Here is a 72,089-nt window from a genome sequence, read left to right on the forward strand (position 1 = left end):
AATCAATCGAAACATAAACGATGACAATCGACCCGGATGTGGACTGTGTAACTTCCAACACAACGAGTAGCACCTTGGAACTTAGCACGAAATGTGAAGAGATGGACATCGTTGGTGAAGGATCGTAGGGTCCTGTTTCAAGCAACAACATTAGAAGCAACAACTATCGTGACATCAAGGTACTTGTAATGGTAGCTTACCGTATGGAAAAGAAGGTGCCTACGGCATGTAATGGCAGTTGATAATTCAAAACGACAACAACCTAGGGAGCGATGACAGCATGGTAGAAATCCGTGTGGTCGTAACAATAACACCGGCAGGGGTGCCCACGAAGGGGTATTTGGGATTGATGTGGGCGACGACAGGACAATAACAACATGATAGTTTTGATGGATAGCAAATCGCTTCGGCTCGATTCCGTTAAACCCTGACGCTTCTTGAAACCAAACCCGTTATGAGACCGGTTGATGGCAAGTCAACTGAAACCGCATATGTTAGTTGGGATGCAACCTCGACCTTGCGGGGGACAGGCATTTAACATCGGTCTTACTTCTACTATCCTTGGTAGTTACGACACCGTAGTCAGCGTTGGTTGGTTATCTGGATGTATCGCCCAGACGTACCCTATGAGAAGAAATTTAGCGTCACTGTATGCTCTAAAGTACCAGATTTGTGAAAAGATTAGCATCATGTCAGTAATGGAAGCCTTGAGAGCCTCTATGGAAGGATGACCCCGCTGAAATAGCAACTATTTCTGATGATAAGACTAAGTAAGATAGGATCGAGGACCCATCAATTGTCGTGACTCATCTCAGTGTGCAATTCGAGAAACTTTCAGGTCTACTACCACAGCTGTTAGTCGGAATCTCAGTGACCTCACGATTAGAAGGAGCTCCGAATACTCATACTCTTACCGTCTTACACCAGGAGGGTTGCAAGAACTGTAAAAAAATCTACTGTGAGAACTGTTGGACAGGAGTTTTGTCGGACCTAATCCTCACTTTGGGAAGCCCCGGTTATATCCGTGAAGATAAGCCTTTTGTGTGTACGTACCAGTTATCGAGCACTCATCCAGACGACATTTGAGAACCGTTTTCCGCGGCCATGTATCGAAAACCGGTCGACTAGTTGCAAGGGACGAGTTTTCGAGTGAACCAATATCAGATGGAAGTCCAAGGGGAGAATGTTGTTAAAGCGACTTATCAGACGCAATTCGGCCATACGACTTTGTATTCTATGACCATTGGGGTAATCATCACACCCGCAGCTTTTTGGATCACGAGAACCGACCATGCTATTGGATGACGTTCTGGATCTTTTCCCAGGAGAAACGAACATCATGGGCAGCTTTGTATCTTATTTGAGAGCTCCTGAGGGAGGGAGGAGCCACACCGCGCGGAGTCTTGATAAATATAACTTCTGGATTCGAGAGGTACCCTTTTTGGGTCATATAATCAACGAAGTGGGAATGCACGTGGACCTCGCTAAGACCCGTGTCGGTTGGAAACTGATCGACACCAAAGAATCCTTCAAAGATACAGCAATTTCTTGGTCCCGCTTGATATTATCGCAGATAATCACAGGATTTCCGAAGGTCGCGTAGCTTAAATCTCGTTAGCATGGCCAGGTGCTGTGTTCGTGAAAGACAGAATAGGAGGACGTCTTTTCAGCTTCCGAATCCCAACTTTGCAATGCACTGAGCATCGTCTTTACCCGAGGGTGTGGGTGATTCAGTGGTATATCGTTATGGTTCGAATCAGAGTCCCAGTTACACGTCGACGCAACACGAGATAGTGATGACTTACGTAATGGAGTTACAAAGAGGAACTGCACGACACACAATCGATGGTGGAAACTGTGGTCTTTGGATGTACTTGGAGGCATTACTTGGACGGTACCAAATGCGTTACTTAGACCGATCACAAGGGCCTCCTGTGTACCCTAGTTTCGAAAGAGCAAAATCAGTAAATGGCATCGTTGGATGGAACTTTTGGGAGGGTTACGACTACGGAACTTGAACGGGTATGAGTCTTGTAGCTTACTATCGACTCTAACTTACCTGATCAGACTCGTTTTGTTCAAGCTGGAGAACTAAAGGGAGAGAATTCTCAAGTTGAACCCATGCGGGGAATGGAAAAGCAACTTTGGCAGGCCGGACGATATTCGCTACCTCGTGGAACGAATGTGGATCTCATTATACAGTAGTTGAACGGTACTTGAATGAGCAAAGCACACCAGCATTGTTATTCTAGTCTTCTGGGTCTTGATAGGGGATGTTGGGATTTATAAACCTTGTACTGGTAACCGGGCATGAAGGCCCACCTAGCTATGCATAGGAATGATGTTTGACTAGTCGGAAAGTCATGGTAAAGTATTAGCAACCAAAAACACCCATATGGACATGAGAACAGACTACCGTGGATTCTGGCACTAGTCTACTTACAACTCGATGCGGGAACAATATCACCTGAGTGATCGTAGATTGCCTTACGTTACTAGCACGCTTTCTTGCAATCAGGGAAACCGACGAGTCTTCACAGCTGTGAATGTTCTTCTGAGAGAGGCGGCTTTTAGGCACGAGGTGCCGACTCCTGTTACCTTTGGTTTTGACCTATACCTAATTTATGATAGGCATTACACGACACCCTTGGCTCACATCTAGACAGGAGCATTACTTATCACTGTAGGGCAACCGGACAGAGTAATGAACCATCCTGACACACGAAGACATGCTGCGAGCATGTGCGTGGTTGACTTTAGTAAACATTTGGGAAGGACACTTACCTTTGCGTGAGCCCTACTGCAGCCGTTACCGTATTAGTATGCATACAACTCTGTTTGAGGCATTGCATGGATGATAACGCCAATGTCCTTGTGGACTGAGGTGGATGACAACCTAATCACGGGTCCAGGACTTGCATTTGAAACTCTTGGGAAGATTATTGAGATTAGAAATCATTTGGCGCCAACGAGTGACCGATTGGGAAAGTTGATAAGTTTAGGAAACTCTGGGAGTTCATTGTGAGCGGTTGTATCATGTTGGGAATCTACCCTGGGAGGGTGCGGTACGCTATGGAAAAACGCGGCAAGTTTAGTTTACAATGCGTAGGGACGGTCAGAATTCTGGATGGAATCGGTAACATGGCTCACAAACTCTATCTACCTGGCGAATTAGGAAACGTTCGCGATGTCATTTATGTCTCGAACCTATCAAAGCATTTATTCGATGAAACACTTGTGATACCATTATTAGAGCCTAAAGGTTAACGACCAGTTGCAGTTTGTTAAGGAATCCACTGAAACACAAGACGTGGGAGTTCGTTGGAACTCAGTCGAATTTCAATCGCAAAAGTTTGTTGGGACTCAAGACGTGGACCAGAGTTCACGTAGGAATGCATAGATCAAATGAAGCTCTAGTACTCTCGATTGTTCAGGCGGTTGAAGCAACTCCTGATCTCACTAGCGAATTTCGGGACGAAATTCCCTTTCAAGTTGGGGATGATGATGTGGTACCGCGGGAAAATCCACGGTCATCCTGATTTAACATCTTGTCATTTTGGACTGCTTATCAAATTTCGGGATGAAATTTCTTTCAAGTTGGGGATGATGTGACAACTCGTGTTTTACCGTTCATATACATTTGTTTTTCGTATTATAACTCATTTGTACGTTAACTAAAACTATGACGTTCAATAATAATTCAGTAGATATGACGCATTTATATATTATGGTTTTGTATATGGGCCGCATGAAGTTTCGAACCGCACATCTCTATTCCAATCGCACACCTTCATATCCTCGCGACCCTTGGGCTCTCGGTATGGCTATTCTCGGCCCAAACCAAACTCGGCCCATCCCCCCTATTTCTCTTGTACGTAAGTAAACATGAGAGCATTCACATATTCCTTTTCAAAACTTATTTTCAAACCCTAAACATGTCTAGCTCTTGACGGCAGCCCTCTCACGAGATCGAAGCCTCCTTCTTCTTGGATTTAGTACGCTACTCTTCATCTCGTAATTCGGTTAGTATGTTTGCCATGTAGTAATCAGATCTTTATTGATTATTTGTGATTGTTCTTTTTGAATTGCTTTGGATCCATATGAATTATCTTAGGGATTATTCTTGAGCATGAGAAATAAACATGGTGATATGGGATTCTGTGTAAGGTGTTTACTAGAAATAATCATTGATTTAGGGATGCACAATGTTAGTGGTTGAATTGTTAATGCTTGGCAATGTGTGTGCTCGTAATGATCTGTTTAGGAATATATATTAGTTAATGGAACCTTAATTGTTAATGTATAGATGGACGCATGGTTAGAACGATTGAATTATAATGTTATTTCAAATCAACTGGATTTGAATGTGTATGTGAATGATTGCTTGTTAAAGATAGATAATAATGAGAATGATCATGTTACACGAATTATTGCTGAATGTGGGTCAAGATGTAACCGAGAATGATGATGGGGATTGGGTAATTTTGGGGAACTGTAATTGACTTAATCCTTCAATTGTTTTGGAAACTGATGTTTACGGAAAATAAGGAAAATGGAATGGTTGATTAGTCAACCTCACATTATGTCATCTAAATCACATGTGCACCCCACTCATGCTATTCAATCGCACAAAAATCATTGAGTCGCACAAGCTCTCCGGTCGCACAAAGTATCTTGAATCGCACAAGTTATGATCAAACTATTGGGCCTTAAAGCCCAAGTCACAAGCACACACAACTCAACCCAATCCGAACGCACAAGATGTATTAGTTAAACATGATCGCACAACATCTTGTGGATCGCACAAGCGGGTGCTGGTCGCACAAGATGTTGGGCCACACACACTGATACGTCATTTGGGCCGAGCAGCCCAAATCGTAATCGCACAACTGTTTGTATCGTACAAGGCTGTTAATTGTTATTTGGGCCGTATATGCCATTGAATCACTTATGATGTTGGGCCAGGAACTATGGGCTTATTAAATCGTACAAGTTTGGATATGTTATGACTGTTAACTTGTATTGCTTAACTGTTAAGTGTTGCCATGATCTCTACGTGTTTGTAACGTGTTAACTCTGTGTAACCGTACGTGCTTTACTTGAACCCAACCTGACTTGTATGGTAACCCTGTTAGGACGTGATTGACCACTTTTAATTCAAGTAACTTTGGTATAATCTGCCGAGCAAACCAAGGTGAGTTCATTGCATTTTCTCAAGCATGCGTCCCGGTGGTTTGGGACAACTGGTAAACATTTGGAAGGGAAACCTTGGGTAAACAACTTAATCGGTTTTGGTTATTGAACATGGGATCTATCATCGGATTGCCTGGAGGGCAATGGGGGTAATTAGTTGATAGCGCTATTAGGTGGGAAACCTCACACCAGGCCGTAAGGACGGGGGTGAACTAATTATCTGGGTTTCACTATGGTTGTTAAGAGGCACACTCCTCGGTTACGTAAGGGCGTTTTCCCTAGGGTAACTAGCGTGAACAACATAGTGGGTTGCTAGGAGGCACACTCCTCGGTTACGTAAGGGCGTACTCCCTAGGGTAACTAGCATGAGCAACATCGTAACACAACATTGAATCACATTATCATACATCTGGTAACACAACACGTTAACAAGACCTTGAACTCACCAGCGTAGTCTGACACACTTGTTTGCATGCTTGTAGGTCGTTAACCTTGGAACATGGACTTGCTATCTGGGAGTGCTGGAGTGGTCATGGATCGAAGCTTTCGGATTATCTTATATTGATACATTGGTTTAAGTATTATTACGAAACATTTGCTAAATAAGTTATTATATGCTTCCGCTACACAACTTTTGAGAATTGATATCATGTTGACATCTTATTTTGATAATTAATGTCTTGACTTATTTAAATGTTTATCATTGGTTCAATGTGATTGGTGGCTCGAACTCTGATGCGTAACACGCCTCGCGGGGTTTCCGCAGGTGGAATTTTGGGGGTGTTACAGTTTGGTATCAGAGCCACTGGTTATAGTGAACTAGGTTTTAAAACGTTTTTTGTAAAACCAGACTATAACCCAACACCTTCGAAAATCGATCATGACACTCAGCTCCAGATTGCAAGGTTAGTCTTTCGTACACTCATTGTACTACGTAACTAGTGGACACTTACATATGATATTGCATGCTGGTGCACGTTAAACACGATAGTATGAACTTACGTATCCCTTGCACATGTTATATGACTGATAGGGTGGTATTTCCCTAAACATTCGTGACTTATGTTACGTGATGCTCTTTGTTTGCTATTCGAGTTGGGGGAACCATTCGACATGAGTTAGGAGGAGCTGAGATGAGCATGCAAATCACAATATTATTGTGGGTGCACACATAATAATAATGTGGGGTGCATGCGAGTCCCAGTAAGGCCTAACAAGTGAAGAAGGGGTTCCGCTCTGTTAATTGATCAGTGTGAAACGTAACAAACTAATAGGAGTCATAACAGTGATCGTCTCCTACTCGAATGTGACTTCCTCACCTCTCTCTGAACCCTTTTGAATCTCAATGTTATCGAGTATCACTTGAACGTCCCTTTGAACGCCTAGCGAACTATGTAGAATACTAGGTGCTTGTACGAACGTCCCTGAGTGGATGTTGCAGCGTCAATGATTGGTTTACACCCTTTTTCTTCCCCCCCTCACTCCTCTTTGTTATTGGAACTCAATATACTTACGTCTCAGACCCTGAAGGGCGGTCACACCGGCAACACTCTGGAAACATACCGTGTTTTACCCAGTTAACTTGTAAGAACAATGGGCAAAAAGGTAAATTCAGTACTCTACCGATTTCAGCCTTTGAACGACTCCAACTATTGACAATGAACATCAACGATTTGACTCCAAACGAATCCTTAATTCTAGTCAGCAACTTATGGGAGCCGATGTTTATGAATCAATCGAAACATAAACGATGACAATCGACCCGGATGTGGACTGTGTAACTTCCAACACAATGAGTAGCACCTTGGAACTTAGCACGAAATGTGAAGAGATGGACATCGTTGGTGAAGGATCGTAGGGTCCTGTTTCAAGCAACAACATTAGAAGCAACAACTATCGTGACATCAAGGTACTTGTAATGGTAGCTTACCGTATGGAAAAGAAGGTGCCTACGGCATGTAATGGCAGTTGATAATTCAAAACGACAACAACCTAGGGAGCGATGACAGCATGGTAGAAATCCGTGTGGTCGTAACAATAACACCGGCAGGGGTGCCCACGAAGGGGTATTTGGGATTGATGTGGGCGACGACAGGACAATAACAACATGATAGTTTTGATGGATAGCAAATCGCTTCGGCTCGATTCCGTTAAACCCTGACGCTTCTTGAAACTTACAAGAATCGCGAGAAATCGAGAGAAGATAGCCCCAAAGCGTGCTGGTCGAGTGAGAGCTGTCACATCACTGTTCAAGTGATGTGACAGGTGCTATTTATAGGTAGAGAGGAGTGGAAGTGATGGAGTGCAATGGATCGGATGGCAATCCGATCGGGTGGCAATCCGATTGGGTGGCAATCCGATCGGATGGCAATCCGATCGGATGGACATTCGATCGTATTGTCATTCGATCAAACGCCTCCGTCGAATTTGAGTTTTGGCGTTTCGTTTCGATCGTTAAGCGTTGCGATAGTTTGGTCAAACCTTTTCATACCCACATTCATATATTTATTATACTTAGTCACATAGGGTCGTATAATATCCACATTTCAAAGTCTGCGTTGCGATAATCAAGTTACGCATTTCGAATATGCGTTGCGTTACGGCACATCACGGCTATCGAGGAGGGTAGAATAGGTCCTTACTCATCGTCATCATGAGTGCTAGTATGTGCGATGTGATGTGTTATAGCCATAAAGTATGCGTAATATGCGAAAATACTGCGAAGTAGCGATGTATTCGATATAGCTACATTATGATCCGAATCTCTAGTGCTAGGTGTAACGAGTATAGCGAGTGGTAACGACGCACGAACGTGCGAGTTGTTACAGTCTCCCCTGCTTTAGGAAATTTCGTCCCGAAATTAATCCACAAGAAGGGTTGCGAGAATTGATGCGAGTGAGAATAGCGATAAAAGCATCAAAAATAAACTAGCGATCATTTGAAATTCGATGAGCGAGAGTGTTGCGACGACTGACGATGGCAGCGAGTAAGGCGATTCATATAACAAAAGATGGCAACACACGAAAAGTGATCCAAAAGTATTTTGAGTTCTCAAAAAGTTGATTAATTCGAAAGGTTTGGAGAAAACTTGTTTATGAAAAATCTTCCCACTATGCGGTGTCGAACTGTTTCGATGTTCACACCAGTGCCATGGGAGGAGTTGTATTAGGTTACTGACGTGATGTCGTGGTCACTATCAAATTTAATCCCCAAAACAACTATAGATAGTGGTAAGAGGGTATCGAACTCAGGGAGTATGTGGAAAGTGTGTCGATTGTATAACTTTGCACTTAAACTACAATTAATCTAATTTGCAGAAAAATAAAGATCAATAGTTTGGATTGTTGTTTTAGAAAACTAAATTAATACTAAGAGCAAATTGAATGTTGGTTGTAAAACAGATTAGGAGAGAACAATGACCTTCTTAGGTTTCAGTTTCTTTAAACAATTGTGTGTAATTCCAACTAGAAAGAGTTACATAGGCATAACTCGTGTATAGATAATTGAAGTGATAAAAGGGAACAAAGTACTCGGATTATATAAACGTGAGGTTGTTTCCCGATGACCAATTAATCAATAACCAACCCTAACCCTTCCCGTGATATCTCGATTGCCAACGGCACCAAGAACGTACGATTAAGACTAGAAATTGCAATATCGATTAACAAGTTACAAGCAATTAAACATACACCATGATATTCAAGCAATGCAAGTTATCATTCTAGAAATTCAGAAATAAACACACAAAAGTTCAAGAGAAACCTTCACCTAAGATGATCACCGAAAAGTTTAGCCGGACATAGTTTGGTGAATCATCATACCAACAAATCTAATGTTCATAGGAATCATAAACACAAACCGAATGTTAGCAATTGTTCAAAACCAAGCAAGACAGCCAAAATTCGCCCCTCAAGTGTTTCACAAACGTCCAATGATGAGAGATGATGAAAAGACCCCATCAAAACTAATTAAAGTGGCAGTTACACTTTTCCCGTCAGGATCCACCGTAAATTACGGTATCACCGTAATTTACGGTGAACTTCAAAGTGCTACGGTGTGAAGAGACTGCCTTACGGTGGAGGCCAAATGATTTTCAGGTCCACCGTAAATTACTGTGGGACCGTAATTTACGGTGGAAGCATGAGTTCAATGCTTTGTTCTTCTTTTGCTCCGCACCTCCAACCCGTTCGACTCGAGAGCTTCTAAAACTGCATTTTTCTCTCTTTAAGCCTCCAAGCCGCACCTGAAACATAAGCAACAGTAGTTATCTAATTCAAGATAATTACACGATTAAGTGAAGGATTATTTCGTCTTTTAACATGATTAAGGGTTGTCCAACGGACCACCCGTCACATCCCCACACTTAACCGTTGCTTGTCCCAAGCAACTCATCAAATCAATTTCAAAACAAGTGATCAAATTAAACCAAACAAAACATGCAATCTTTTTACTAACCCCTTTTTAACACCCAACCAATGCACCCCTCTCTAAATCTCTCCTCTCGGCTACAAGTGAATACTAGCAACGATAAGCTAGACACACAATAGGCAAACGGGTGGTTGCACAATCATAGGCTTGTACCTAAATCGATCCTCCTCTTATAAGTGCCAAACATGAATGCAAATCAAAGGGACTTCAAGGTTGTAACGTGGCTAGGTGTATAGGTAGGAAATAGGATATATATGAAGTAGCGAAAATTCGACCCGGTCTTTTTATTACACAAATAACCAAAATAACAACTACCAAACTAGCTACTAAATACAAGGCAACAAACATCCTTTCTTTTCATTTTTTCATATTTTTTTTCTCTTTTTTTTGTTTTTTTTTCTGTTTTTTTTTTTTTTTTTTTTTTTTTAACAAGCACCATGCAATAAAGCATCACATATCTACATTACATTACTACGACTACTACTAATACTAAAAGACCGGGTCAAATTGGGCAAATTTTTAGGTAAGTAGCTAGGGGTAACAAATGATAGGCTTTTAGGCACAAAATTGGGCAACTAAATGTCCAAACCCCCGCCCCTCTCACTACCATGCTCATATATAAAACTTATGAGGTCCAACCCCCCAAATCCCACACTCGCTCACACCAACGACGAGGCTACCTAAATGCCCTTATCCTTTCTACATTCATGTCTAACTAAAGACTCAAATCGCATTCAAGCACAAGTTCTAATGCACCCCCACCCGTAGCCACTCTCATCAAAGACAATCATTATTTATGTACAAGTGTGGCTACAACTCTCACCAAGAATGAAAAAGGTATCAAGGGTTGCCGGTGCACCAACTTGGGGTTAATCTAGGGTGTTCAAATTTTCACATCGTTTCGCTTGACTCAAAATTTTTCAAAATCTTTAAAATTTCCCCCCATCCCCACACTTGGGATACATTGACCCCAATGTATGGCTTTAGGAGGCTTTGATCACTAAATTCATTCCACATCAACAAAAGCTTCTTCACTCAAACCACAAATTTCCTTTTGTATTTTTTCATTTTATATTTTTTTTATATATTTTTTTTAACACATGACACCACCAACAAGCACCAACCCAACAAAACAACACAATCATACACCACCCAACCACCCAACCATAAACAAAATAAAACTACAACTATGCACAAATTATACAAAAGAGAGAATACCACCTGACTAATAGTAGCGCGGTCCTGGAGGTCCAAAAATGGATGACATCATGTCATTCCATTCTCCAAATCCAAACGCGCCGCTGCTACTCCCTCCTTGTTGTTGGGCTCCCTCTTGCTGCCTCGGGTCAAGCCATTGAGAATGGTGAAGTGGTGGAGTCGGATATGAGACACTACCGTCATAAGGCGGTAACGAGGCATAATCCACATGTTGTGGATCCTCAACAACCGGCCTTCCGGCATGCCAATCTGCATGCATCCTCCTCGCTTGATCGTCGAAGTACCTATTATTCGTTTCCACCTCTCGGGAATACACCAATGTGCGGTTCCATGACTCTTGGTGATCAAAGCTATGTTTTAACGACCGCTCTATACTTGCACTATTCCTCGTGTTTTGATCATACAACGTCCTCTCCGACCCCGACCATGTATCAAAAATAGATACCGGAGGGCGTTGACTTTCAATCACTTCTTGCATTGTACCGTTATAAGCCCAACCCGGCTCATAAGACTGTTGCGCATAATCGTAAAACATACCACCGTAACCTCCACCATGACCCCCTTGACCCACATTCAAGTTCACCCCACCTTGCGGTTGCTCCTCATAATCTTCATCCCCGCTTGGGATCTCTGCTTCACTCTCGGGTTCATCCTCTTCACCCGGTAACAAATCTCTCGCATTCGCCTTAAGAGCTCTCCACCTTTGGCCTTCCGACTTTAACTTGTGATAACGCTCCGTCTGAGTATACGTACAAACATTCCCCAACTTATCCAACGTAAAAGGCTGGTGCCTTTTTGTTGCTCCCCGATCTTCAGATGTTATCGCCTTCTGTTGTTTCATCAATCCCGTAATTATTCGACAATAAGGGACGATGTCTCTTCCATACTTATTCCGGCAGATCCATAAGTGGTTCATGATAAGATAACGTATCGGAAAACATGGAGCCCCATGTATTAACGAATAAAGAACGGGTACCTCCGGAAACCTCACCTGCTCTTTGTCTCCCCTTCTTGGAATGACATTGAGAAGACAGATTGTATGCAACAATTTAGCTTCAATTTTTAAATTCTTCCGGTATAAAACACCACTGTATTTACCGGGTAAGAACAATGCTACTAACATGTCATTCCAACGAACATGTTTCTCCGGGTTAAGCAAGAGGTCATCGAGAGTGGGAACCATGTAATCACGAGCCGGGAGATTATCATACTTCCCGAGCTTCTTCAATGTGTCAAATGACATCTCCACCGGTACCCCGTGCACCTCACCAATCAACTTCATCTGTGACGGCTTGTTAAAATTGTGACATTTCAAGGTCGCCATCCATTCTTGTATCTCAGTCATAAACAAGTTGCTTTTGTCTTTATCGAAACATTTAAGCGCCGATTCCCATCCTAGCGCCCGAAACTTATCAAACACCCCAAACTGTTGGAACTCCACTTCCCGAACCTCTCGTTCACAAATGAAGGCCGCTGCCTTGTTCTTGAGCTTATTCATTCTATCATGATATAATGTTGGCTGCCACTCCTCGGGTTGATCATCCAGAGGACCCGAGTTCCATATCGGTTTATCATGTGGATCCAACTCCATCTCTTCTTCACTCCCACTCTCGCTTTCACTTATCCGACCCACATATTGCCTTTTTCGCGGTTGTTGTTCCACTTGTTTGCCTTTCCCTTTCAATGATGATGAACTGGATCCCGCTTTTTCTTTTGTCTTAACCATTTTCCTACACACATGAGAACAAACAACACAGGCAAACAAAACAAAATTAGGCTCCTTTCTCCAAAACATCCCCACACTTGCTTGTTACTATGGTTGTAGATGCTAGTGAACTACAATGTATAAGTTTTTCAAAATTTTGGGCATGGTGTCTTTACAATGTAGAAATCCCCAAAAAGTTCACTACTTTACTAAACATCCTAAATCTACAACCATATTCATGTTCAAGAACAATTAGCAAGTAACACTATGAACAAGCAAGTGGGTATGAACAAACATCACAATAACCTCAATCTTCACAATGCACCATCAAAATACACAAATTAAACTTCCATACCTTGATTTGAAGATGCTAGAGTGCTTATGAAACAAAAGCTCCCAAAACCCCCAAAATTTTTCGAATTAGGGTTTAGAATTCGGACCCAAAAACTGCGTTTTCTCCTAAGTTTCTTGGCAAAATCAGAAACTACGTGAAAAATTAGTCAAGATAGACTCTGCTTTCACTTAGTTTGGCCAAGAATTGAAAAGATTATGGAGGATTAAAGGTGAAGAAGGTTATGGAGAATTGTGGTTTCTTGTGGGAAAGAGATGATGGAAGAATGTAAAGTGAAAATGATTTGTGTGGTTGGGGTGAAGTCACGTAATCAGATGTTATTATTATATTTTTTTTTATGTAACTGCGGAACCCTGACCGACGGACCTGAATTTTTTCCGCACCGTAATTTACGGTCTCACCGTAAGTTACGGTGAGACCTGGACATCAACTCTTCCGCCGTAAACCAGTAGGTTTACACCGTAAAACCTCAAAACTTTCAACATCCACCGTAAATTACGGTAATACCGTAATTTACGGTACAACCTGGGCATGTCTCCTTTTTCCAAAAATTGAGTTTCTAAGTGAAAATTTTTTTTTATATTTTTTTATATTTTTTTAATTTTTTCGATTTTTTTTTCAAAAACTTATAAAAATTACCCTACCCCCTCAAAAATCCCGTGTTGTCCTCAACACAATGTTAGAATAATTCGTGACCCGAACATCCCCACACTTGTTTCAAACACGGATTTCGAAGAAATACGGCAATTGTGCAAATTATACAAAACAAACAAATCAAAATACTACTATGTACACTACCAAACCTGGGCCTCTCATGGTTGTTCCTCATCGACCGGGCGCAAGATGTAGCCCGCTTTGTCAAGCTCCAAGTTGTTGATGTCATTCCCCTCCAAGTACGGTTTCAAGCGGTGACCGTTCACCGTTTGTTGTTTCAATGTTTGCTCGTCTTGGATGTCTACATCACCAAATCTCCCAACTCTCCGAATGACGTACGGACCCATCCATTTGCTTTTAAGCTTGCCCGCGAACATTTTCAATCTTGAGTTATACAACCAAACTTTTTGCCCCACTTCGAATGTTTTCTTTCTCAATTTTGCATCATGCACTTTTTTGAGTTTATCTTTATACGCCGATGCACATTCGTACGCCTCATCCTGAATCTCTTCTATCTCGCTCAATTGCAACTTTCTCAACTTACCCGCCTCATCATAATCCGCATTGACCGTCTTAATCGCCCAATGTGCCCGATGCGCCAACTCCATTGGCAAGTGACAACCCTTACCATACACCATCCGGTAAGGTGTTGTGCCAATAGAAGTCTTGTAGGCCGTTCGGTATGCCCACAATGCATCGTCTAACTTGCTCGACCAATCCTTTCTATCCGTTCTTAATGTCTTCATGAGAATCTCTTTGATTTGACGGTTGGACACTTCGACTTGTCCACTTGTTTGCGGATGGTAAGGTGTGGCAACTTGGTGGTTCACGCTATACCTTTTCAATAATTTCCCGAAATTGAAGTTCTTGAAATGCGAACCACCATCACTTATAATAACCCGCGGGATTCCAAAGCGAGAAAAGATGTTGGATTGAACAAATTTACAAACAACCGAATGGTCGTTCGTTCGTGTTGCAATAGCCTCAATCCACTTCGAGACATAATCCACCGCTACCATAATGTATAAGAAGCCATTCGAATTCGGGAAGGGACCCATAAAATCTATACCCCATACATCAAATATCTCAACAACCAAGATTGGTTGTAATTGCATCTCATCCCTCTTCGATATACTACCCATCTTTTGGCAATTTATACAATTTCTAGCAAATTCACATGCATCCTTGAAAATGGTGGGCCAATAAAACCCACATGAAAGAACCGGATAGCCTGTTTTATGCCCACTAAAGTGACCCCCACATGCGGACGAATGGGCATGGGTCAAAATTTCCAACACTTCCGTTTCGGGCACACACCTTCGTATAACTTGATCCGGTCCAATCTTGAAGAGATCCGGTTCATCCCAAATGTATTGCTTTACTTGGACCATGAATTGTTGTCGACGCTTTTTGGTCCAATGACTTGGAATGGCACCCGTGGCTAAATAGTTGACATAATGAGCATACCACGGTGCAACGAAAGTGGAAACGGCTAAAAGTTGCTCGTCGGGAAAACTTTCATTAATTTCGCTCACATCATCGGTCCCTTCCACCGGAATCCGAGACAAATGATCCGCCACTACATTCTCACTTCCCTTTTTGTCTCGGATTTCTAGATCGAACTCTTGTAACAATAAGACCCATCGAATCAAACGAGGCTTCGGGTCCTTTTTCTCCATCAAGTACCGGACCGCACGATGATCCGAATAAACCACCACTTTGCTCCCCCAAATATACGAGCGAAACTTATCCAAAGCATACACCACCGCTAGTAATTCCTTCTCGGTTGTGGTGTAGTTAAGTTGCGCTTCGGATAAAGTTTTACTCGCATAGTAAATCACCACCGGCTTTCTGTCAACCCGTTGACCCAAAACTGCACCAATAGTGGTGTCGCTTGCATCACACATTATCTCGAACGGCTTTGACCAATCCGGTGGTTACAAAATAGGAGCTTTGACCAAGTGTTCCTTCAAAACAGTGAAAGCTTGCATACACTCGTTAGTAAAATCAAATGGGACATCTTTTAATAACAAGTTGCATAAGGGTTTGGTGATAACACTAAAACCCTTAATGAAACGTCTATAAAAACCCGCGTGTCCCAAGAATGACCTTACCCCCTTAACATTTTTCGGAGGTGGCAAAGATGATATTACCCGTATTTTTGCCTTATCCACCTCCATCCCCCTTTCAGAAATCACATGACCCAACACAATGCCCTCTTGCACCATGAAATGACTTTTCTCCCAACGTAGCACTAAATTTTTCTCAACACATCTTTTTAACACTTTTTGTAATTCGTTGAGACAAGCATCAAAACTAGTGCCAAAAATGGAAAAATCATCCATGAATACTTCGAGCGACTCTCCAACCATGTCCGAGAAAATACTCATCATACATCGTTGGAAAGTTGCCGGAGCATTACACAAGCCAAATGGCATTCGCCTAAAGGCAAAGGTGCCATATGGACAAGTGAAGGTGGTCTTGTGTTGGTCATCCGGGTGTATGGCGATTTGGTTGTAACCCGAATACCCATCTAAAAAACAATAGTATTTTTGACCCGATAGTTTCTCAATGATTTGATCAATGAATGGTAGCGGGAAATGATCCTTAGAAGTGGCGGCATTCAATTTTCGGTAGTCAATACACACACGCCACCCGGTAACCGGTCGGGTGGCAATTTGTTCACCACTTTCATCCTTGACTACTTGAATGCCGGCCTTCTTAGGCACAACTTGGGTGGGGCTCACCCAAGCACTATCCGAAATTGGATAAATAATTCCCGCATCCAACCATTTAATTACCTCTTTTTAACTACCTCCCGTAGGTTCGGATTTAATCGCCTTTGAGCCTCTCGTGTCGGCTTTGCATCTTCAGTGGTAATGATTTTATGCATGACAATGGATGGACTAATTCCTTTGAGGTCGGCAATCGTCCATCCAATAGCTCCCTTGTTCTCTTTTAAAACCTCCATCAACGCTTGCTCTTGTGCCAACTCCAAATTAGAGGCAATAATGACCGGTAAAGTGTCATTATCCCCTAAAAACACATACTTCAAGTGGCTAGGCAAGTCTTTGAGCTCCAACTTTGGCGGTTCCTCCAATGATGGTTTCGTACCCGAATCGATCTCCGCCGGTAGACCTTCAAATTGATGAGTCCATGGCGGTCTACCTTCTTTCAACGCCATCGCATCTTGCTTTTCCTCTTCAACCCGGAGTGCATAAGCATGTACCTGTTCAGAAAAATCACACAGGCAAATATCCAAACCATCCTCCTCATACTCATGCGGGTTGCATCCGTCAACTATATCTGCCATGAAACACTCATCAACACCATTAGCATTAGAATTGTTAGTAAAAACATTCAAACACATTTTTCTATTTCCAAAAGCCATATCAACTGTACCAAATCTACAATCGATAATAGCATGTGCGGTGCTCAAAAATGGCAGACCCAAAATTATATTTTGTTGTTGCTTAGGGTCCGCCGATGAGTAATCCAAGACTAAAAAGTCAACCGGGTAGTAAAACTCATCAATTTTTACAATTACATTTTGAACCATACCCCGAGGTAACTTATGAGACAAATCGGCCAAAACAACCGTTGTCTCCACCCTTGCTAACGGACCAAAGTCATATTGGTCATATAAGCCCCCCGGTAAAATGCTAACCCCGGCTCCAAGATCTAGCAACGCCTTAGCCATTTGAAAATTTCCAACTTGTATATTAATCAATGGCATGCCCGGATCTTGGAGCTTAGGAGGAAGCTCCCCATTTAAAACCGCACTCACTTGCCCGGTTAAATCCACCCGCTTAGGCACTTTCTTCTTGTTTTGCCTTTTTTGTGTACATAATTCTTTTAAGAATTTTGCATAAGCGGGGACTTGTTTTATTGCATCGAGAAGTGGGAGATTTATTTTCACTTGTTTAAACATGTCCCACATCTCTTCTTTTTGAGGACCTCTCGACACAATAAAATTTTTCTTTCCCGGGTCAAGTAAGGCCGATGGAAACGGGACTTGACTCGGTTCACCCTCAACTTTTTCATTCTTTTCATTTTCACCCAAACCCGGTTTTTTAACAATTGTTTCTTTTGGTTTAACCGGTGAAATTTCATCATCACTTTCATTACCCGTAACATCCTCGACTACCCCCTCAACCAATTCGGGTGACAAATTGGCTTTAAATTCTTTTCCACTTCTCAAAACACTAACATGATTAATATTAACATTACCTCGTGACGAACCATGTGAAGGGTTTACCTTAGTGTCGCTTGGAAGTTGACCCTTGCCTTTCTTCAACTCCGCCACGTCGGTTGCCAATTGACCCATTTGGGTTGTTAGTGATTGGATGCTTTTGTCACGAACCTCGTCCTTTTGCATTCGAACTTCATCGAGTTGGTTCCGTTTTTGCATCTCCATTTGCATGCTCTTTAGCATCTCCATCATCTCGTTTCCACCCGAGGACCCCCCTTGTTCTTGACCCGTTTGGTATTGTTTTTGATAGCCTTGGTTGTTTCCGCCTCGGTATCCACCTTGGTTATTGTAAGATTGGCGTGAACCAAAGTTACCTTGACTACCTTGAAAGTTCGGGTTGGCTTGATTTGAAGGGTTCCCATACCGAAAATTCGGGTGATTCCTCAATCCGGGGTGGTAGGTATTAGAGTTCATGTTGTTGTAATTCCTACCACCTCCTCCTTGACCTTGACCTTGAACCGCATGGACCTCTTCGTATTGCCCTTCCAACATCCCTTGGCAATTTTCAGCCGCGTGACCTATTTCATTACACAAAGCACAAACATCATAAATTTGGTTAGTGGTTTGAACATTACCATCATCTATGGCGTGCACTTGAGGTCGGGCAATGGCCGGTCGGGCTCTTCTTGAGGCTTGAGCTTTCTTCTTTGATGTAGTTGCCATGCTTTCCAAGAACTCCCAATCATCGTTCTCATAATTTGTACCAAAAGTCCCACCGGTAATGGACATTAGATCACGTGCATCTTCGGCACTCAACCCCTCGTGAAAGGCATTCATTAACTCCCACAATTCAATTCCATGGTGAGGGCAATTCTTTATCATCATATTGAAGCGTTCAAACGCCTCGTGAAACATCTCACCATGTTGTTGTTGGAAGCTTCTCAACCCCTTTCTTGCATCGTTAGTCTTTTGGGCGGTGTAAAACTCATCCAAGAAAGTTTGTTGCATCTCCCCCCATATATATATGGATGCCGAAGGTAACGTGTAAAACCATTTCTTCGCCTTATCTTCCAAAGAAAATTGGAATAATACCAATTTGATATCGTCGGCCGAAAACCCTTGACTCCCAAGAGTGTTGCAAATCGAGTCATAAGCCTCTAAATGAAAGTAAGGCTCCTCCGTTTCCAACCCCTTGTACTTTGGTAAACTTTGCAAAGAGTTGGTCCTTACTTCAAATGTTCGTCCTTGATCATTATGCGGAATAACTACCGGTGAAGGGTTTTGAGTGATTACCGGCCGAAAATGTGCTTCGATGCCCCTCACATTTTCTCTAAGGTGTCTCCTCGGTACACCAAACCTACCCCTTGGGTGAATGGGACCCATTGGCCTTGGTACATGCCCTTGTGGTGCATTCGGTTGTTGAAATTGCTGTTGCGGCATCGGTGGGCGTTGAATTGGCCTTTGAAATTGTTGGACATTTGGTTGTACATTTTGTGGCCAGACTTGTTGCAATGGGATAGGTTGTTGCATTGGTGGCCCTTGTGGTCTTGGCCGAATGTGTTGTGGTATGAGTTGTTGTTGAGGCATTCCACCAACACTTGCCATCCCTTGGGATTGACTTTGAACATACCCAAACTCCCCTTGATCACCATAACCTCCATAAGCGTAACCATCATCATCATACCCCTCAAAATCTTTAAATCCCTCATCATAACCATCTCCTTGAATTCCCGAAGTTTGCCCAAATGGGATGGTCGAATACTGAAAACCCGATTGTTGTGGTCTAAAGGATGAAGTAGTATGCACAATGGTTGAATTTGGTGCAGTTGTGAAAGTGGATGATGATTGACCCGTAGTTGGGGGAAAGAAGTGGGATAAGGGTGGAATTGTGGTAGAAGGGTTATAGGTAACGGTAGGTTCAACTTGGGTGGTGATTGGTTGAGTGACATTGGATGGTGTGAATTCAGCGGTGGTGTTAGGTAATGTGGTGTTTGGTGATGGTTGGGTGGAAGTAGGTATAAAGGATGAGGATGATTGACCCGTTGTAGGTGGAATTTGAGAATCAGCCATGATGTTTCTCGGTGTGATGGGTGAAGTGGGTGAACCAATGATCTTGTTTTCTCGTACTAAAACTCTGTTTTGTCTTAGCGTTCTTTCAATTTCCAGATCAAATGATAGCGGTGATGACCTGTGAGAGCCCCTAGTATGCATACACCTACCTGCACACTAAAACACAACCAGCGTAAACCCGAAAATAACAAAACAAAACTATTAAACTAACACACGTTGCGCACTACTCCCCGGCAACGGCGCCAAAATTTGACGTGATGTCGTGGTCACTATCAAATTTAATCCCCAAAACAACTATAGATAGTGGTAAGAGGGTATCAAACTCAGGGAGTATGTGGAAAGTGTGTCGATTGTATAGCTTTGCACTTAAACTACAATTAATCTAATTTGCAGAAAAATAAAGATCAATAGTTTGGATTGTTGTTTTAGAAAACTAAATTAATACTAAGAGCAAATTGAATGTTGGTTGTAAAACAGATTAGGATAGAACAATGACCATCTTAGGTTTCAGTTTCTTTAAACAATTGTGTGTAATTCCAACTAGAAAGAGTTACATAGACATAACTCGTGTACAGATAATTGAAGTGATAAAAGGGAACAAAGTACTCGGATTATATAAACGCGAGGTTGTTTCCCGATGACCAATTAATCAATAACCAACTCTAACCCTTCCCGTGATATCTCGATTGCCAACGGCACCAAGAACGTACGATTAAGACTAGAAATTGCAATATCGATTAACAAGTTACAAGCAATTAAACATACACCATGATATTCAAGCAATGCAAGTTATCATTCTAGAAATTCAGAAATAAACACACAAAAGTTCAAGAGAAACCTTCACCTAAGATGATCACCGAAAAGTTTAGCCGGACATAGTTTGGTGAATCATCATACCAACAAATCTAATGTTCATAGGAATCATAAACACAAACCGAATGTTAGCAATTGTTCAAAACCAAGCAAGACAGCCAAAATTCGCCCCTCAAGTGTTTCACAAACGTCCAATGATGAGAGATGATGAAAAGACCCCATCAAAACTAATTAAAGTGGCAGTTACACTTTTCCCGTTAGGATCCACCGTAAATTACGGTATCACCGTAATTTACGGTGAACTTCAAAGTGCTACGGTGTGAAGAGACTGCCTTACGGTGCAGGCCAAATGATTTTCAGGTCCACCATAAATTACGGTGGGACCGTAATTTACGGTGGAAACCTGAGTTCAATGCTTTGTTCTTCTTTTGCTCCGCACCTCCAACCCGTTCGACTCGAGAGCTTCTAAAACTGCATTTTTCTCTCTTTAAGCCTCCAAGCCGCACCTGAAACATAAGCAACAGTAGTTATCTAATTCAAGATAATTACACGATTAAGTGAAGGATTATTTCGTCTTTTAACATGATTAAGGGTTGTCCAACGGACCACCCGTCAGTTACTAAAAAATTAGGGTGATTAAAACTCGTTTTATGAAATTTTCTCGTCACGCGACATTAACTTGAGTCGGTTGTCACACCAACGTTATAAGAAAATCTCGTTTTGTACAAAGATTTTGATTAAGTTTTTAGAAAAAAGTTTGTAAGAAAAAGCTTTGTTTACACAAAGGTTTTAAATAACATCAAGGTTTTAAATTTAAAGTCGGCCCCGCATGGCACTTTCCCATGAAAGTTTGACAATATGGCTAAAACACTTATATATAGTGTGACACCCCAGGAAAAACCGGTGAACGATTGAACTTACCTAGCTTCCTCAGTGAGTGCGTACCAAATTTCGGGACGAAATTTCTTTTTAGTTGGGGATAATGTGACAACTCGAACTTTAGACCTATCATTGTGTAACATATGTGAACTTGATTGACTAAGTGAACGATTATTAAATGTTATGTGTTATATGTTACGAATTAAATGCTTGCGTGCATGATACTTGAACCGCACAACTCCCACAAATCGCACAAGCCCAAGTTGGGCCACATTGCTCGCACACGGTTCAAGGGCAGCCCAAGCAAGGGCCGGCCCATTCCTCTTATGCGTACAAACACCCTTAGGGACTTGTGTTTCTCACTTGTTGCAAAATATCACAACACACACTCAAACCCTAGTTCTTTCTCCCTTCTCAAACCGACGGCAATACTCATTCCTACCAACTGAAGATCATTCCCTGTTTGGATCATCTTTGTTCCCTCTCTAATCCGGTTAGTATGATAAGTGTTTGTTGTTGTTATTTGATGTTGTGTTATAGCTTTTAATGTCAAGATGAATCGGCTTATATGCGTTTAGCAATAATAATCGGATTGTTTGATATATGAAACCGAATGATGTTTGTTAACCGGATATAGGTTCATAGGAATTGGATGGCATGTTAATATGAAACAGATTATATGCTAACATGGTTACCATGTCCTGTTGATTGGATTGCCGGTTGCTAATTGAACCTTAGATGAATATGATCGACTATGTTGGGTTATTGTTCACATGATTAGATTAGGGTTCATACGAATTAGTGATTTATTTGCCTGTTTGATCGATGTTTAGCTTGAAGGGAAGTTGTTAATTGATTAATGTAAACATGGGAACTTTGTAATTGATTGGTTAGATTAATGGGGGTAACTGAGTTCCATAAGTTTCGGGTATATTCAAACTAATCGCACATGAGGCCCACTCGCACAAGACTTCTTGGTCGAACAAGAAGTCCAGTCGCACAATATAATCCAATCGCACAAGTGCCCGAGTCGCACAAGATCACTGTATCGCACAAGTTATGTTCTCTTGATATCAGTTGGGCCGCACAAGTATGTTAAATGTTTACAAACTGTTGGGCCTCGAAGCCCAAGTCTCAACCGCACAACCCGACCGGATTAATCCAATCAGGATCGTACAGCCCATAACGGACCGCACAAGTGGGGTGTTGGCTTGATTAATTGAATCGCACAATGTCACTTAAGATAATAAGTAATTGGGCCGGGTATTCTAGTTGGGCTGGACTAATCAAATCGTACAAGCCTAGTCGGATCGCATAAGGCTTTTATGTGTCATCGGGTTGGGCCGAGAATTGTGTTGTTGATTGTTATGTTATTTGGGCTTCTTGTTATTTTGGGCCGGGGGTCTAACGGAGTCGCACAACATGTTGTGGATCGCACAAGGCTGTGCTGAACGCACAACATGTTGGGCCGCTTGTTATTGGGCTTTATCTTTGGGTTTGTATACGTGATAGTATGTTATGAACTTGACTGTCAATATGTGGTACGTGTTTGCTATGATACATACGTGCACTGTTTAAGTCAGAATCTGACTCGTATGGTAACCCTGTTAGGACGTGGTTGACCACTGTTAGTTCAAGAACCCTCTTCTTTGTGTATCTGCCGAGCAACCCAAGGTGAGTTCACACAGCCAAGGCATGGGGTTCCCAGGGTGGGAATGGGATTGAATGAATTATACGTACATACTTAGTTAATGGAACCTAATGATATACTCCTCAGGGTGAGGATGGTAAATGATAAGATACGGCTAGACTAGTATACCTACTTGAACAGATCTTCGCACACACGCCAAGGGTTGGCTGCGATAATTATGACTGATCTTCGCACACATGCTTCGGGGAAGCTGCGAACTATAGAGAATAAATCTTCGCAAGTTATGCCAGGGTGGCCGCGATACAAATATACATAGTCTAGGATATTTGGGAGTATTAACCCAAATCTTCGCATACATGCCGAAAGGGCCCGCGATGGAAACCAATACTATACATGAACAATGAACGAACTAATACGATGCATGATTAGATGAACGAACGCAATCCTTGCTATACCATTTCTATTACTGAACTTACTTTCTGTGAACTCGCTCAACTAGTTGTTGACTCTCTGCTGCATGCCTTGCAGGACCTTAGGTACATTATGGAGCTTGCACAGGGAGGAGCAGGTCGTTGTGGGCAAAGGATCGTGAATGCTATTTGAACACTTATGATGTTTCACACATTAATACTCATGTTTGGGTTTACTTAAATGCTTCCGCTATACTTAACTATATTGGTTTTGATGAACACCTTTCGTATTGATGGACAACCATTACTACTTGATTACATGTTCAATATGATTGGTGGCTTGATCCTGGTCATGTCACGCTCCCAAGCGGTGATACTTCGCGTGTGGATTTTGGGGGTGTGACAGATTGGTATCAGAGCCATTGGTTATAGTGAACTTGGTTTTAAAAAGGGGAAAGCTTTTTGATAAAACCAGACTATACCCAGAACAGTGCTCTCAACGATCCACAACGACGCTTCGCTCCACGTGCAAGACTCGACATCCTAGGTAATAAGGATTATGTTTATTGCCTGTTTGCTAGAACTGCTTAGAACTTTGCTCGCATTACACTTAGATACAAATGATACTATTACATGAGAATACCTACGTGATTACACTTTTCTGTCATCGCCCTACTCGCGAACCACTCTCACTTACGTTACTTTTACTATGAAGATCATGTCTGGACGAATTAACATGACTCAAGCCCAGCTAGAGGCTCTCGTTCAAGCTCAAGTTGCTGCGGCACTTGCAGCCGCACAAGCAGGTCAACCAGCGCAGCAGCAAGTTTGCACCTTTAAGAACTTCAGGGACTGTCGTCCAAGTACTTTCAGTGGCATAGAGGGGGCAGTGGGACTCCTCCACTGGTTTGAGAAGCTAGAGTCAGTGTTCGAGATGTGTGAATGCCCTGAGGCTCGCAGGGTGAAATACGCCACTGGCACGCTAGAAGGAATAGCACTAACTTGGTGGAACGCCCAAGTTCAGATTTTAGGGTTGGCAGCTGCTAACGCCACACCCTGGAACGACTTCAAGGAACTCATTAAGAGGGAATACTGCACGCGTGATGACATCCACAAGTTGGAGAACGAGCTTTATCACTTGAAAATGACGGGGTCAGAGATTGAAGCCTATACAAAGCGGTCAAACGAACTGGCCATTCTGTGTCCAACTATGGTGGACCCTCCAGTGAAGCGCATTGAGTTGTATCTCAAGGGACTTGCGCCAGAGATCCAGAGCCATGTTACATCGGCAAACCTCGACAACATCCAAGACATCCAGCGTCTTGCTCATCGACTCACAGATCAGGCAGTAGAACAGAACAAGCTGCCCAAACGCGTCAGTGCAACTACTACTCCAGCTGCTACTTCTGCTACACCCAACGACAACAAACGGAAATGGGATGGGGATTCCAGCAGGGGATCAGTTTCCGTTCAGTCTCAAGCACAGCAGCGCAGGATGAATGACTATCAGAATTCGAGTCAGCAATCATCTGGCAGTCAGGGGCAGGGTGGATACCGGGGAGTTCACCCACTATGTAACAAGTGTAACAGGCACCACAGTGGAAGGTGTCGCAAAGAACGTTGTCAGAGATGTCTCAAGCTAGGGCACGAAGCCAAAGATTGTAGAAGCTCACGGCCAGCTAATCAGAACCAGCAACTTCCACCACCAGCTCCTCAGAACCCACAGCAGCAGCAGCCACAGCGTGGAAACCGGGGATGTTTCCAGTGTGGGGCTGAAGGTCATTACAAACGCAATTGCCCTCAGTTGAACCAGAATCAGAACCACAACAATAACCAGGGCAACGGGAACAACAACAACAACGGGGGAAACAACAACAACAATGGCAACGAGGCAAGAGGTCGAGCTTTCGTGTTAGGACGAGGAGACGCAATGAACGATATTTGAACTTATAACTTATTTTGGGTTTTCATTATTATGCTTCCGCTACTCAAACAAAGTTTGGTTTGAACATCAATCGTATTGGGTTTTATGAATTATTTTAACTACTATACTTTATGTTTGATATGATGGATGGTTTGATATTATTGAACGCACCTGCCGTGTTTATGGACCTTATGAACAGGGTGTGCAAACCCTATCTTGACAAGTTCGTCATTGTCTTCATCGACGACATTCTGATCTACTCCAAGAGTCAGGAGGAACACGAGCAGCACCTACGCCTTATTTTGGAACTCCTACGGAAGGGACAGCTGTACGCTAAGTTTTCGAAATGCGACTTCTGGCTTCGTGAAGTCCACTTTCTAGGCCATGTAGTGAACAAGGATGGGATCCATGTCGATCCGTCCAAGGTGGACTCGATCAGGAACTGGCCTGCACCACGTACGCCAACGGAAATACGCCAATTCTTGGGTTTGGCGGGTTACTACAGACGATTTATCAAGGATTTCTCAAAGATTGCTCAGCCGCTTACGTTACTGACACAGAAGGGTGTCACCTATCGCTGGGGAGAGCCCCAGGAGACTGCTTTTCAACACCTAAAGGATAGACTTTGCAGTGCACCTATCCTCTCATTGCCAGAGGGCACGGACGATTTCGTAGTATATTGTGATGCATCCATCCAGGGTCTTGGATGTGTGTTAATGCAACACGACAAGGTTATTGCTTACGCTTCACGTCAACTTAAGATACATGAACGAAACTATACGACGCACGACTTAGAACTGGGAGCTGTTGTTTTCGTGCTTAAGATATGGCGACACTACCTGTACGGTACCAGGTGCACGATTTACACCGATCACAGGAGTCTCGAGCATATTCTTAAGCAGAAGGATTTGAACATGCGTCAACGACGATGGGTCGAACTACTGAACGATTACGAATGCGCCATCAAGTACCATCCAGGCAAAGCCAATGTTGTGGCTGATGCCCTCAGTCGGAAAGACACATTACCTAAGCGCGTGCGAGCGCTACAGCTTACTATACAGTCCAGCCTGCCAGTACAGATACGAGATGTTCAGGCAGAAGCATTGAAACCAGAAAATGTCAGGGCTGAAGCCCTACGCGGCTCAAGGCAACGATTAGAACAGAAGGCAGATGGCGCCTACTATGTAACGGGGCCTATTTGGGTCCCACTTTATGGCGGTCTACACGAGCTGGTAATGGATGAAGCTCACAAGTCTCGTTACTCAGTACATCCAGGGGCGGACAAGATGTACCACGACATCAGAACTACTTATTGGTGGCCTAGCATGAAGGCCCACATTGCCACTTATGTCGGCAAATGCTTGACCTGTGCGAGAGTCAAGGTCGAATACCAGAAACCAGCGGGTCTACTTCAGCAACCTACGATACCGCAATGGAAATGGGAAGAGATTTCCATGGATTTCGTTACAGGCCTACCTAGATCCCAGCGTGGGAATGATACCATATGGGTGATCGTGGATCGACTCACCAAGTCTGCACACTTCCTAGCTATAAAGGAAACAGATAAGTTCTCCACTCTCGCAGACATCTACCTCAAAGAAATTGTTTCGAGGCACGGGGTGCTCACTTCCATCATTTCGGATCGGGATGCACGATTCACGTCAGAACTATGGCAAGCGATGCACAAATCTTTCGGCTCACGGTTAAACATGAGCACAGCGTATCACCCTCAGACGGATGGGCAGTCTGAGCGAACGATCCAACCTCTTGAAGACATGCTTAGGGCATGCGTTATTGATTTCGACAACGGCTGGGAAAAGCACCTCCCTTTGGTGGAGTTCTCATATAATAACAGTTATCACACCAGCATACAAGCCGCTCCATTCGAGGCATTGTACGGACGTAAATGCCGGTCACCTCTCTGTTGGGCAGAGGTGGGGGATAGTCAGATTACGGGTCCAGAGATTGTAGTGGAGGCCACAGAAAAATTGCACAAATACGACAACGCATGGCGGCAGCACGCGACCATCAGAAAGCCAACGCGGACAAGCGTAGAAAGCCTTTGGAATTTCAGGTCGGGGACCGGGTTTTACTTAAAGTCTCACCCTGGAAGGGTGTGGTACGTTTTAGCAAACGGGGCAAACTAAATCCGCGGTTTGTCGGACCGTTCGAGATCATTTGAGAAAATCGGCAAGGTAGCCTACAGATTGAACCTACCAGCTGAACTCGGGGCAGTTCACAATGTCTTTCACGTGTCGGATCTGAAGAAGTGCTTATCAGATGAGACCCTTATCATTCCTTTCAAAGAACTCTATCGACGAGCGGTTGCAGTTCGTCGAAGAACCAGTTGAAATCACGGACCGGGATGTGAAGGTCCTCAAAAACAAGAGAATCCCTCTTGTTTGAGTACGTTGGAACTCCAAACGTGGCCCAGAGTACACCTGGGAACGCGAAGACAGGATGACAGAAAAGTACCCCCAGTTATTCGGAACCAATGCAACCACTACTGAGGCTGAAGCTACTACTTCGGAATTTCGGGACGAAATTCCAGATCAACGGGGGGAGGATGTGACACCCCAGGAAAAACCGGTGAACGATTGAACTTACCTAGCTTCCTCAGTGAGTGCGTACCAAATTTCGGGACGAAATTTCTTTTTAGTTGGGGATAATGTGACAACTCGAACTTTAGACCTATCATTGTGTAACATATGTGAACTTGATTGACTAAGTGAACGATTATTAAATGTTATGTGTTATATGTTACGAATTAAATGCTTGCGTGCATGATACTTGAACCGCACAACTCCCACAAATCGCACAAGCCCAAGTTGGGCCACATTGCTCACACACGGTTCAAGGGCAGCCCAAGCAAGGGCCGGCCCATTCCTCTTATGCGTACAAACACCCTTAGGGACTTGTGTTTCTCACTTGTTGCAAAATATCACAACACACACTCAAACCCTAGTTCTTTCTCCCTTCTCAAACCGACGGCAATACTCATTCCTACCAACCGAAGATCATTCCCTGTTCGGATCATCTTTGTTCCCTCTCTAATCCGGTTAGTATGATAAGTGTTTGTTGTTGTTATTTGATGTTGTGTTATAGCTTTTAATGTCAAGATGAATCGGCTTATATGCGTTTAGCAATAATAATCGGATTGTTTGATATATGAAACTGAATGATGTTTGTTAACCGGATATAGGTTCATAGGAATTGGATGGCATGTTAATATGAAACAGATTATATGCTAACATGGTTACCATGTCCTGTTGATTGGATTGCCGGTTGCTAATTGAACCTTAGATGAATATGATCGACTATGTTGGGTTATTGTTCACATGATTAGATTAGGGTTCATACGAATTAGTGATTTATTTGCCTGTTTGATCGATGTTTAGCTTGAAGGGAAGTTGTTAATTGATTAATGTAAACATGGGAACTTTGTAATTGATTGGTTAGATTAATGGGGGTAACTGATTTCCATAAGTTTCGGGTATATTCAAACTAATCGCACATGAGGCCCACTCGCACAAGACTTCTTGGTCGAACAAGAAGTCCAGTCGCACAATATAATCCAATCGCACAAGTGCCCGAGTCGCACAAGATCACTGTATCGCACAAGTTATGTTCTCTTGATATCAGTTGGGCCGCACAAGTATGTTAAATGTTTACAAACTGTTGGGCCTCGAAGCCCAAGTCTCAACCGCACAACCCGACCGGATTAATCCAATCAGGATCGTACAGCCCATAACGGACCGCACAAGTGGGGTGTTGGCTTGATTAATTGAATCGCACAATGTCACTTAAGATAATAAGTAATTGGGCCGGGTATTCTAGTTGGGCTGGACTAATCAAATCGTACAAGCCTAGTCGGATCGCATAAGGCTTTTATGTGTCATCGGGTTGGGCCGAGAATTGTGTTGTTGATTGTTATGTTATTTGGGCTTCTTGTTATTTTGGGCCGGGGGTCTAACGGAGTCGCACAACATGTTGTGGATCGCACAAGGCTGTGCTGAACGCACAACATGTTGGGCCGCTTGTTATTGGGCTTTATCTTTGGGTTTGTATACGTGATAGTATGTTATGAACTTGACTGTCAATATGTGGTACGTGTTTGCTATGATACATACGTGCACTGTTTAAGTCAGAATCTGACTCGTATGGTAACCCTGTTAGGACGTGGTTGACCACTGTTAGTTCAAGAACCCTCTTCTTTGTGTATCTGCCGAGCAACCCAAGGTGAGTTCACACAGCCAAGGCATGGGGTTCCCAGGGTGGGAATGGGATTGAATGAATTATACGTACATACTTAGTTAATGGAACCTAATGATATAGTCCTCAGGGTGAGGATGGTAAATGATAAGATACGGCTAGACTAGTATACCTACTTGAACAGATCTTCGCACACACGCCAAGGGTTGGCTGCGATAATTATGACTGATCTTCGCACACATGCTTCGGGGAAGCTGCGAACTATAGAGAATAAATCTTCGCAAGTTATGCCAGGGTGGCCGCGATACAAATATACATAGTCTAGGATATTTGGGAGTATTAACCCAAATCTTCGCATACATGCCGAAAGGGCCCGCGATGGAAACCAATACTATACATGAACAATGAACGAACTAATACGATGCATGATTAGATGAACGAACGCAATGCTTGCTATACCATTTCTATTACTGAACTTACTTTCTGTGAACTCGCTCAACTAGTTGTTGACTCTCTGCTGCATGCCTTGCAGGACCTTAGGTACATTATGGAGCTTGCACAGGGAGGAGCAGGTCGTTGTGGGCAAAGGATCGTGAATGCTATTTGAACACTTATGATGGTTCACACATTAATACTCGTGTTTGGGTTTACTTAAATGCTTCCGCTATACTTAACTATATTGGTTTTGATGAACACCTTTCGTATTGATGGACAACCATTACTACTTGATTACATGTTCAATATGATTGGTGGCTTGATCCTGGTCAGTCACGCTCCCAAGCGGTGATACTCCGCAGGTGGATTTTGGGGGTGTGACATATAGGAACTACTAGCGGCGTATCCACCATGTTTTAGCCATATCGCTTCCGTCCCGTGAGACATTGTCATGTGTGTCGACATAGTACTGATAGATTTCGATTTCCTCGGTCCAAGCGAAAGATGGTTGGACCAAGTGTAAGAGAGGGGTTGAGTAAACTGAGCGGTGAAATCGTTTACGAACTCAGTTCAGCGATACGAGCGAGTGCGATAAGCAATAAGCGGTACGCGAAAATTCGATAGCATAACACAAACATAATGAACGAATACGGCAACGATAAGCGATAGTGACAACAGTCGAGCGATAATCGATGGTTGATGTGTTGCAAGCGATGGAAACATGCAATTTGTTTAGATTAAACAACACCACAAATTTTAACTAACATTAAGCCCCACATGGCCCTTTTCCACGAAAGTATGCCAATACGGCTAAAACACTTATATATAGGAACTACCAGCGGCGTATCCACCATGTTTTATCCCTATCAGTTTCATCCCGTGAAGCGGGGTCATGTGTGCTAACATAACACAGATAACATAGATATCGGTAAGCGATAGCGATGGCGATTCATGTTTAAGCGATACACGATGAGCGATAGAGCAATGCACACGATAAGCGATAGCGCGATACACATAATACGCGATTGAGCGAACACACAATAGGCGATTGAGATTGCGAGCTACACATAATAAGCGATAGCGATTACGAGATGGATTTTAGCGATAATGCGATTGCGAGCGTGGTTGACTTACGAAAAGTCTAGCGATGACACGCTTTGAGTTGCGATTGAGATTGTTACGCCTTGCGATGTAGTTTAGTGTGTCGAAAATAGATCCAATAGTATAATTGGTCTAATAACGTTCAACTTGTATGGCACTTTCTTCACAAGGCATTGGTTGGCATGGCGAAACACTTATATAGAGGAAGTACCAGCGGCGTATCCACCATGTTTCAACCACACGCCTCTGCCCCGTTGTAACATTCCTATTTTTGTCATATAAGAATTATAGGTTTGGTTAAATTTATTGACCACTAGTAACTAGTAACTAGTAACTCGTTTATTATTAATACAAATAGTCAACCCAAGTAGTTTTAAACACTATTTTATATAATTGGTTGAAATATTATACCAAATAATTGGCCTATGTATGGGTAACCTGTCTAATAAAAATAAAAGTATATAAAAAGTTATATTATTAGACAGGTATATTACGGGTAAGTTAAAAGTTAGAAATATGAAGTTCCTAGACGGGCCTAGGAACCCTATAATAATTAAATTATAAAAATACATTGTATTTTGAACCTACTCTATTTTAATGAAACTTAGACCCAAATGTAGACAAAGATATACTCGTTCTAAAGACATATTCATTATTTTGTAAAACGTTGTATTTTATAAGTTATACGCGTCAAATAAGTAAAGCAGTTAAATTAATTATAATATATAAATTAATAAAATAAAAATAATAAAAATTTTTACATTTAACTAAAACGTACGTGGCCCATTTTTTGAATATAATAATAAATTTTTCATTAAAAAATCAAGATGTTAAGTACACAATATGCACAGGTGTCCACCATCTTGTGTGGCTAAATGCATGCTAGAGATTTATGTGCTACGTGTATCAATTAGAACAAGATCAGGATGACTAAATTCCTTCCTTCCTAAGTTTGAAGAACTTTGAACTATAAATAAGGTTCAAAGCAACCTTTCATGTCACCTATCCCCTGTCTTTCAAAAATTATATTTATTTATTTATTTTATTTTCATCTATGATAATAATAAAGCTATGCCCTGTTTTAAGTGTTCTAACTCCCGATCACCGCTACCATTTCCGATTGATCTGAGTCTCATAACATAGGTCAGGGCTCTGCCCGACTAAATTGTTGGGATTCGGTCTCGGGACTTCGGGACAAGGTTGAATTAGGGGTACTATACTTAACACAAGTGCATTATATTTTTAATAGCCCAAAAGTTATACCCAAAATTTATACCAGGAGATTTTCTAGCTAAACCCTAAAGTTACAAAGTGGGTCCATTCTCTTTTCTCACCGTTTTATTTCCTTTTTGTGATTTATCCAAAACTATTATTTATTATTCTATTTTGTAAACAACTCTCAATCAAAAGTCATATTTATTATTTTATTTACCCAATAGGAAACCCTAGTTGAGACACCCAAGTAATTCTGCACAAACCCTAAAATTTTCATAACAATCAGAATCAGGATCAGGGCCCCTAAAACTCAGGGGGATATTCCCTACTTGACGTTTATCCTTATATCTCGCTGTCTAAATTGAAAATTATCGTTCCGTCGACTCAGCAGGCCTAAGTACGTGACGAAGCAGGCCTAGCCTACTTTGGATTCCCCCGCGACACGCGACAGATCCCGGGGATCCTGTCGCGACACGCGGGCGGTTCCAAATCAGGCTATAAATAGAGGGGCCTGGGACTTGATTTCTGGCATTCGTTCGACGTTCAAATTCGTTTCCTAGTTAAGTTATTATCCGTTTACTACATAACACACACTAGCACGAAGCGCTGCTACGATACAGGGTATTAACTCGATCGTTGCTACGATTCAATATCCGATCGACTGAAACTATCCGACAGGATGTTTAAGTACTATCCTTTGTCATTAGTCGTGATTCCGACAGGATGTTTGAGTGCTGCCCAAACTCGGGATAGACTCTGTCATTCGTTGTGAATCCGATGGATGTTTAAGTGATTGCACTTTGTCATTCGTCGTGAGGGTTTTAATCTCGTGAATTTATCGTAAATGCTGTATTAGTTATTTACCTAGTTTCGGGTGCGTTATCGCTTAAATTAGGTTATCAGGCTTATCAATAGACTAAACAATACCCTATACACTTACAATCAAAGTAGATGCTAATTCTCAGAAGAATCTGAATTATGAGGCTTGTTAATTCAAATACTGCATGCTTATAATGTGAGTCATTCTCTTTTTATCAACTGTTTTACAAAACTCCAAATTATTTTCCAAATTTATAATTACAGGGATTAAGTCTTTGTAATCACCAAATTACAGCCGGTATGTGGGGTTTTGTATACATTACTTGATAATCTTCAACATTAGGGCAGCCAATGGGTGATATGACCATAATCACAGACACCACTGGACAGGTGGGCCAGTAGGTCGAGTGATAAAGTACCGTGGGTAGTTGGTTTGATATCAGAAACATTGTAATCGCTCTTAATACTGTGAATTATAACAGATCTGTTCTTGTGCAAACTGAATGAACTCACTCAGTATTTCCCGCTGACAAAACCTTTTTAAAACGCGTTTCAGGTAATTACACTAGATTGAAGTAAGGATTGGATCCGGCACTAAAGGACTTCAAGAAGTGGCTTATTTTATTAAGAAATATCGTTTTATTAAAAGCTACCTTTGTAAAACATGAATTCATTTTACCTATTTAATAAATAAAAATCCGGTGTTTTTAAACTCTGATATTTTTCCTAACTCACGGTCCTGATGAAATTTCCGCTGCAATGTTTTTCAAAAATAATCACCGGTACCACTGGACTGCTCGTGGCACCCGATTCTGGCCAGGATGGGGTCGGGGGTCGTGACAGTAAAAGGTGGTATCAGAGCTAAGCCACTACTTTAAGCCTATAAATGTTGTGATAATAATACTTACGCTTAAATAAAAGAGTTAGGAGACCGCTATTAAACTGGTAGCACATCTGATAGCATTTAGACTTGAACATAAGAAAAGATGCCTTAGTATAAGCTAAGCCACTTGTTTAAGCAATTAGGTGTTGTAATAATACCTAAGTTTAAACAGAGAGTTAGGAACTTAATATTATAGCACTCAGGATGATATTTAGACTTGAACTTAAGAATTTTGCCTTAATATAAACTCCAAGATAAATTACTTATATAAATATAATGTAATGGATATTGGTATGCCATAAGAATGACGATTAGCAGGCAATTGCACTTAATTGCTATTTATTCTTGCCTATTGATATTACCTGGTCTAGAATAAGAAATGTTATGGGAATATAAATTTCCTTGCTTCTGGATAAAAGCCCTAATAGAAGAGGCAACTTTAAAATTTTGAAAAGATACTATTTATGGGAAATAGAAAATTTTCTCCGGCAAAACTGGGTATAGAGTAGCAAACTCTCCAGTTTGTCCGGATATACTGAGATTACCTCTCCGGCGAGTACCGGGTAAGACGGGGTATATGATATGTCAAACGAGTGACAAGATTTCCCTAAATAATATCTTGACCGGATTTCTGACTGGTCCTTGGAAATATGAATCTGATAAATACATTGACTTTATAAAGGATATGTATATTACCGCATGTGAAATATGTGATTATATAGATATGTATATCTATAAGGAAATGCAAAAACTATAAGATTTGACAATTTAGAATAAAGCACAAGCATATGTGTCTAGATTTTTATCAAGAATCTCTTTTCCGATATCAAACATTATTTCGTTTGATCATCTACCTCGTAACTCGAGCGACAATAACGATAAATGGAAAACCCATTAGGTTGGGACACCATCAAAAATATAAGAATTACCAATGCGTTACCATAAATTATTAACGCCATAATTATGAACTCAAATAAGAAGCATGTAAAATTTTGTTGGTGCACAAGAAAACACATGAAACTTTAATTATATGTCCACAGACGTTGAAGTTTAGCACACACGACTTTCCAAGGCAAGACCTTCGGAAAATATAAATTAGGCACAATAACACCAATACTAATTCCGTCAGTAGAAGAACTACTAATCAATAAGAAGTACTTTGCCACACGATCCTACAAAAGATCTGAATATCGCTAAGGTACGTTGGAACAATATTTCACAAACATCGGTGCATAGTCTAATCAGAGTCATAATTATTAGCACTACAAAAGAAGTCACATACCTTTGCAACTCCCTCTATTTTCATTTTAGTCAACATTCCATGATAACAACGGTTATCACACGAAATTCCAGATAAAGTTCCTTTCGTTGAAATTCTGACTTCTGCATATAATGAGTTGACTTTCGTATTTCTACTTCTTCTAAAAAGAGTCATTATACCATGAGAATTTCTTTCATAGCAACAAATATTGATCCATTCCATTTCTTGGTAAATCTACACGTTACACATGCACTGTTCATTGCGCATGTGGTTCATTTAAGTTATGAAGACCATAAAAGGGCATCATTCCAAATTAGTTGTTTTATCAAAAGTTCAAATATCATTTTACTATACTTGATCTTTGCATTGTAAATCGCATTCTTGCAAAAACGATAGTTCTTTGAAAATGAATCAATGAAATTCCTGAAAACTCGCTTTTCTTTTGAAAAATATACATGGTTTTGTTGTGACCATGTCCGAACTTACTTATTTAAAAATCATTTTGTATAAACCCAGTTCAATTGTTTTGAACTTGCTCGCATTATATATTCATTTCAAAATTACATATGATGGATTAAAGCTATCCTATTCAAAATAGTCCCAACAAGCAATTCAATTATTTTTCTTGGCCTTCGACTTCACTAAATTATTTCTTGGATCACGATCACCTTAGGGTAACATTTTCAAAACCTGAAGATTTCGCTAATCTCGCTTTATACAGATTTAATTATTCATACCGAATTCGCTTCATTAGTTATTCATATTCAAGCAATCTTAACACAAATTGTGTGCTAAGATAATAACACACAAATTCTTATTATATTCCAGTGTATCTCTTAAATGATTCTTACATCATCCATCAAGCGTTTCGCAATCTTTATTGCTTTATCATCTTGGACTGAAAAACACTATTCAATTATTTCATTCTTCAAATCTACTAGATTGTTTAAAACAAACACTCAGCTTTATTTTTCCTTCAGTTCCAAGCATGATAAACTCATTCAATCATTTTTTTTCAACATCATGAGACAGGTATTTTCTTTAGTTCGAAACTTGAGCTAATTTGATAGATCACCCAGGTTCGGGTCCATAAGCAGTGACAATTGCCTTTCATATCTATGTATAGATTTATTAAATTTTGTTAGCCCATTATCTTAAAACAATCCTAATATATGTTAAGATAAAAATACACAAATTCATATCCCATTCCGTGTATATCTAAAAGTGTCTTTCATTATTGATCGAAAATTTCATGCTATTCATTTGATCCTTCATCATCAGTTGAAAATCCTATAATATTTACTTAAATTTTAAATATAAATTTAATTGATTATGTATGGAAACTTACATAAATAATTACCTAATTTATAATATAGTATTACTATACCTAAGAATTTTGTTCAATCATTAAGATGAAGAATTATATTTCAGCAATACTCTCATCTAAAAATTCATTGGTAATTAATATTAGTAATAATATATGAATAACAGTAGTATCATTTTTAAGTATTCGGGTTATTGTCAGGAACAGGTATTGGATAAGCCTAGCCTTAGTTAGGCATGGACTGGTCACCTATGTTTAAACAAGGCAGCACTAACCAATATCCAACCATGATAATAACTACTTAATGTATATAAATTAAGTCATCATACTTATTTAGTAAATTTTAATTATATATATAAAAATATATACATATATATTTTACTTTGTACTGTAAAGAGAAGACATATTTTCATAAAACAATACCAGAATTAGAGGGACGAATAAAATTATATAAATAATTATGTATCACATATTTTGTGGTACCATAACACTCTGGAAAGAAGATAACCATATAAGAATAATATAAAAGTCATCAACTACGTTGGGTTAAGAGAACATAGTAATATATAAGAATAGTCACCGTTTTCACTTATTTACAACATTTGTAAAAACATTCACAACGTTATATGATTTCAAAATGAAAATAAATAATCACATTGAATCAACCCATTAAGTGTTATATATTTACAAAATATTTTACAAATACTTTTATACAATAAATATTTTACCCCTTTTATTTACAACTTTCATTTAACATTATAAATAATAGTGGTTCTTTTACAAAATCATAATACTAAAATATTTTGTAAATGTAATAACTTCACCGTGGTATTTTGTAATCTATATTACGTAATAAATATAAGTTATTTTATATAGTATAGTAAAATACTAAAGTGGTGACCATTTACATATAGTAAAAATGCGTAACAAATAATATGTATTACATTTGCTTTACAAAAAAAATTAATATAATAGTTGGTCATGTCAAAACAACTTGTTCTTATTATATTTCGAACGTAGTATGAAAAATATGGTCCCTAATAGTATACTATCACAGTGTTTCACAATTAAAACAACTTGCAACTCCAAACAATGATACACTAACTCTACTGTCTCTTGGCATATCTTTGCAATTCACTATCTCAAAACTTTGATTTTCTCATATTATAAATATTTGACAAATCAATTTTTCATGCTTTTATTTCATTTTGAACCTGTCAATCCTAAGTCTTCCTCAGTTACCAATCAAAGTAAGCTTTCTTTTGACAAAGAATTTTTATTAATTCTAAAAGTCTTTCACATTCATATCTCTTGACCATATATCTTTTGGCTTGAACCTAGTCATTTTGAAAATTATATCATTCCATTTCATTCGTTTGTCATCGATTTCTTTAACTAATTCAGTTAAACCATTGAGTCCTATTTATTGTACAACTCATATTCACAAAATTTAATATTGTGATTTGGTATCATTTACCTTAATATTATTTTTATTGTCTAAAAAGTGACATAACTCTAAAAGAAATATCGTAGCCCAAATCTCGAGGACGAGATTTAAAACAAGGTGGGGAGAATGTAACATTCCTATTTTTGTCATATAAGAATTATAGGTTTGGTTAAATTTATTGACCACTAGTAACTAGTAACTCGTTTATTATTAATATAAATAGTCAACCCAAATAGTTTAAACACTATTTTATATAATTAGTTGAAATATTATACCAAATAATTGGCCTATGTATGGGTAACCTGTCTAATAAAAATAAAAGTGTATAAAAAGTTATATTATTAGACAGGTATATTACGGGTAAGTTAAAAGTTAGAAATATGAAGTTCCTAGACGGGCCTAGGAACCCTATAATAATTAAATTATAAAAATACATTGTATTTTGAACCTACTCTATTTTAATAAAACTTAGACCCAAATGTAGACAAAGATATACTCGTTCTAAAGACATATTCATTATTTTGTAAAACGTTGTATTTTAAAAGTTATACGCTTCAAATAAGTAAAGCAGTTAAATTAATTATAATATATAAATTAATAAAATAAAAATAATAAAAAATTTTACATTTAACTAAAACGTATGTGGCCCATTTTTTGAATATAATAATAAATTTTTCATTTAAAAATCAAGATGTTAAGTACACAATATGCACAGGTGTCCACCATCTTGTGTAGCTAAATGCATGCTAGAGATTTATGTGCTACGTGTATCAATTAGAACAAGATCAGGATGACTAAATTCCTTCCTTCCTAAGTTTGAAGAACTTTCAACTATAAATAAGGTTCAAAGCAACCTTTTATGTCACCTATCCCCTGTCTTTCAAAAATTATATTTATTTATTTATTTTATTTTCATCTATGATAATAATAAAGCTATGCCCCGTTTTAAGTGTTCTAACTCCCGATCACCGCTACCCTTTCCGATTGATCTGAGTCTCATAACATATGTCAGGGCTCTGCCCGACTAAATTGTTGGGATTCGGTCTCGGGACTTCGGGACAAGGTTGAATTAGGGGTACTATACTTAACACAAGTGCATTATATTTTTAATAGCCCAAAAGTTATACTCAAAATTTATAACAGGAGATTTTCTAGCTAAACCCTAAAGTTACAAAGTGGGTCCATTCTCTTTTCTCACCGTTTTATTTCCTTTTTGTGATTTACCCAAAACTATTATTTATTATTCAATTTTGTAAACAACTCTCAATCAAAAGTCATATCTATTATTTTATTTACCCAATAGGAAACCCTAGTTGAGACACCCAAGTAATTCTGCACAAACCCTAAAATTTTCATAACAATCAGAATCAGGATCAGGGCCCCTAAAACTCAGGGGGGATATTCCCTACTTGACGTTTATCCTTATATCTCGCTGTCTAAATTGAAAATTATCGTTCCGTCGACTCAGCGGGCCTAAGTAGGTAACGAAGCAGGCCTAGCCTAGTTTGGATTCCCCCGTGACACGCGACAGATCCCGGGGATCCTGTCGCGACACGCGGGCGGTTCCAAATCAGGCTATAAATAGAGGGGCCTGGGACTTGATTTCTGGCATTCGTTCGACGTTCAAATTCGTTTCCTACGTTAAGTTATTATCCGTTTACTACATAACACACACTAGCACGAAGCGCTGCTACGATACAGGGTATTAACTCGATCGCTGCTACGATTCAATATCCGATCGACTGAAACTATCCGACAGGATGTTTAAGTACTATCCTTTGTCATTAGTCGTGATTCCGACAGGATGTTTGAGTGCTGCCCAAACTCGGGATAGACTCTGTCATTCGTTGTGAATCCGATGGATGTTTAAGTGATTGCACTTTGTCATTCGTCGTGAGGGTTTTAATCTCGTGAATTTATCGTAAATGCTGTATTAGTTATTTACCTAGTTTCGGGTGCGTTATCGCTTAAATTAGGTTATCGGGCTTATCAATAGACTAAACAATACCCCCATACACTTACAATCAAAGTAGATGCTAATTCTCAGAAGAATCTGAATCATGAGGCTTGTTAATTCAAATACTGCATGCTTATAATGTGAGTTATTCTCTTTTTATCAACTGTTTTACAAAACTCCAAATTATTTTCCAAATTTATAATTACAGGGATTAAGTCTTTGTAATCACCAAATTACAGCCGGTATGTGGGGTTTTGTATACATTACTTGATAATCTTCAACATTGGGGCAGCCAATGGGTGATATGACCATAATCACAGACACCACTAGACATGTGGGCCAGTGGGTCGAGTGATAAAGTACCGTGGGTAGTTGGTTTGATATCAGAAACATTGTAATCGCTCTTAATACTGTGAATTATAACAGATCTGTTCTTGTGCAAACTGAATGAACTCACTCAGTATTTCCCGCTGACAAAACCTTTTTAAAACGCGTTTCAGGTAATTACACTAGATTGAAGTAAGGATTGGATCCGGCACTAAAGAACTTCAATAAGTGGCTTATTTTATTAAGAAATATCGTTTTATTAAAAGCTACCTTTGTAAAACATGAATTCATTTTACCTATTTAATAAATAAAAATCCGGTGTTTTTAAACTCTGATATTTTTCCTAACTCACGGTCCTGATGAAATTTCCGCTGCAATGTTTTTCAAAAATAATCACCGGTACCACTGGACTGCTCGCGGCACCCGATTCAGGCCAGGATGGGGTCGGGGGTCGTGACACCCGTGAATAGATGTCACACTGTGTCGACATGGTCAAGACGCTTATATATAGGAAGTACCAGCGGCGTATCCAACAAGCTTAACCATGCTTTTAACGTTATGGCATCATTGAAACTCATTACGATCTCCGTGCACTGATCATAGTAATCCCGTGTGCACCCGTGATTAATTTGACCCTTGCACGTTTATCATACTTTATCCCAAGAACGCATAGTAGGGGTAAAACACATTATATAGTACATAGTGCTAGTATATAGTCCGTGCGCGAGTGTGAGGCAGAGCGAGAGTTAAATAGAGTCCACATTGCGTCGGGAAATAGAACAAGTTCAACATATAAAAGAAATTAATGGCGAAATTAATGGTTGTGACAGTCCAGTTGTTGAAGAGTCTGGGCTCAAGGTCTTTCGTTTACGGCTGGACGGAGCTTCTTGCGGTGGTGCGTTGTTATTAGAGGGTTCGTCTGAGGACTCACTTGAAGAGTCGTCGGTAGAATCGTCGGAAGAATCGTCGGAAGAATCGATGACGATTGCTTGGTGAGCTTGATTGACAGGATTTGTCACACCCCCAAATAACCACCTAGGGCATGTCCCTATTGGAGGTGCAACGATCCAACAAAGAGCCACCAATCATATCAAACACAAATTATAATGTATTGAAATACCCAATTGAAAGAAATGTATCGTTTGAAAAGTTAAACCAAAACCAAAGTATTGAGCGGAAGCATAAATGTATAAGTGTGTAAATGTATCAAAACCAAATCAAAATAACTGTTTATTATGACCACAACCACTCCAGCAGCATCAGACGGCAAGTTCCCAGGTTCCTTCAGTAATTACCTACAAGCATGTAAACAAGTGTGTCAGACTACGCTGGTGAGTTCAAGGTTTAGTTAACAAGTTATGTTACCATATGTATGTTAATGCGATTTAATGTTGCGTTACAATGTTGCTCATGTTAGATACCCTAGGGAGTGTGCCCATAAGTATCCGGGGAGTGGGTACCCCTTAACGACCGATTGCTATGTTGCCTTCGTTAGATACCCTAGGGAGTGTGCCCATATGTATCCGAGGAGTGTGCCTCTAACAACCATAGCCATACCCAGATAATTAGTTCACGCCCGTCCTTACGGCCCGGTGTGAGGTTTCCCACCTAATAGCGCTATCAACTAGTTACCCCCATTGCCCTTCAGGCAATAACCAAAACCGATTAAGTTGTTTACCCATAGTTTCCCTTCCAAATGCTTACCCGTTGTCCCAAACCACCGGGACGCATGCTTGAGAAAATGCAATGAACTCACCTTTGGTTTGCTCGGTAGAATTAATTACTTGATTATCAGTTGAATAAACACGTCCTAAAAAGGTTACCAGTTATAGTCAGTTTCACATGCACATATACCACACCTTTCACGTATAGTTAATTCACACATTCGAGGTTCACATAAAATATATTCATTGCTCATGTAACGCACATATGCATTCCAACTCGTGACAGTTTATTCATCCGTCTACAGTATCCAACAATGCTTAACATGTAGTCACGCAAATACACCATATTCATACCTACATGATCAACTAGCGTGTGCACGGCCCAAAGTTAACACATGTGTATATCATGATAACTAATAAATCCAACATTCAAGGTTCGGCCAAATTACGTCCTGTGCGGCCCACTTCACAACCCAACAATCATGCAAATCACACACATAAGTCAATTCATAAGAGGGTGCGACCAAAACCCATTTGTGTGACCGGTTGGGCTTGTGGCCCACTGTTTAAAGTGCGGCCCAAACAGCAGCCTTAGGTGGGCCTGTTATCTCATTTTGTGTACATGATTCACATATTATACACACAATTAACTTTTGTATTTCTTGTTCCGTAATAATCAGTCAATCCCAAATGTAGTGACTAATGACATGTTAGTTCTATATTCGAGTAGTTCACACATAACATCATGAAATAAGTAACAATTAGTCATGCACTTACTAACAATCAAGCATGCCACACGCTTATCCAAAACACACACCTAAAATAATCACATGTACTAATACTCGAGCCAACTACGAAATCGCATCGTGTTCTCCTATCTCATGTACTCGGCTAGATAGTTCATTAATTATATTCGCATATATGTGTGGCTGGGCCGCTATTCGTGGTCACGTGAAAACCCCAGATTACCCGGCCCAGCAAGTGTGTGTGGCCCATTACACTAATGTTCAACCCAACCGACCCAACCTTTCATAAACCCAATTCACGAAATTATGCAGCCCAAATAACATGTCCTGCCCATTTACAACGGCCCAAATCAATTTGAATGGAAAACAGTTCCCTTTATAGTCCAAAACAAATTGTATATTATCAGTCTTAACTTCGCTATTAACCTTATCAGTTCTACTCGATTTCAATTTAATCACTAATGCATAAGTCCTAATAATCAAATATAATCTATCATGAACCATATACCAACACAGTCATCACATCTGATTTACAAGCATGGCACCTCAGATAGGTTATCATACATATTCAATTCGCCAATCACGATTCCGCACAAACAAGATTATTAAAGAAGGATCAACGTAACATAGATTCACGAACCAGCAATAACAATCTGAGCATGAAATCCATGAAACACAAAACACAACACAACACAAGGCTATCCATTATGTAAACATAAACCTCCTAGCACACATAACATCCTGGATCGTAGTTTATCATCCTAAGTAATTTTCCTTTTTAACCGAATTAGTTTGTTATCATAATCCCTTTTCCCCAAAAGCCTTAACATCAGACCACACTAATTGGTTAGTAACCGATCAATCAGTTGTCCAGATCCAGTATAGCCTATAAACAAATTCTAGGATCATGCTTTTAATCACTACGTAACAATATACATGAATATATCAACATGAAATCAAGAACATCGATCAAAGTAAATCGGGTAGAGGAGAATTATACTAACCGAAGGCTCGAATTGATTCAGACGTTGATTAACTGGGATGTTGCGACCGGGGGGGGGGGGTATCTACTGTCGCACGCAGGAGATGGAGATATGGGGTTTATGAGTTTGTTATGTTTTTAAACTAGACAGGATTTGATTTGGAGTATGATACGTATTCATGTTCCTATAGGGATAAGGGTTGTTGGGCTGATCTAAACAATAAGGGTGTTGGGGCCGGTGGTTCGTTTAGCCGATCATGGGCTCAAGCCCAAGTGACAATTAACAATTAAGGGGGTGGGACTTCAACTACAGTAGCTGCCGTAAAGGTAGGGAAAGATGAGTGGGGTTTGTTTTGGTAGATTAAGGATCATGCAAACTCAATACATACTAGCTTACATATACATAGAGGTTTAATATTGGGCCAAGATGATTAAAGGGGTAGGGGGTGGGCCGAGAAGTAGCACAATATATAAACATATGGCCCAAATACATAAACACAACATGTGGCCCAAATACATAAACACAACATGTGGCCCAAATACATAAACACAAGTAAACTGGGCCGAATCACTTATGTGCGGTGGCCCAATTACCTAAACATGTAGCGTTTAACAAGTTAACACATAACAAAGGTTCACACTTAACAAGATGTGACGTTTAGGTTTAGATTCGAGCTTAATGGAGTGATGCTAGTTTAGTGCACTAGAGGGGGATAACTAGAAGTTAAAATCACGAGATAAGGCGTCAGAGTTCGGGTTGTCACATCATCCCCAACTTGAAAGAAATTTCGTCCCGAAATTTGGCAAGTAAGCATTGAGGAGTGAAGTGAGGAAATCAAGATTGCTGCGGATTTTGCTCAGGTGTGACATCATCCCCAACTTGAAAGAAATTTCGTCTCGAAATTTACCAGTCTTGCTTGACTCTGCTTTGTCTTTGGGAAATAGGTGGGGGGGGGGGGGGGACTTTAGCTTCGTCTGGTCCTCGCGCTCCCACGTGAACTCTGGTCCACGCCTTGAGTTCCAACGAACTCGAACAAGAGGCATTGCATCAACCAATAGGTACCGGGTAGTACAAAGGCCAGCTAGAGGTTTACCATAATTAAGGTAACTGTCGTAGAGTCAAAGATGTGACTCTTGTGGTGCAAGGGTAAAAAGAGGTAAGGTGACGACTCAGTACAAGAAATATCCTTTAAACGATAAAATAAGAAACCCATTCAAATTAAACCATATAAGTCACTACATCGGATATTCGCAAAAGTTTTAATCACCATGATTGTTTATACGAAAACAACTGAAAGAAAAATAACTAGATAAACGATTGAAAGACGAGTCAATCGTCCACGTCACCATCCCCGAGGTCACTACCATCATCATCGTCTCCGTCATTATCCGAGACCTCCTCTGGCTCTTCTTCCTCCTCTTCCGGCTCTTCCTCCTCCTCTTCGGGCTCTTCATCAGACTCTTCCGCCTCTGGTTCGGGAGGTGCCGGGACTGGGGCTGGCTCGGGTTCAGGTGCGAAGCGGGCTTCCTCCAACTGATGGACCCTCCAATCCATCATACCTATCCTTTCGGCATGCGAGTTAAGCCTTTCATGATCCACTCGAGCGTCTCTCAGTATCAGACCTTGTACCTCACGCCCTTTTAGGGCTTCTGCCTTCAAGTCAGTAGTTCTCCTATTAAGTTCCTGTATCTGCTTCTCTTGAGCTTCCACTCGCCCTCCTAGGGTATCAACCTTTCTTAGTAATTTCTGATTTTGCTCCATTAAGACTTGGTTTTGTCCTATTAGAATCTGGTTATAATCTCGGAGGGCCTTACTCACAGCCGACTCGGCCTGAGCGCTGAGGGAGTTAACTGGTAGTGCATGCGTAGGTCGGGAGGACGACTCCCCGCCCTGTGCGAGTCTCTTCCTATAAGCAGCACGCGTCTCCATCTGACGCGGGGGTGAGTGAGTAGCAGCGGGTGCCTTCCCTGGCGCCCGGGATTGGTCGAAAGATGCGGACGGTGCAGACATGCCTGTCGAGTTGATGACGTAACTCAAGTTAAACGAAAGAATGCACACTCACAACGTACCAAAAGAGGGTATTAACGCAGAAAGGAGAAAGAAAATAACAGAAAGAGTAAGCACACAAGGTTTCAATCAACAGTTGCTACGTCCGTTTCCTCGTCCACTCATGGTTCTATAATAGGAGAATGAAACGAATTTAGGAGTCGAGAACGAGAAAAGTATTCAGGTTTATCACGTTAGGGACGATTAACTACCATGTTCATACACAAATAGGGAAGAACCCCTCTTACACTCGTTAAGCCTCATTGGGATTTGCATGCACCACGCGTTATTATTATGTGTGCACCCATGATAATAAGGCGGTTTGCATGCTCCTCTCGATGCTTCTTAACTTATGTTTGAAGTTTCTCCCACCCCAATCAACACAAAATAAGCACTACCAACAAGATTAGAATTTACTAGATGCAAGTGTTATGTTACACTATCAATGTGTCATGATGCCTACCAGGTCGTATCGTGCATGCTATAAATATAGTTACGTTTAATAGACATATAAGCATAAGCTAAGGAGGAACGAACCTTGCAGTCTGAAGCTGAGTGTCATGGTCATCGTTTGGATCAATTCGGTTATAGTCTGGTTTTATGAAAACATTTTTAAAACCGAGTTCTCTATAACCAGTGGCTCTGATACCAAACTGTCACACCCCCAAATAACCACCTAGGGCATGTCCCTATTGGAGGTGCAACGATCCAACAAAGAGCCACCAATCATATCAAACACAAATTATAATGTATTGAAATACCCAATTGAAAGAAATGTATCGTTTGAAAAGTTAAACCAAAACCAAAGTATTGAGCGGAAGCATAAATGTATAAGTGTGTAAATGTATCAAAACCAAATCAAAATAACTGTTTATTATGACCACAACCACTCCAGCAGCATCAGACGGCAAGTTCCCAGGTTCCTTCAGTAATTACCTACAAGCATGTAAACAAGTGTGTCAGACTACGCTGGTGAGTTCAAGGTTTAGTTAACAAGTTATGTTACCATATGTATGTTAATGCGATTTAATGTTGCGTTACAATGTTGCTCATGTTAGATACCCTAGGGAGTGTGCCCATAAGTATCCGGGGAGTGGGTACCCCTTAACGACCGATTGCTATGTTGCCTTCGTTAGATACCCTAGGGAGTGTGCCCATATGTATCCGAGGAGTGTGCCTCTAACAACCATAGCCATACCCAGATAATTAGTTCACGCCCGTCCTTACGGCCCGGTGTGAGGTTTCCCACCTAATAGCGCTATCAACTAGTTACCCCCATTGCCCTTCAGGCAATAACCAAAACCGATTAAGTTGTTTACCCATAGTTTCCCTTCCAAATGCTTACCCGTTGTCCCAAACCACCGGGACGCATGCTTGAGAAAATGCAATGAACTCACCTTTGGTTTGCTCGGTAGAATTAATTACTTGATTATCAGTTGAATAAACACGTCCTAAAAAGGTTACCAGTTATAGTCAGTTTCACATGCACATATACCACACCTTTCACGTATAGTTAATTCACACATTCGAGGTTCACATAAAATATATTCATTGCTCATGTAACGCACATATGCATTCCAACTCGTGACAGTTTATTCATCCGTCTACAGTATCCAACAATGCTTAACATGTAGTCACGCAAATACACCATATTCATACCTACATGATCAACTAGCGTGTGCACGGCCCAAAGTTAACACATGTGTATATCATGATAACTAATAAATCCAACATTCAAGGTTCGGCCAAATTACGTCCTGTGCGGCCCACTTCACAACCCAACAATCATGCAAATCACACACATAAGTCAATTCATAAGAGGGTGCGACCAAAACCCATTTGTGTGACCGGTTGGGCTTGTGGCCCACTGTTTAAAGTGCGGCCCAAACAGCAGCCTTAGGTGGGCCTGTTATCTCATTTTGTGTACATGATTCACATATTATACACATAATTAACTTTTGTATTTCTTGTTCCGTAATAATCAGTCAATCCCAAATGTAGTGACTAATGACATGTTAGTTCTATATTCGAGTAGTTCACACATAACATCATGAAATAAGTAACAATTAGTCATGCACTTACTAACAATCAAGCATGCCACACGCTTATCCAAAACACACACCTAAAATAATCACATGTACTAATACTCGAGCCAACTACGAAATCGCATCGTGTTCTCCTATCTCATGTACTCGGCTAGATAGTTCATTAATTATATTCGCATATATGTGTGGCTGGGCCGCTATTCGTGGTCACGTGAAAACCCCAGATTACCCGGCCCAGCAAGTGTGTGTGGCCCATTAAACTAATGTTCAACCCAACCGACCCAACCTTTCATAAACCCAATTCACGAAATTATGCAGCCCAAATAACATGTCCTGCCCATTTACAACGGCCCAAATCAATTTGAATGGAAAACAGTTCCCTTTATAGTCCAAAACAAATTGTATATTATCAGTCTTAACTTCGCTATTAACCTTATCAGTTCTACTCGATTTCAATTTAATCACTAATGCATAAGTCCTAATAATCAAATATAATCTATCATGAACCATATACCAACACAGTCATCACATCTGATTTACAAGCATGGCACCTCAGATAGGTTATCATACATATTCAATTCGCCAATCACGATTCCGCACAAACAAGATTATTAAAGAAGGATCAACGTAACATAGATTCACGAACCAACAATAACAATCTGAGCATGAAATCCATGAAACACAAAACACAACACAACACAAGGCTATCCATTATGTAAACATAAACCTCCTAGCACACATAACATCCTGGATCGTAGTTTATCATCCTAAGTAATTTTCCTTTTTAACCGAATTAGTTTGTTATCATAATCCCTTTTCCCCAAAAGCCTTAACATCAGACCACACTAATTGGTTAGTAACCGATCAATCAGTTGTCCAGATCCAGTATAGCCTATAAACAAATTCTAGGATCATGCTTTTAATCACTACGTAACAATATACATGAATATATCAACATGAAATCAAGAACATCGATCAAAGTAAATCGGGTAGAGGAGAATTATACTAACCGAAGGCTCGAATTGATTCAGACGTTGATTAACTGGGATGTTGCGACCGGGGGGGGGGGTATCTACTGTCGCACGCAGGAGATGGAGATATGGGGTTTATGAGTTTGTTATGTTTTTAAACTAGACAGGATTTGATTTGGAGTATGATACGTATTCATGTTCCTATAGGGATAAGGGTTGTTGGGCTGATCTAAACAATAAGGGTGTTGGGGCCGGTGGTTCGTTTAGCCGATCATGGGCTCAAGCCCAAGTGACAATTAACAATTAAGGGGGTGGGACTTCAACTACAGTAGCTGCCGTAAAGGTAGGGAAAGATGAGTGGGGTTTGTTTTGGTAGATTAAGGATCATGCAAACTCAATACATACTAGCTTACATATACATAGAGGTTTAATATTGGGCCAAGATGATTAAAGGGGTAGGGGTGGGCCGAGAAGTAGCACAATATATAAACATATGGCCCAAATACATAAACACAACATGTGGCCCAAATACATAAACACAACATGTGGCCCAAATACATAAACACAAGTAAACTGGGCCGAATCACTTATGTGCGGTGGCCCAATTACCTAAACATGTAGCGTTTAACAAGTTAACACATAACAAAGGTTCACACTTAACAAGATGTGACGTTTAAGTTTAGATTCGAGCTTAATGGAGTGATGCTAGTTTAGTGCACTAGAGGGGGATAACTAGAAGTTAAAATCACGAGATAAGGCGTCAGAGTTCGGGTTGTCACAGGATTCTTGGAGAAGAATCCGTCCAAGACTTGTTTGTCGTTGATTTCTGCGGCCAAGCGGTAGGTTTCTTCGATGGCAGCAGGTCTTGCAGCTTCGACAAAATCGCCCACACATTCAGGCAAGCCGTGAATGTATTTCGTGATGGCTTTTTCCGAAGTGTTGACTTGACTTGGGCAGATTATGCTAAGTTGTTTGAACCTTGCGGTGTAGCCAGTATTGTCACCTTCGACTTGCTTGATTTCCCAAAATTCGTCTTCTAGTTTCTAGACTTCGTGGGGAGGGCAGTACTCCTTCCTCATGAGCTCTTTCAGCTCATTCCAAGAGACGGCATAAGCTGCGGAGATCCCACGTTTATTACGTTCGGTTGTCCACCATTCGAGTGCTCGCGATTGAAATACTCTGGTTACGCAAGTAGTACGGAAACTATCAGGACACCCACTCTGACGAAGGGTAACTTCGATAGAATTGAACCACTGGAGTAGCTGGGATACACCTCCTTCACCCGTGAACTCCATCGGGTCACAGGCTTTGAAGTGTTTGTAGAGGAAAGCAGATTTCGGCCCTTCCGTCTTAGAGTCTTCCGAGGTTCGAGAGTTGCTGAGAGAGTGCACTTGAGCGACAATATGAAGAATGACCTTGGCCACTTCCTTGGCCACAAGCGAGGCAATCCTTTTTTCGGCGCTTCGTTTGGCTCTTCTCCTAGCTGTTTGTCTCGAGGTAGAGTCGTTTGAAGACATCTAGACAGAGAGAGAGAGATTTGGAGTGAGATTCGATCATAATGATTTTTGAGTTTTGCGATGCGATTGAGCGCGATCAAAACTTGTTATAGGTAGTATAATAGATTTCACATAGAAGCCACATAGGAGACACGAGATTCCTAAGCTCCCACACAACTGATTTGCTTGTATATATAATTAGTTGTAGCTTATACTTGTACACATACATGTCGGTATAGAATGCGTGAGGACGCGTTGAAGGGAGAAAGCGAGAGCGATTAATTAGACATTAGCTTTGCTGCAAATATTCAGTTTTCGTTTTAGATTGCGATGGGTGTGCGAGTTGTGCGTTTGCAAAAGCAGAGAGCGAAAATCGATAAATCGAGAAATCGATAAAGCATAAAGTTTTAAATTATAAACACATAAGCGTAAATAAGTTCCATAAAGCGCAAAATTGGCGAGTCGTACGCTAGAAAAATAGATAGAGTGCCTTGGGTGTTTAGGCGTCGACTGCCCAAGGTAATCCAACTATACCCAACAAGTTCGTGCACACGCGTTGCCCTATAAGACTTATGCTTCCACTGGGATGCAACTCATGGCATTCGTCTTCCCAGTCATCGCGTGGCTCGAGTTATCATTATAGCCAAGTCCTTGGTGAGAGCTTTTGAAAAGCATTTTATAGAGAGTGGAATAGTTTATTAAGATACGGGTTTCACCCCTGACTTAATAACTTCGCTCCTAACTGTGGTTGTGCTCTTCGAATAAATCCGGGAGTTCACTCGATTTTGAAATGGAGACTTTCGTTGACTTATGGATGTCACTCCTAGCTCGACGAAAAGTTCTCATGCTAGAAAATGCGCTGAGTGAGCGATCTTATCGAGAGTTCTTGGTTTTCACGCCTGATCTCGGCGGGTTCACTCGGTTGTGTTATGCGAGTATTTTCGAAAACGTGTGTATCATGTTGGCCTTAGGAAAGGCTAAGTAATATTCCAGCCTCAGGAAAGGCTTTCGCGTGAAATTGTAGTATGCGGTGTTCACACGAAGTTGTAGTTTTAGCGGATTCGAACGAGAGTATCAAGTAGGCCCGTACAAATCCTACTGGGTTCATACGAGTCGGCCTGTTGGTACTTAGACTATAGACTAGGTCGTTTCTAAGACAACAAACCCGGACTAGGTCGTGTCTTTCCTAATTCCCTATAGTTATGGCTCTGATACCAATCCGTCACACCCCAACCGATGGCGGAATCATCGGGGCGCGACACTAGGCGAATCAGATTGCTCAAGAGAACCCATAACAACTATAAAGCGACAATATTTATAACATTTGTTATCCCTTACTAACAAACAATACAGCCACATAAGTTATCACAGATTTCTTGTTCTCTCGAACAATACAAATCCGACAACCTAGATTTTAGGTGAGTTTCTAGACTTCCTAGCCTGATTTGATGTAGAATGCGACTAAACCTGCAACATACGTTAAAACAACGTCAATACAAAAGTATTGGCGAGTATACAAGTTTTGATAGTAGCGAAAAATAGATAAAAAGTGTTGCGAATTACCAAATACATAAACGAGATACCTCAACATGCATGCATAAAAGACAGATACTACCAGCTAAGTCACTCGAGCTGCGATTGCGATTGCTATTCATCCTAACTAGACCCGTCGAATACTATAGTACTATACTAGTTAAGGCGGGACCTTGCGAGTATAAGTCCTAACACATATGTAACTAGCATCACGTGTAAATATGCATAACAGTTATTCGCAAGTGATAAACAGTTTGATTGAATAATTCGTTTTGATAATTTTGATTTGATAGAAACGTATGTTACACCCAAAATGCGATAAAAAGGGTTCGAGTACTCACAGTCGGTGTTCAGCAAGTAAACACAAATTGGTTGGATTGAAGGGAGCGCGTCTGAGATTAGCCTGATTACAGATTGATGGCGTAAGCGTTGAATAGTGCGTTAAACGATGAGAAGTGACTAAGTGTCGAATGGCAATCCAATTGGATGGTCACTCGATCAGATGTCAATCCGTTCGGATGGTCATCCGATCAGATGGCCATTCGATTGGATTGACGTTCGTTTTGAGTTGGATGAGTTTGTGTATGATGGCTTTGAAGTTTTCGTTGTAGCATTTTGAAAACAGAGAAGTATCTCTACCCTTCTAGTCGATCGATCGAACGGCGGTTCGATCGGGTAACGGTCCGATTGGTAGGACACTGAGTGAGAACAAATTCACAGCAGGATTGTCACTCGAACGGATTGCAATCCGTTCGGATGGCAATCCGTTGGTTGCTGAATATGCATTAAACATGTTGAAAATTGTTTAAGTGTTGAGGTCCAAACGTCACATGGTCAGATGGTCGTGCGATCGGATGGCAGTCCGATCGGACGGCAATCCGCTCGACATTCAGATCCTAGCAAAGTTGAAATAAAAGTTTAAGTGTGGAACCAAGTGCAAGCGATCGGATGGCTGTTCAATCAGATGGCAATCCGATCGGATGGCAATCCGATCGGATGGCAATCCGATCGGGCGGCAATCCGTCCCAACGAACCAACTCGTCTTGAACTTGATTAATTTTTGAAAGATTTGCAGTTTTGATCAAGACGGTGTGACAACGTGCTAAACAACAGAAACCCCATCTTGACTCAAGTGATCCGATCGAACAGGAATCACCCTAGTCCGATCAGTTAACTGTTCGAGACGGTTGTTCATGTTTAACCCGAAATCGGTAGTCTCTTCGATAGAAACCAGATCTTGAACCAACACAACACTAAGAAAGAGTAGAAGGTCGGTACAAGCTCCGAATCTATCAGTTTTGAGTGCATTAAGTGTAAAAGAGTTGAAAGAAAGTTAGAAACCATCTTTCAATCCTTTTAACCATGAATATATGTAGATCTATGCGAAAACATTGTTTAATCGTGCAGAAATTCTTCAGATCTGAGTTGTTCTTGGTGGAATGAGGCCAAAGCTTGAAGTTCATAAGAACTCCATGATGACATCATCCTAGAACACCCCAAATCCACTGATTTCACGGTCAAAAGTTAAGATTCAAAGATGAAAAAGATGAAGAAGTGCGTGTAGATCATAGAAGTACAAGATTTGAGGTAGAAACTTACAAGAATCGCGAGAAATCAAGAGAAAATAGTCCCAAAGCGTGCTGGTCGAGTGAGAGTTGTCACATCACTGTTCAAGTGATGTGACAGGTGCTATTTATAGGTGGAGAGAAGTGGAGGTGATGGAGTGCAATGGATCGGATGGCAATCCGATCGTATAGCCATTCGATCGAATTGTCATTCGATCAAACGCCTCCGTCGAATTTGAGTTTTGGCGTTTCGTTTCAATCGTTAAGCGTTGCGATAGTTTGGTCACACCTTTTCATACCCACATTCATATATTTATTATACTTAGTCACATAAGGTCGTATAAATATCCACATTTCAAAGTCTGCGTTGCGATAATCGAGTTGCGCGTTTCGAATATGCGTTGCGACACATCACGGCTATCGAGGAGGGTAGAATAGGTCCTCACTCAACGTCATCGTGAGTGCTAGTATGTGCGATGTGATGTGTTATAGCGATAAAGTATGCGTAATATGCGAAAATACTGCGAAGTAGCGATGTATTCGATATAGCTACATTATGATCTTAATCTCTAGTGCTAGGCGTAACGAGTATAGGGAGTAGTAACGACGCACGAATGTGCGGGTTGTTACATAGGGAATGAGTTATCTCCCTCTTTCGCTTGAAACACACGTTCTTCTTCGACATGCTCTACACTTCTATTAGCCCGTGCTTTATGTGATTGGAGAGAACCCATAAGCTGATCGAAAGTAAGAATAGTCAGATATTTCAATTCCTTAATAGCTGTAACCACATGATCCCACTTGATGGGCAAACTTCGCAGCACCTTCTCCACAACTTGTTGATCAGTGACATCTTCCCCAAAGGCTCTCTTTTGATGCACTATACACATGACTCTTAACAGAAAATCAATAATTACCTCATTGTCTTTCATTTGGAGAGTCTCAAACTCTCTTCTCAATCCTTGTAACTTCACCGTTTTGACTTTCGCATCACCTTGGTACTCTGTCTGCAGAATATTCCATGCTTGCTTGGCGGTTGTTGCCGCGGCAATGCGAGAAAAGATGCTGTCATGAATAGCTTGCTGAATAAGTGCTAGAGCACGTGCATCTCTTTTGAAGTTTTCTCGCAATCTCGCAGCGTCATCATCTTCCTCTGAGAACCCTTTGGAAACCATTTCCCAAAGCTCTTGTGACCTTAGAACCGTCTTAACCCTAATGCTCCAGAAGTCATATCCCTCTCCCTTGAACACAGGAAGGAGAGGTTGAGATTGATTGTTGTTTGCAGACGCCATAACTCTCTCACTCCATATAATTGGTAAACACTCTCTCACATATCTCGTAAGCTAGCTCTGATACTACAATGTTATTTGTGATACCAAATAGACCAAAAAACTTGATACTTTATTCAATAATAAAGCTGCTTTATATAGCAGTAGAAGTACAACGAAAACATGGAAAAGGTAAACAACCTAACAAACTTAACTCAAGACTCAGTACTTCCTACAGACCAGGAGGTACTTATTCAAAAAACACATGTAAAATAAGACTCCAACGATTAAATACCAAACTTTGAATTACTTTTAACAATTTCATCTTTCCCATTTATATCTTTGGCGATTTCTTCTCTTGAATTCATCTGTGTTGTGTTTTCTTCTGATCTTTAAGATGTATTGTATGTTAAATCTTTATTATCATTCATATTTAACGGGTTTTTGTTAACAATTGACGTTTATAAAATCACCTTATGATGTTCTTCTGATATCTCAAATTGTTTTTGATGTTTGTCATATATGCTCATGTGTTTAATGTTTGAAATCTCCAATCGTTTCTGAAATTTTGAATAGTGATTTCTATTTTGTCTTCTAAATCTTTATTTATTTTTTAAACCTTGATTAGAAAGTACAGTAATGTAAATATGTGTGCTAGAGAAAAGAACATAGGTCTAACCGATTTAATTGATTTAGTTGATAGTTGATGAATAAATTAGGTTATGATTGAAAGATTCAGTTGATAGATGATGAAGAAGTTAGGTTATAATTGAAATATTCAAGTTGATAAATGATGTAGAAATTAGGTTGTGATTGTATGATTTTATTATGAGCAATAGCTCTAATTGATTCAGTTGGTATATAATGTAGAAACTAGGTTATGATTGTATTTGTATGATTGTGCAAGAAGCAACCGTTATAATCTACTCAGTCGATAGATGATGTGGAATTTAGGTTATGATTGAGCCATTCTAATCTATTCAGTTGGTAGGGGATGTAGAAATTAGGTTATGATTGTATGATTGTTGTTGCAGGCTTTTGTAAAGAGAACTGATGTTGTTAGTAAGTTAAGTAGTGATTTGCTTTAATGTTTTCTTTTGCATTTGACAACAAATAATTTATGTTTTTCCATGTTGATGGAGTATGGTAGCCATGAATGTTGATACTGAACATGAAACTCTAGTAAAAAATGAGGTTTGTTATATAAATGCATCTATTCACTTTTAGATTTTTACGTATACCCATCTTAGTATATTGATGATTATTCCTTTTTATTTCTCTTAGATCATAGATGCTATTGTGACTTAAGGTGTACACATTTGGTATCTTGATCATAGATGCTATTGTGACTTAAGGTGTACACATTTGGTATCTTATAATGGGACTTGTAGTGGGTGCGTGTGCTTCAAGTAATTCTTACCCGTTTTGCATGTGAGCAAATAGGGTTCAGTTTGTTGTGTTGCCGGTAGAGACATAACTATAACCAATGGATCTAGTCATGAGGGTATGCCAAGAACAATCGAATATTCTCTATCATGGAGTGTTAGTCGGGATACTAGGCGACCTGTAGCACAGGGGAAGAAGCTTCTATAATTTGGTTTTTTTGATGATCTTGGAATAAATGATAGGTTAGCGTTGGACAATAAATCTCAAACAACTACTAAAGAACCCTAGCCAAATGAATTCAATATGCAAATATAAATCACTCACAAGCCACTTGATTTTTTTTACTTCCATATGACCTACCATCTGAGTTTAAAGCATTGGAAATAGCTTTGGAGTTTGCATGCCTCACTCAGGATGCTCGGGTACAAGCACAACTCAAGTAACTAGGCATGTAATGAACCAAACGTTCATGAATTGCTCGTGAACTTGTTCGTCAGGAACTTTGTTTATTTAATAAACGAACGAACAAGAACAAAAAATTTTGTTCGTTTAACTAAATGAATGAACATGAACACACCTTGTGTTCGTTCATATTTATGAGTTGAAAGAGATATGAGAACCGAATTAAAGTATACACACGATTTAATTACGTGGTCATTTCAACATGGTTAAATATTATACAATTTACTTTCAGTAACCCGTGTAACACATGAGTACTTAAACTAGTATATAATAAACAATTTCATTGTGGTCACGTGGCACTTTGTCAGGCGATTGTATTTTGATTTTGAAGGAATCTGATTTTGGGAATGAGTTTGTATTAATTTTGGTAAATATTCAGTTTTGATAAATAATACTTTTTTTATTAATGAGTTGTTAAACGAGTGTAATAATTTTTATTTCAATTAGGCAATTAATCATTTTGAAGGTTAAAGAAGGATCTATTGGATTACGAAAAATTAAACATGTTAAATTTTAAATCAATTGTATTAATTTAGAAAGCAAAACATCTTATAATAAATAATAAAAATCTTTAAGAAGTAAATAATTAATAAAGTCTATTAATTATTATATATACTTATAATTTCTAACATTCTTAGGCTTTATTTGTTGTACACTGTATTTTCATGTTTGTAAGATGGTTTCTTGAAACTGTGGGGTGGTTTCCTGGTTTTCTTTACACGTGGTTGCTCAATTAGATCTGTGAATTAGGGTGTTCAAAACCTTATACTCCCACTCTGTTTCAACAGATTGCAAACCTCTCTCTCTAAAACGTTTGGCCTCTCACCTCTCTTTCTCTCTTTAAAATGCTTGGCAATTGTACATCGTTGCCCGATCCATACGGCGTAGATCTGTTGTTATCAATGATACAAAGGGGAATGTGTGGTGTTAGAGGGAGAAATGGGGTACTGGGTTTTGCACCACCGTTGCCGGAGGTTTGGCTTCATGTTGGTGTTTTGGTTTTTAGTTTTCTTTGCATTATGTGGTTTAATGTTGGGTTAGTCGGTGGTTTTGTTGTTAGCGCCGCTGGTATTGTTGTCGTTTCACCGCCGACGATGATCGTGGCACTATTATTCTAAACAATTTGTAAATAAGTCAACGGATTCTATGTCACTATTATTCTAAGGATATGAGTACAACTTGTATGTTTTGGGTGAACAATAATGTCACGGCCCCCAACCCGGTTTGACCCGTTTCAGGAGCCGCGAGACAGAAACCCTGCGGTACTTTGTTTATTGTGAGTTTAGCAGCGGAAAATTTATTTACAGGATCGGCTAAGTTAAAACTTTTCCCGGTTATTTTACTTCACAATTCGGGATAAAACCCCGATAGTTTACAATAACAAAATTTTACTGATAAAACATGTTTCTTTATTTTATATTGAGCCACTATCTTAAGCTTGAAATGCTTCCCCTGCATTTTTCCTGAATTACAGCAGATCACCTGAAATATGTTTGAAAAAGATTTTGTCAGCGGGGAAATACTGAGTGAATTATTCTAGTTACTGGAAAATGACACATTTATTATAATTCACAGTGGTAAGATCTTTTACAATGTTTCTGATATCAACCAACTACCCACAGTACTTTACCACTCGACCCATTGGCCCATATGTCCAATGGTGTCTGTGATTATGGTCATATCACCCAATGGCTGCCCCAATGGTGAAGATTATCAAGTAATGTGCACAATACCCCACATACCGGCTGTAACTTGGTGATTACATAAACTTAATCACTGTAAGTTATAAACTGAAAATAATTTGGAGTATTGTAAACAGTTAATAGCTCACAAACTGTGAGAAAAGAGTTTATAAAAGGAGAATAACTCACATTGCAGATTTAGTACTGACAGAATATGATTTTAGCCCTGTTAACCTAATTTCAACAATAATGCACACAAAACAGGGTTAGTGATCAATACAGCAGTTACGATAATTCACGAGATCAACTTCTCACAATGAATGACAAAGTGCAATACTTCAACTCATTTATCAAAATGACAAACGACAAAGTATAATACTTCAACTCATTTATCGAATTATCGACAAACGACAAAGTATAATGCTTCAACTCATTTATCGAATTATCGACAAACGACAAAGCATAACCCAATGTGGGCGGCACTTAGACATTCTTTGGATATATTGATCCCGGAAATGAATCGTAATAGCGATCGACTAATTACCCTGTTCCGCGGCAGCAATTCGATAACAGTGTATGTGTATTTGTAGTATAATTGTGATAATTCGTCGTACAGAAAGCGTTTGGATGACGTTTCAACTTCCAATTTCAAGTCCCAAGGCCCTCTATTTATACTGAAAATTGGCTTCTCCCGCGTGTCGCGGCAGAATTCGGGGAACCTATCGCGTATCGCCTGGGATGCCAATTTAGGGTAGGGTAGGTTTCGTGTCCAGTAGCTTGGGTGAGTTGACAGTTTTATAAAATTCAATTCAGACAACGTATAATAAGGATAATATTGATTAGGGTTTAACCCCCCTGAGTTTTAGGGGCCCTGATCCTGATTCCGATTGTTTCGAAAATTTTAGGGTTAGTGCAGAATTACTTGGGTGCCTCAATTAGGGTTTTCTTAATAGCTAATTACCATTCTAATTATTAATTTTAATGAGAGTTGTTACATCCTCCCCACCTTAGGAAAAATCTCGTCCTCGAGATTTACTGAAATAGATGAGGATACTTGCGCTTCATTTCTGATTCCAGTTCCCAAGTGTATTCTGGTCCTCTTTTGGAATTCTATTTGACTTTTACCAGTACAAGTCGTTTGTGTTTGAGGAATTTGACTTTCCGATCTTCTATTTGTAAAGGTTTTTCTATGAATTTCAATTTTTCATTTATTTCTATGTCTTGAAGAGGTATTACCAGAGATTCGTCTGATAGACATTTCTTGAGATTGGATACATGAAATACATCATGCACTCCAGCTAGTTCCTCAGGTAATTGTAAACGATAAGAGACTGGTCCGATTCGTTGAATTACTGGAAATGGTCCAACATATCGAGGACTCAGTTTTCCTTTCTTACCGAATCTTACAACTCCTTTCCAAGGAGATACTTTTAATAGTACTTTGTCTCCTATTTGGAACTCAAGTGGTTTGCGACGATTGTCTGCATAGTTTTTCTGGCGATCTCTGGCTGTTTTCAATCTTTCCTTGATTTGAGTTATTTTGTCTGTAGTTTCTTGTACAATTTCTGGTCCTGATAATTGACTTTCTCCTATTTCTGCCCAACATACAGGTGTTCTGCACTTGCGTCCATACAATGCCTCGAATGGAGCGGCTTCGATACTTGAGTGATAACTATTGTTATAGGAGAATTCAATTAATGGTAAATGGTTATCCCAATTACCTCCAAAGTCAATTACACATGCTCGGAGCATGTATTCCAGAGTTTGGATCGTCCTTTCACTTTGTCCGTCTGTTTGTGGATGATATGCGGTGCTTAGATTGAGTCGGGTTCCCATTGCTTCTTGGAAACTTGTCCAAAATCGGGAAGTAAAACGACTATCTCTATCCGATACAATGGAGAGTGGGACTCCATGTAAGGATACTATTTCATCCACATACAGTTTGGCTAATCTTTCCATGCTAAAGGTTTCCTTTATTGGCAGGAAATGAGCTGATTTGGTTAATCGGTCCATGACTACCCAAATTGCATCATTACCTTTCTTGGTTTTGGGTAACTTAGTAACAAAGTCCATTGTTATGAGTTCCCATTTCCATATAGGCATTTCTAACTGTTGTAATAACCCTGAGGGTTTCTGGTGTTCAGCTTTAACTTGTAAACAAGTTAAACACTTAGATACGTATTCAGCTATGTCCTTTTTCATTCCTATCCACCAGAAATTCTTTCTTAAATCTTGGTACATCTTATTATTTCCTGGGTGTATAGTATACCTAGATTTATGGGCTTCTTCTAAAATTTTCGATCTTAAATTTCCTTGTTTAGGTACCCAAATTCTGCTTTTGTGGAATTTCCAAATTCCATCATTTCCTTGTTCCAATTCTTTTTGGTAACCTTTCATTCCTTCGGCATCGTCCTTGATTGCCGTTTTCTGGATTTCCTTCACTTGTTCCCTTAAATCTACTTGTAGATTTATTCTAAGAGCACGGATTCGCCTTTGTTTTTCATGATACTTACGACTTAAGGCATCTGCTACTACATTGGCCTTTCCTTCGTGATATTGAATATCACAGTCGTAATCACTTAAGACTTCCATCCATCTTCTTTGCCTCATATTCAACTCTTTTTGCCCAAATATATACCTTAAACTCTTATGATCTGTACAAACAGTAAACTTACTTCCATACAGATAATGTCTCCAAATCTTAAGGGCAAAAACTATGGCTCCTAGTTCTAAATCATGAGTCGTATAGTTTTCTTCATGCTTTTTCAATTGTCTGGAGGCATACGCAATTACTTTCTTGTGTTGCATCAACACACATCCGTATCCCAGTTTTGAAGCATCACAATATACTTCAAAATCTTCTGTTCCTTCTGGTAAGGCTAAGATTGGTGCATTGGTTAATTTCTGCTTTAAGATTCTAAAGGCTTCTTCTTGTTTTGGTCCCCATTCAAACTTAGTGGCTTTACAGGTTAGCTTAGTTAATGGTACAGCTATCTTGGAAAAATCCTTAATAAACCGTCTATAATAACCGGCCAAACCTATAAAACTTCTAATTTCCATTGCAGTTTGCGGAACCTTCCAATTGGTAATTGCTTCTATCTTAGCAGGATCTACGTGAATACCTTCGTGATTCACCATGTGTCCTAAGAATTGCACTTCTTGTATCCAAAATTCACATTTTGAGAATTTAGCGTACAACTTTTCTTTTCTTAACAAAGTTAAGAGTGCATGCAAGTGCTGGCAATGTTCGATCTGACTTTTTGAATAAATAAGTATATCATCTATGAAAACAATTACAAATTTATCCAAATATGGTTTACAGATCCTGTTCATCATGTCCACAAATGCTGCAGGTGCATTTGTTAATCCAAAGGGCATGACTGTAAACTCATAATGTCCATACCTAGTCCTAAAAGCAGTTTTAGGTATGTCTTCCTCTTGAACCTTTAATTGATGATATCCGGAGCGCAAGTCTATCTTAGAAAAATATTTAGCGCCTTGTAATTGATCAAAGAGATCATCAATCCTAGGTAATGGGTATCGATTCTTAATTGTAACCTTATTCAGCTCTCTATAATCGATACACATTCTCATTGATCCATCTTTCTTTTTCACAAACAACACTGGTGCACCCCAAGGGGATGAACTAGGTTGTATAAATCCTTTACTTAGTAATTCATCTACTTGCTTTTTCAATTCTAGCATTTCGGTAGGAGCTAATCGATAAGGTGCCTTGGCTATCGGTGTAGTTCCTGGAATTAGATGAATCCTAAACTCTACCTCCCTATCGGGTGGTAACCCAGGTAAATCTTCTGGAAATACATCTGGGTATTCTGAGACGACAGGAATTTCCTTGAGTTCTTTTCCTTTAGTACAAATGATTACTGAAATCATATATACTATTCCCTGTTTTCGTTCATAATTAGCAACTTTCATTACTGATATGAACTTCAACGGCTTCCGAGGTTTATCTCCTGAAATCTTAATTACTTTTCCAGTAGATGCTTGAATTTCTATAGAATTTTTATCACATATGATTTGAGCATGGTTGGCTATTAACCAATCCATTCCTAACACAACATCAAACTCAGCTAATTTCATAGGCAATAGGTTTGCAACAAACTTATGACCTGAAAGTTCTATTTCTACTTTTTGCAAAACCTGATTAATTTTGACTGAATTCCCATCTGCAGTTTCGACTGTAAAAATCTGCCTAACGGTAGTTAATGGTAACTTAAGAGCTTGACAAAATGAAGTATTTATAAAACTTTGGTTTGCACCAGAGTCAAATAATACTTTTGCATAGACGTTGTGAACTAAAAACGTACCGGCTATCACATCCGGAATGAGCTCGGCTTCTTGAGTAGTTAGCTGGAAAGCTCTGGCATTTTTCTTAATAGTTCCTTCAACTGGTTTGCCCTTGTTGTCGGTGCTTTTGTTTAGTTTAGGACATTCGGTTTTGTAATGTCCTATTTCTCCACAGTGAAAACAGGTTACAGTTTTCTTCTTACAGTTTTCTTCACTATGGCCCACAGATTTGCAGAAGTTACAAATTGCATTGCATTTTCCAAAATGCTTCCTTCTGCAATTTCTGCAAAATGGCGGGATTGAAGATTGTCTCGCTCCTTTCTTCTTGAAATTACTATTATTACCCATCCTAAATCCTTGGGTAATTTTCTGAGCCAATTCTTTCTTCCTATCTTCATCTCTTGTGCGTATCAGTTCGTCGGTTAGGGTATTAGCTAATTCGACTGCATCGTCAATAGTACGAGGTCTCGCAGCCTTAACGATATTGCGAATTTCGCTAATTAATCCCCAAATATATCGAGAAATGAGTACTGGTTCGGGCGAAGCCAGGTTAGGTACCACTCTCGCATATTCGAAGAATGTCGAAGTATAACCACGACAATATACCCCGGTCATTCGATGATTGAGGAACTTATTTGCCATCTGTTCCTTCTCATACTCAGGACAGAATTTCCTTTCAACTAGATTTTTAAATTCGTCCCAAGTCATAGCATAAGCCACCCGTCTGCCTTTTGCCTGCAGCACTGTGTTCCACCATTCTAGTGCTCCTTCCTTAAACAGGTTTGAGGCATACATGACTTGATCTCCTTCAGCACATTTACTTATTGCAATTACTGCTTCGGTTTTCTCTAACCATCGCAGTGTTGCAGTTGCTCCTTCATTGCCTGCAAATTCAGCGGGTTTACAAGCAAGGAATTCTTTGAAAGTGCAACCAGGTGTTGCAGCCTTTCGTTTCTTAGGGCGCGGCGTGTGCTGAGATTCATTGTCATGATTGATATGATCATTGCCCCCATTTATACTATTACTGAAATTATCTTCGCTAGTATGTTTACTAGGAATGATATGTTGCGGGTCGTTTGGATGTTTCATAGTAGCAACGAACATTGGAATTGCGTTGGCTATTCCTTGTGCAACAATATTTTCGATATCTCTTTTGGTCATATATTGATCTTCTGGGTGTTGCTCCGATTGATTAACTTCATTTACTGGTTCATTATCATTATTTGCCATCTGATGATAATTTATTAAAATAAATTAGCAATTAACAATTTATACAAATAATCGAACAATTTATAACACATAAGTCAAAATTATCGATTTCTCGATTCTGTTTTATATCAGTATAGTATGCATCAATACACACCGATATTTTACAATGTTTTATTCGTTATGTTACAACGGGTTTCACTATTTACTTTTACTATTATACAAAGATAGCTTTACCATCCTCCTACTGGTCATTCTAGAAACGGAGTTCCCTCTCGTCATACTTCCAGGCAATCTGTCCCCCTATTTCCCTAATTCTATTCCCTGCATCCATTAACTCTTCACCGAAATGGCGAAGTTCAGCCAGATTTTCATTGCTCATTGGTGGATTAGGTAGGGGTTCTGGGTCGAACTGTGGAAGAAATGAATAAGGGCTATTGACAATATTTTGAAATTGCCAATCGTTAGTCCACCATTCTTCCATTTCTACAGGTTGGTCATGGACTATGGGTTCGGTAATTGTTGGTGCAAAATTCATAGGAATTGGGTTTTCGATAGGATAGGTAAAGATACTTGTGTTAGCAGGTTGCATAGATTCACATTTTTCTAGTAAAATATCTATTTGCTCCTGAAAAGTAATTCTCTTATTTTGATTAGAGCTTTCTCCGAATTCTACCAGAGTTGGTCTAGACCCTTGTCCTATTTCTATTTCTATTTCTTGAGAATACTGATCAAACTGTTCCTTCATTTGCCTAGACTCGTCATTGGCTTCAGTTTCCGGTTCTTGCTGATTAGGGTTTTCCTGGATTATAATCGCCTTTCCTTTTTCTAAAGGTTTACTAGTTCTAGGAGGTTTTGTAACTGACTTTTTCTTACGTATACGGCTTCCCCATACATAATTTTTCTTTGGCCTTCTTTTTGGTTTGGTCACTGGTGGAGTAGGGAATTTTACAGGTTGGTCCACATCAGCAAAATATCCCGTGAATTCATGGGAAACTTCTATGTTCACTGGGTACAGATTGAGGTTCTGAAAAGCTTCAAATATCTCGTTCATGCTGTGTAGTATATATGCAAAATGCACAAAATATCAAGTTAAAACTTTGGAACAAAGTTTAACAAATAAACATGGAAGTTTTATTGCACACTATTTGTACAAAATACAGAAAACACACTCAGATTTATTTTATTAACTTTTATTTATTTACTTATTGGGAAGTGCGATTTGCTAATTTTAGGGCATTTAGAAATTTGCATGTTCTGCCACAGTGGCTAGCATATACAAATTTGCCCATTTTTCATCGAGTTTATCTTCCCAAGGTGATTTCTTAAGTAACTCCAGTGTTTCCTTTTTAATCTTCTTTTTCCTGATTTGCTCCTTACTTTTCTTAATAATCATACTCCTTTTTCTAGGAGAAAGCGGATTTTCATAATTCGCTTTTTGCACAAATATTCCTTCTTCAGGAATTGTAGGGAGTTTTGAAATTTTAGTTTTGGACGAACTTCCCTCTTCATAAATTGATCTATCTAATTTAAGATAGATATCTTGCAACTTTTGTTTACCCATACTGTAACTAACAAATAATCAGTTAAAAGCACATAAACACATAATCACGTAATTGTAATCAGGATAATTAAGTATCGTTTAAATACTTAATTAGCTTAACTTAGTGGCTCTGATACCACCTTGTTTCTGTCACGTCCCCCAACCCTTTTTGACCCGTTTCAGGAGCCGCGGGACAGAAACCCTGCAGTACTTTGTTTATTGTGAGTTTAGCAGCGAAAAATTTATTTACAGGATCGGCTAAGTTAAAACTTTTCCCGATTATTTTATTTCACAATTCGGGATAAAACCCCGATAGTTTACAATAACAAAATTTTACTGATAAAACATGTTTCTTTATTTTATATTGAGCCACTATCTTAAGCTTGAAATGCTTCCCCTGCATTTTTCCTGAATTACAGCAGATCACCTGAAATATGTTTGAAAAAGATTTTGTCAGCGGGGAAATACTGAGTGAATTATTCTAGTTACTGGAAAATGACACATTTATTATAATTCACAGTGGTAAGATCTTTTACAATGTTTCTGATATCAACCAACTACCCACAGTACTTTACCACTCGACCCATTGGCCCATATGTCCAATGGTGTCTGTGATTATGGTCATATCACCCAATGGCTGCCCCAATGGTGAAGATTATCAAGTAATGTGCACAATACCCCACATACCGGCTGTAACTTGGTGATTACATAAACTTAATCACTGTAAGTTATAAACTGAAAATAATTTGGAGTATTGTAAACAGTTAATAGCTCACAAACTGTGAGAAAAGAGTTTATAAAAGGAGAATAACTCACATTGCAGATTTAGTACTGACAGAATATGATTTTAGCCCTGTTAACCTAATTTCAACAATAATGCACACAAAACAGGGTTAGTGATCAATACAGCAGTTACGATAATTCACGAGATCAACTTCTCACAATGAATGACAAAGTGCAATACTTCAACTCATTTATCAAAATGACAAACGACAAAGTATAATACTTCAACTCATTTATCGAATTATCGACAAACGACAAAGTATAATGCTTCAACTCATTTATCGAATTATCGACAAAGGACAAAGCATAACCCAATGTGGGCGGCACTTAGACATTCTTTGGATATATTGATCCCGGAAATGAATCGTAATAGCGATCGACTAATTACCCTGTTCCGCGGCAGCAATTCGATAACAGTGTATGTGTATTTGTAGTATAATTGTGATAATTCGTCGTACAGAAAGCGTTTGGACGACGTTTCAACTTCCAATTTCAAGTCCCAAGGCCCTCTATTTATACTGAAAATTGGCTTCTCCCGCGTGTCGCGGCAGAATTCGGGGAACCTCCCGCGTATCGCCTGGGATGCCAATTTAGGGTAGGGTAGGTTTCGTGTCCAGTAGCTTGGGTGAGTTGACAGTTTTATAAAATTCAATTCAGACAACGTATAATAAGGATAATATCGATTAGGGTTTAAACCCCCCTGAGTTTTAGGGGCCCTGATCCTGATTCCGATTGTTTCGAAAATTTTAGGGTTAGTGCAGAATTACTTGGGTGCCTCAATTATGGTTTTCTTAATAGCTAATTACCATTCTAATTATTAATTTTAATGAGAGTTGTTACAAATAATAAATGAATTCAAGATATAAATGACAAGTGCGTAATTATACGAGCATACAAGACTGGAAAGCTATATCAAAACTGTTTTTCTATTAATAATCAAAATATTACAATAATACATAAATGATTATACTGATGTATTGCAAAATACATCTTTTATCGTGTCTAGTGCAGTTGATAACCCACTAGTTATGTAATTTAATGCATATATGCATTATATCGCTTAATACGTTCAAGCTCTAAGCTCTTGTTGGATCTTGCATAATTTCCCATCTAGCTTGAAGGATAACGTGGCTTTCTTAACATCATTTCTTACTGCCTCATGACAAGTTTTAAATTCCTTCTTCCTGTTGTTTTGTGGATATGGAAGCTTTTGACTAGTGTAGTCCTTTCAGCATAAATTTATTCTGCTTAAAATTAGCCTACCGTGTTTTGACACTCATTCACTTTATAATTACATTCTTAAACATAACCCTTTAAGACCTGGTTGAATTATGGTGGTTGATTGAGCATGTTGATGTCAATTTTGAGCATGTTACTTCAATATATTCATGCAAAATCCAAAGGTTGTATGATGCAACTACTTCTAACATAATGGTGAAACACCCATGATCACCACACGTATATTGACCTTTCCATACAAGTGGGTAGTTTCTCTAGGTCTAATGCATACAATCAATACATCCTGGCATACAGGGAAACCCATGCTAAGATGAATAAGTCTCTAGTAACTGATGGATGTCAGTTTCGTTAGGCATTCATTGATATTCCCTCTTGAAACACTTTAATAAAAACTTGCAAAACTTTTGTAGGCATTTGAAGGGGTACGGTCCCAAATCTCGCACCAGGCTTGATCGCGAGAGACCATCACCTACCTTGTTACCCCTGTCAGTAAGATCGAACTGCGTTCATGCGGGCAACGCACGAAGCCAGGTTGCTGCTCCAATCGGACAAGTGATGAGAAGACTTACCTTATGCAGGAAAACGGTTGTTTTCATCACCACAAGGGATGTCGCAACCACTGCGGTTACCACAGATAGCAATGCGGCCCAAAACCGCAATCTGCAGTCCCACAAGTGGCACTGCCACTTTGACTTCAATAGCAAGCAAGCAAGTGGCATGTCTGGACACTAACAACAGTCAACCGCTCAGCCTACTTGCATCAACAGGTGGCAGACAGGCTGGCAGCCACAGCAGGACGTGACACCACCTCAGGAAGCGTCCAACGCTTCCATGGCATGCGCCTCTGACACACCTACAAAAGGCTAGGCGATTTTGGTCTAGCCACTCAAGTACCCGCCTTCACTCTTCGGCTATAAATACCCATCCCAGACAAGGTTTGAGGTAACGCTAATCTGCTCTCTCCCACTTACTACTCAAACACACCCTTTGCTCTAAAGCAAATATTGATTCTCACGCCGGAGAGTGGTAACAAGGAGCACCCCGCACCTTATCCTCCTTGTTATGAGTCATGGTATGTTTCCTTGTGCAGGAGACAGGTTAGAGGACGGTCGACCATTGATCTCGGAAAGAAGGGATTAACCCTACTTGACGAGACAAGTGAATTAACCACCCTGGTTAACCACTGTTTCATCATTGGCGCCCACCTCTACTCTTAGCACTTTTTTCCCATCTCTTCCTTCTTAATGATCATGTCCGATAGTTAGAATCATCCTACGGGGGAAACTGGCCAACAAACGCAGGGCAAACGGGGAACACTCTCCCTAGCCAACCAATAGGCCACGTCGGCACATCCACACATGCGGGTAATCCCCTGGTGTTTGTTCCGGATTTTTCACAGTACGCATCAGTACTGCCACCAGGAGTCGATCTTCACTCCTGGTTCGTGCAACAACAAGCTGCTCTAAATACAACCTATGCATTGCGCAAGTATGCAAGCACCCAGAGGGCCCACACCAGGCACATTCACACCCGCACCCCGTATTCTACAATATGAGGAGCAAGCGCCAACACATCCCGCATCCCGGTATAGGCGCGGACTGCACGGACCCTCCTACGTAAGTGTCCATACGATCGATGAAGGGGATTCCATTTATGGATCCCGGCCCAGAGCACCATCGCACGAGCGCCTTGGCCCGCATAGAGAATATCGATGAGAATTAGTTGCTCGCCGAGGGTCCGGAGTACTTAGCCGTCTTGGGCCGCATCCCAACGACGAGGGATACGATCGAACTGACCCGGACGACTACACGTACCACGTGGATTCCCAGACGGCTTACAGCCAGTCTGGGGACTACAATTACTATACCCCCGCGCAACCTCGCACAACATATGATCGCGCTACAAAAGCCCGATCACCGTTCGGTCTACAGACCGAAGTCAACAGTTGGCAGCTCCAAGTTCACACAGGAGATTGCCTTGGGCCTACTCGCGAGGGCCAAACTTTCGCCCACTGTGGGTAAGTATAAAGGCTCGTCGGATCCCGACGACCATATGAATGTTTTTACCGGCGCCGGTTTGGTTGGCGGCTGGTCGGAACCCCTGTGGTGCCATTTATTTGTCCAGACCCTCACGGGAACTGCGAGGGCCTGGTTCGATTCTTTGCCAGTGGGACCACTAGCCTCATTTGATAACCTGCAAGAAAAACTTCTTGCACATTTTAGCCAGCAGCTGCGTCACGAACGCGACACTACAGACGTCATGAACATCTGGCATGGGAAGAACGAAGGCTGGAAGCCTTTGTTACCCGCTACAACAAGAAATGCCTCAAGATCGGCGGGGTAATAAACCAACTGGCTCGCGGTCATTTTATCACAGCGATAAAAAATAATGAAATGATCATGACCATATCAGGCAAGGACGGCTTGCCAACAAAGTGGGACGATGTCATGGCAGCAGTCAAGACGTACGCACAAACGACGCGGTCTCTAAGACCCAATATAGGCAAAGCTCGCCCTCCTCAGGCGGAAGGACAATCTTCCCGCCAGGAGCCCAGGCGCAACAACAACAATAAGCGCAACCGGGATTCGTGGAACCGCGACCAAGATTGTAACACCTCATAAAATCGTGTCCAATAATGTATTGACATGTGTCCCTAATCCTAATTATGTCAAAAGTTGGCTAAGAGGGACTATTTTCGTCAAAAATTAAAACTATGTATACGGAGGGACTAAATGTGTCGACATGCTGAAACTAAGCCTCTGAGTGATCTTACACGGTGTCCGTATTATTAAATGAGCCACTTGTTGGACAAGAGGATCCGTTTGCGTAATTGTTTGAAAGTTTGCGTAACGAAGGGTTAAAAGCGTCAACATGTTAATTCTTACCTCTGAATGACCTTTTAACGAACCGGGAGCTTCATGATGTTCAATCACACTCTCGGGAATGCCTAATATTGGCCATTTAAGGGTTTTATGCCATTAAGTGATAATACGCGCAAGTTTGCAAGTTAAAGGGGTTAAAAGCGTCAACATGTTAATTCTTACCTCTGATTGACCTTTTAACGAACCTGGAACATTTGATTCTCGGTCATACCCCGGTTATACCTAATATCTTGTATTTTATTGAGAGGAATGCAAATATATCATTCGTTGCGCAATTTGGGTCGTTTTTGTGTTCGTTAAAGCGTTCGTCGCAATTAAGCGAAAAACGCAACCGTAGACCAAACGAACCGACATCCACGACATTTTCGGGCATAAACCAAGTTACTTATTCCATAACACCCTTACGCAACCTAGAAAGTGGGTTAAAAGGGGTTAAAAAGCGTCAAAACTCAACAAATTTTGTACAGGGACTAAAGCTGTCAAACTTCAAAATCTGACTTGCAGCCCACTCCAAGCTTCATAAAACCTCCTAAACGAATCTATGGGCTGGTTAACTATTTTAGACACCTGTAGGGACACGTGTTAACATCCTAAGAAGTCCCATAACACTTGGAATCATCCTAGCAATCCCCAAAAACTATAAATAGGTGATGGTTTTCATTTGTAAAACCTGCACTCTCCTTGAAAATCTTTCTATACTCTCATATCTGGAGGATCCTGAGCAATTGGGAACTTCCTTTGAGTTTTATTCAGTCCCTAGGACCACTTGTAAGTGTTCCTTTCATGGCTTATTCGTTTATTAGGCTTTTAAAGCCGAAAAGTCAAGCGTTTTCGATAAACGCTTTGACTTTCGGTTTAGACCTTAATGGTCCAGCCATTGTTCACAACGAACATGGCTATGTGATCGTAATTAGGTAGGTGATAATTCCTCAAAAGGGCACCTCCTAAGAATTACGTTTGCTTGGTCAATTGACGAGTCAACATATTAATGTTTTAAAAAGTCAACGGGGCAGATTTTGAAATAATTACGATCTGAGTTTAAAGGTGTTCTAAAATATGTTTTATCACATAAACAACTTAGTAATAATTTTTAGAACATGTGTAAACATGTTCGGCTCGTCAATTCCAGTTTTAGGGTCGGTTCGCAACCGAAAGTCGCAAAGTTTGACTTCTCCTTTGATTTTCGATTATGAACCGAATTAGACTAGTATGCTACTGATTTAAGGTTCCATTATGATCGTAATATGATGTAGCATAACCCTCTGAGGTTATATTACACGATCATAATAGTAATGTGAGTTTTATGCAAGTTTCCATTAAAATGCCATACTTTGACTATTATGCCCTTTTTAGCAAAAATAAGGTTTTAGACACCAATGTACTTGCAATGACTTAGGTATTAATATGTTAACATGTTTAACATATTTTGATGTTACAAATCTAATCATAAACCAAGTTTTCGTATAATATCGTAAATTACGCTTTAAAGTGACCGAAATGCCTTTCGGCGCATAAAACGGTTTTAAACGTAATTTCTTATACTAAACTCATTAACTACTGATGTAATATCATAATTAGGTTATTTTGGGATATCAAATCAGATTATAAACTGAGTTTACGTACAAGTTCTTATATTACGTTCTTAAATGACGATAATGCCCTTGTGGCACATAAAATGGTTTTAAAGCATAATCTTCATATAAAACCTTTTACCTACTGATGTGTTATACTAAATAGCATATCTTGACCATATAAACCTGGTTATAACATCAGTTTTCATAAAACATCGTAAATATCGTCATGAGTGAATT

The sequence above is a fragment of the Helianthus annuus genome, chromosome 4 (assembly GCF_002127325.2).
Source record: "Helianthus annuus cultivar XRQ/B chromosome 4, HanXRQr2.0-SUNRISE, whole genome shotgun sequence".
In the NCBI taxonomy this organism is placed as follows: Eukaryota; Viridiplantae; Streptophyta; class Magnoliopsida; order Asterales; family Asteraceae; genus Helianthus; species Helianthus annuus.